General features: G+C 55.2%; 1 pseudogene; it reads right to left on the bottom strand.

Annotated features, from left to right (window-relative positions):
* Positions 1-6219: 6219 nt before the first annotated feature.
* LOC127489999 (glia maturation factor beta pseudogene) lies at positions 6220-32832 on the bottom strand (annotated as a pseudogene).
* Positions 32833-71732: the final 38900 nt, after the last annotated feature.

Below are 71732 nucleotides of genomic sequence, written 5' to 3' on the forward strand. Positions count from 1 at the left end.
AGGTCGCTCCCTAAATGACTGCAAAAGCCAGAGCTGAGCCAACATGAAGCCAGGATCCAGGAGCTGCTTCCAGATTTCCCTCATGGGTGCAGGGGCCCAACGACTTCTGCCATCCTCGGCTGCCTGTCACAGGCACATTAGCAGGGAGCTGGACTCGAAGTGCAGCACCCATATGGGATGCAGGCACTGCAGCCCAGGGATTTAACCCTTTGAGCCACAGTGCAGGCCCCATCTATGAGAATGTTAACCATATAAGTTGCAACATAGATTCTAAATATTAACTGCATACAAATACACAATGCTTAACTTGGGCACTTTCAAATCTATTTCTATAAAAATACATGCCCCCTTTATAAACAGGTTCCCCATTACAGAGATGAAAACTCACTTCATTTCTATATATGTAAGCAGTTTAAGAATACTGCTGAGGATCAGGTCATTTCTTTTCCCCAAAAATGTTCTAAAGATGTCCACAGGACAAAAGAGGATTCACTACATGCCTGCTGACTTAACCCTTGGTTCACTGCCCTCCTTCACAGGTATGAGATCACCCTGGATAATCTTCCCAGGGAATCAAAAATGCAATCTGTCCTCTCGTGCTATCAGAACAACCGTGGAAAGCACACTGGGGCACTCAACCAACACCAGTGCTCACGTGACTGAGGCAGTCGTCTTGGACAACAAAGAAAGACTTCCATCCAGGATCCAGTAAAAGCAGGAGGCGGGGAGATGAAGAAGTTCTGGAAACGGGGCCCATGTTGTGGTGCACTGGATAAAGCCACAGCCTGCAAACCCTCACATCCCATGTGGGCACCGGTTCCTGTCCTGGCTGCTCCAATTCCAATCCAGCTCCCTGCAAGTGGTCTGCAAAAAGCAGAGGAAGATGGCCCAAGTACCTGTGCCCCTGCAACACACACAGGGTACTGGGCAGAAGTATCTGGCTTCAGCTTGGACCAGGGAAGCCACTGCCACCATCTTGGGAGTGAACCAACAGATGGAAGATATTCTCTCTGTCTCTGTCTTTTCTGGAACTGCGACTTTCAAAATCATAAATAAATCTTGTTATTTTAAAGATTTAGAAATTCTAGAGAAGCAGATAAGCCTCAGATGGCAGATTTCCCATGCAGGGTTCTCAACACAACAAAAGCATATGGAAGAATCACAGAGCGCAAGGGCAGCGCAGCCATGTTCTTGTCAGCCCTTCAGGGAGAACCCTATGAGAGGAAGTCATGCATCGCCAACAGGATGCACACCCGGCACTCACCCCCTGTCCCTCCTACACACCCAGCCCTGCTCCTCAGCCAGCTCCCTCCATGGCCTAGCTCCTCCAAGTGTACCCTGTACTTTGGTTAATATCGACACTTGTCCTTCCCTAAGTAATACAGCAGGTGGACGAAGACCAAAAACTTGAGTCTGTTCCTCCCGTCATTCTCTCCACAAACTCTGCACATTCAGGTCATTCTCATGCCTCCATGTCCAGACTACAGATGCCAAATGGCCCACAGGACAACAGCAAGAGACTCAGGAGGCAGCAGCCCTGAGTGTCCACACATGAGACACAGCTCCTGATCCGCTGGGGGCTTGCTCTCTACAGGAACTGAGCCTGGTGGCCCAGGGCCCATAAGTTATTCGGTGGTGACCCCCAAATCTCCTGCTGTGGGCTGCAGACACACACCACAGTGGAGACTGGGGAGTGACTGTCCTGGTGAGACTGGAAAGAGTCTGAGGTCTGAAGGAGGAAGATTCTGAGCCAAGGCTCCCAAGTGAAGCCCTGCTCCCCACTCACACACACCTGACCAGCGTCCTAATGCACTCACGGCCAGCTGACCCCTGCTCAGACTCCCAGCATGCTGGGTGGACTCCCTTCAGCTCAGCTCCCAAGACCACCACTCTCTGGCCCAGTGTTCCTACCCAGCCTGACTGCTTCCCCCATGAGTGCTCCCACCCTTCAGCAGAGATCCCTCCTCTTCCTCTCCCCAACACCGGGCTTGCTGTCCCCAGAGGCCCTGCCACCTCCTCTGCCTCACTCGGGCAAAACACCCACAGCAAACACCAGCACAGCCCTTAGCATGGCCTGGCCCTGAGGCAAGTACTCACCCAGAAATGCAACAGACTCTAATGAAGTGCTATGGATACCACTGAGGAGAATCCCACAGGACTCCCAAAAATGAGTCACAGATCACTGCCCACCCAATGATTAAAAGGCTCTGGACTGTGGAGAAAGCCACTGGTAGCCCCAATAGAGAGTTATAGCTCACTGCTGCCCACAAACAAGCAAAAATAGGAAATAAAAATGGAGTCACTTATGCTAAGCCAGAAGCTGATGACATCACTTATGTCAAGCTCAGCGCTTGCCAGAAAGATGCTCCTCATCAGACTGAACAGACATCCCTGGGCAGTCTGATAACCTGTACGCAACAGACGACAACCTCAAGTTACCTTCCTACTCGCACAGGGATTGGCTGCACCCCAGGAATACTGCAGATACACCCTGTCCTAAACAACAGATTGGTGGCACCCCGGGAAACTCCCAGAGGGAGCACAACTGATTGGTGACACCCTACCGCTCCTGGAGACTCTCCCTTCAAAATGACAAGGATAAAAGGATCATGGTCCCGGTGTCTGTGAACCTCTGGATCTTCACACATTCAGAGCTGAAGAGGCAGCCCGTTACACATGGATCTGTAATGGCACAAGATGACAACCGATCAAGGGCCCAGTGCATGTGAACCTCTGGATCTCCTTACACATGGAGCTTAAGAGGCAGCTCACTAGCCCCCTTGCTAAGCAACACACGGAGACTACAGGACCAAACTCCAGTGGAGCCACTCCCTCACCTGGACCCCTTATCAGCCTGTTGCCTGGCCTGACCACACAGCTGGACCAGACCTCTCAGCAGGGGACCTCTCCAACTCCTTACCTTGTCATTCCCCTGGGAACTCCGGGCTTCTGCTCAGAGTGACAGCCATCCCACTACTGCATGCCTGTAAGTGACTGTTCTGAGATCCATCTCTCCGAGTGGTAATGAGACTCTGGACTCTGGACTTTGAACTTTCACTTCTTGGGAATGTGATAGGAACCTTAAGAACACAGCATTTATAATGATATTAGCCATATGTAATAGGAAGGAATGTGCCTCGACCCTATGATTAAGAATGTCTTCTGCTTCGCTGTACTTACATTATTACAGTTGGACTGCCTTTGAGATTGCTTTGATGCCAGGTGTGTGTTATGATGTGTGGAGTAATGAACATAACTACAGAGATTGGTTTGCAGTGGGAAAGCCCTAGTGTGAATTGGAGTGAGCAATAAAAAGCCTTTCATTGGGAAGACAGTGTCGTGTCCGTGTGTTCCTTCTTCCCTATGCTCCGACAATGCACCCTTGAGCCCTGTCGAAATGCGTGACAGCAAACACTCACAACGTACCACCACCACTGCTAAACTCGGGAGACACCCACACTGTACATTCACTCCATTACAATTAGTAACACCTCTACAGCACACCCTACCCCACAGGTCCCACAACTCTCAGGTGGACGCGGCTCCCCCACTACTGCAAAAACCATCTCCACAAGCCACTGCCACTTCTACAGATTCCTCCAAGTAACTCTAAAAGTAAGGCAGTGCTATCCAACTCTGCCAGACCACTCTTCCAACTCCTGGACCCTCAGCTCCAGGGCAATCTCTAGGAATTCACCCTACTCAGATACCCTTTTTTATCCTCTGTTCACATCTCTCACTTTAAAGCACTGTACCCCGTTGCTATCTTTTGTTGTGATATTAGCCCTAGACTTTGTCAGAAACCAGCCAAACCGAATGGACCCATAGCAGAAGACTTCTCTCGGCACTCTCTTATCTCTTCTGGGTTGCATGCTTTACTACGGTCTGCTGCTTCTAACCTGCTGCCCTTTTTGTGGTCCCCAATTCTATATATCTCTCACATCCTCCCAAAGCCTCTACACAGCTCTCATCAATGCTTCCTCTCATCTCTTCTCTGAACATAACCCCACTATCGCTTCATGCGGGATCTGTACACACTCTTCCCACTTCCCAGCCAATCTGGACAAAGGCCACAGGACTGAAGGGATACCCTGTACTTTCCCCAAAACAGGAAGAATTCAACCAACCTTATTTACCTATCAAAGGCATGTTCTGTGCTTTGCTGACAGGTCAAGCCCTTAAATGCATCCTACGTGCTCCCTTCCCTTTTTCCATGAAGTAGGATCACTGTCCCACAAACTCTTTAATTGGACGATTACTCTCCCAGCCTTCCCTGTTTCCTCCATTTCCTTCCCCTACTCCCACAGGTTAGAAAAATTAGCCACAAAGGCAAATACTCCCACTCTACCTGAACCATCACTGTCAGGACCCAGCCCAAGGATGCATTGGTGAGCATGCGGGGGACCATAAATAGAAGCATTCTTGCTCTGTGGCATCCAGGTGTACAACTGTCTTCCCATGAACTGGAGAGGCACGTGTCCTCTTAGGTTCCTATTTCACCCTTTCTCCTATACTCTCAACCAGACTTGATGTCCCATACCTCGAACACCCTGTGTCAAGAGTGACTTGGACTTAGCAACCCTTCTTTCTCGTTGGGTGTTTGTTGCCAGGGATTGGGCCAGGAGCAGCCAGACTGGCAATTTCAGGAGACAAGACAAAGAAATACAAAGAATTATGTCTCACTCTCAAAGAAAACATAAATGACCCAGCACCACACCTGTCTCACTTCCAAGAACAGGTAGATTCCTGTCAGCAGTGGTCCTGCAAAATCACTGAGGATTTAGACGTCCTCAGCTCCATAAAAGGAGGACTTTGCCTCTGGGTAAAGAGTGTGGCTTGTGGTCAGTGCCACCATAGCTCAATAGGATAATCCTCCACCTGCTCGCCGGCACACCAGGTTCTGGTCCCGGTTGGGGCGCCGGATTCTGTCCCAGTTGCTCCCCTTCATTCCAGCTCTCTGCTGTGGCCCAGAAGTGCAGTGGAGGATGGCTCTAGTGCTTTGGCCCTGCACCCACATGGGAGACCAGGAGGAACCACCTGGCTCCGGGTTTCAGATCAGCGTGGTGTGCCAGCCACAGCGGCCATTGGGGAGTGAACCAACAGAAAACGAAGACCTTTCTCTCTTTCTCTCTCTGTCCACTCTGCCTGTCAAAAAAAAAAAAAAAAAAAAAAAAAAAGAGTGTGGCTTGTACACCAGTCAGTCAGGTGCTGTGAGAGATGCTATTGAGCACATTGAAAAGCATGCTAATAAAATGTAAGAATGCATTACAATACCCTTGCCACATTTTAGCCATCTTTGCCACTCTGGGTAACTTTTCTACTGCTTTCTTTTTCCCTCATAATCACAGTGCTTTATTCTTATGATATAAAATTACACATTTCAAAAGTGCTCACAGGAACCAGTGATTGCTAAATACCAAGACATCCCGCAGGAACATCACAAGACTGCTCTTCTTCTCCAGTCACTCTGGACTACAGCCCTGCATCAGCAGGAAGTGGCCAATAGGACACCAGCACCCATCTCTCTCTGTCCTGGGAGTAGGAATACAGGACCTTGAGCAACATCATGGGCAGAAGAGATGTCGTGTTACAGCCACATCACTGCCTCCAGAGTTCAACCATTAGCCCCAGCCCTCTGGAAGGTTGAAAAAGCCAAGGCAAAACAGCTCAGCTCTGTCTAATCCCTGCCCAGCCTGAACCAAAAGTACCCAGGCTAGATAAGCCCCAGTCTCTACCAGAACGTGTCCCAACCCTCGCTAGTAGTGGGCCCTCAGGTCTGTCTCTGAATAAACAGGCTCTAGCTACTGAGTTCGTAGTTTGTAGTCTGTCTTCCCTGTGTCTTGTGCATATTGTCTAAAACACACCATCAGGGAAATGAGCAAACCAGACAACACCAGCATTCAGTCCTCGGTCAGTGGAAACCATTAGATGGATTCCCAGTAAAGGAACATTCCGTGTGTTTGAGTTCAGTTGCTTATTCATCCACTGATCCACTCCCCACACACATGCAATGGCACCAGGGGCTAGCTAAGACCAGGAAGTCACCCCAGATCTCCCTGACAGGTGGCAGTAACCCAAGCATTTGAGCCTTAACCCCCCAGGATCTCTTTAGCAGGAAGGTGATGCACATGAAACCCAGGCACTCTGATACTCTGATGTCCCAACCACAAAACACAATGCTCACACCCCACTTTTATTCCCAAATAAAACACCACTCACCTGGACGGATACTAAAATGTCCTGCCAACAACACCTCAGCCAGCACACGTCTGGGCCAAGACTTCAACTCAGATGAGACTGAAACCGCAAGTTGTAACTGGGAACCTATAGGAGGAAAACACCCTCGTGTTTGAACAGGCCTTGGAGAACCTAAGAACCAATTCACACCTACCAGATGACAAAGAGAAAGATGTCTGCTGCTAGCAACACAAACTTTGGGATTCTCTACTGAGTCCACCGTGACCTCAGCCATAAGACCAAAAGGGCCTCACTTAGAAATGAAAGCTTGTAAGGGCTGGGCCCTGTTGGCAACCAGTCCTCTGCCTGTCACAAGCTGTTCAACCACAGCCCTGACACAGACAATAAAGATGCTTCCTGCTCCCCCTCTTCCATGGCTTATAAAGGAAAGGGGACCCCTAAAGTGAAAGTAGGGCAATGCCAGGGCTGAGAAATGATCAGCAAGGGGGCTCCAAAATCAAGTCCACTTGCTGTGCTGTGGCACACTGTCCCCTAAACTGCTCCAGGCTACTTGGAAAAAAAAAAAAAAGAGGGTTCCTTTTTGTATGTAGGATCCAAACTGAGGAGGCCCTCCCTTAGTACCATAATGGGGAGGTGGAGGGCTCAATCTAAGGCGCTGTGGAAGAGGTAGCTGTGATCCAGACACGCACCCTTGAGGGGCAGCCAGGGCCTCCACCAAGCCCACCATCAACACCATGACCTCCCCTGGGAGTCAGGAGCCACCAAGAAATGAAATTGCCTGACCGCAGATCAGGGCGGTCAGCTCAACCTGTTAGTGCTCATCACCAATTTCATAGTGTCCCATGTCTACAGGGAAATACACTTCATTGTGTCTCTTCATTCAAAATAGGCCCAGCACTCAATGTCCAGTCTACCATTGCTTTAAGAAAAACAAAGAGCCAACTGCAGTCCCCTCCCCTCGTCCCCACCCTCCCAGGGAGCAGCCCCAGAGCACGTGGGCCTCAGAGGCTCTAATTCAGCCCCTTCCCAAGAAGAGCTCACTGCCCAGAGAGGAGGGGAGTGAGGCCTTCCAACCAGGCTCTGCTGGGGGGGGGGTGTTTATCCAGATGCCCACCAGGTGCAGGCCTCTTTCTGCTCTCACCCAGACAGAGCACCTCCATCCCACAGCCTTGCTTTACCCTCTGTAATATTAAGGTCTGATGGAGACTACGCATTGGCCTCCTTGCCACTCTAAATGTCTGTGGCCATTTTGCTTGCATGTCCCCACATCTCTGGGAAGAGCAGATCCTCCCTTAAAGTAGACAACGCCCACCCAATCCCACTTACTGCTGAGAGGCACCAGAGCTTTTCTGGAATCCAGGCTGAGCCCTTGCCCCACCCTCTCCCAGGGCCTCATTCTAGACCCAGCCCCCTCCTCAGACAGCCAGCCTGGCATTTAATCCTCCCTGCACACCTGGCCACGGAGAGACAGGCCTCCAGTCAGCACCTGAAAACCCCACCTCTCTCCCATGAGCAGAGGTCTACACCTGCCTGCAGAGAGGAAGGTCCTGCAATCCCTGAAGGGAAGTGGCTGCCTGCTCTGCCCCACCGCAACTGTGCAGGAAGAGCCCAGCAGGTCGGCCAGCACTTACCGGTGGTCCGGGGGCGGCACAGGCCGGGGACAGGTGCCAGGCGTGGGCACTGCAGACACAAAGGCGCTATGGCAGTTTCGGCGTCTGGGATGCCAAAAGAGGCTTCCAGCGCCCAGGAGCACAGGAGAGAGCAACTCCATGCTCCCTGGGCACACAACATAAAGGTCCTGAGCCCAGAGTCCGCCACCAGCTTTCGACCGCCAGGGGGCGTCTGCTTCAGCATCAGTGCAGGCCACTGGCAACTGACATTTACAGGGACCCCGCAAGGCAGCAGAGGTTTCAGGAATCCAGAACCCTGACCTCAGTCCCCAAAGCCGGGTTGGGGTGTAAAGTCCCCCATCGACCGCGGTGCTGAGGGTAAAGCAATGCAAGCAGCAGCCGCGGGACTCGGCCCAGGAAGCCACCTGGAGCTGGCATCCCAGCCCCTCATCTGCGAGCGCCATTCGGGGAGGGGTGCGGGGAGTGCCCCAGCTTGGGGGCCTGCGTGTGGGCTGTAAATGCCGACTACTCTGTTAGAAACTTCTAATAAAGTATTTAGGGGGAAAGCTTCGGATACCTCCAAGGACGTCTGATGAAGAAAATGTTTCCAAAATGGCGTCCTGGAGGGAGGAAAGGACGCCATCGTCATGGCGGCCTCCTCTTTCCGTTACCCGCTGCTGTGGCCCATTCGGGACTCGCCAGGGACGCTGGGAGGCCGCACATCCGGGTGTCCACAGTCAGGGTCCACTGGCTTCAGGCGTCCCCACATAACCTAGTGAAAAGTAGGCCATGGGAAGAAGGGTTCCCCCAAAGAAACTACCCCCATCATCTGCCTGGGCTTCTGCAGCAGGGGGAAGGGCATGGCCAAGGCCAGCCACAGACCAGAGGGCCCCTCCTGCTTCCGCCCGGCCAATCTTCATACTTCCTCAGTTCAGCAAATGGCGGCCGTCTACTCCCCTGGCGGAGAACTGCACCGCGCTGTGAGGAAAGCCTAGCTCAGGTCTGCATGATCTGACTCAAACTGGCTTCTTGCTGCTTCGGTGGTGGTTTGTGGCAGTCCAGCCACTCTGAGTTCAGTGTAAAAAATTCTGCTCCCCGGGCACATCAGGAAAACAAGCTCTAGGCAGTTTACAATCCCTGCCCCTGTTCCACATCTCCCCTCCCCACTTCGCCCAAATCCTACACATTAGGCTACAAGGTGCCCCCTGAGACATTTCACTCCCACTCTGGGGGGTAAAGCACGAAGTCATGCTTTTGTAACTACTTCTTGTTGATCCTGGACATGGCCCAGGCTGGTGGAGAGACACTCTCCTACTCAACATCAACAAAGGACTTCAGACACTGGTTGTAGCCCCTACAGGCTGTGGGCAACAGGGCAGGCATCTAGAGGCATCCTCACCTGACATTCAATGTGTCGCCCTGTAGAGCAGCAGTCTGAGGTCTGACAGGGGCTCTCCAAGGAGCCATCCGGGGTTCAGGAGAGACAAGGAACTTCCCTGCTCTCAGCTGTGGTGACTGCAAGGAGTCCCATGGAGAAGTTTAGGAGAACAATCAGTGGTAAACAGCGCCAAGTGTGGTCCTGCCCAGAAGGGTTTAAACTGCTCCTGAAGAGAGCTCAGTTTACAATCAAGGGGGTGGGCTGCCTACCTGTGTAGGTGAGACTAGGTCTGAGGTGCACATCAGATGAGAGCAGCCACTACCTGCCCTCATTGTATTGTCTTGTTCTCATTTCCAACCTTTGGCAGGTCAAGGGGCCAGCCCAATTGGGAAAGAGCCTTCCATAGATAATTCAAAGGGGCTGAATCCTAATTCCTTTTTGTGGCTGCTCTAACACAGGCTAAGGCACTTGGAACAGACCTTTAAGCACTTCTCATGAATTTCTTGGCAAAGGCTAACTGATTCATATGTAGGGTCTCACTGGATGGTTTCCAGACAATTGGGGTCTCCAGGCACCAAGTCATTTGTATCTTATGCCTACAACCTAGGGACTCCAGCCATCTTGGAAACCAAAACCTATCCATTACCACTTTGTCAATGATTAGCAGCCCACATCTCCAATTTCCCTCTACAGACTTTTATACAATATTATTTCTGGGAAATAGACACAGATATCACACATGTGCTGATTCACCCCTGAAATGCCACTACTGGGGCTGGGCACTCAACTGAGGTCTGACACATGGGTGGCAGGGACCCAACCAGTTGAGACAGCATGTGCTGCCTCCCCAGGACTACATACACAAGAAGCTAGACTCAGAGTGGAGGTAGGCCTGGAACCTTAGCATCACCATGTGGGATGTGTGTAACCCCACAGTGTCCAACCTCCTGCTTCAAATCCCACCCTGAGAAGCTTTCAATGCCTTAGACATGCACTGCTGCTCCATCCTGACTTAGACACAGAAACGTCTGATTTCATAGCCAGTCTCTTCCCAGGTGGGATGCAGAGCTCAGGAAATGTGGGAGTCAGAACTTTTAAACCAGGCCACAGGGCAGAGGTTCCACTCCTCTCTCTGTCTGCTCTCACGGAAACTCCTTTAACAGCTCATTTTGTGACTCCAGTGTCCATCCTCTATCTCTCCAGCTTCTCCTATCTCTAGGGTAACCAAGGGCTTCACATGGGATTTGGATTTTATCCAGAGGCCATCTGCAGAGCCAGTAACCCATTGGACTTCTTCTGTTGAGGGGAGCTGAGCCCTTCCCATCTGGGGACACCTGGGCCACTCCTCACCAGTGTCCTTCCTGCTTGCTGTAGGCACATGGGCGAGGCTCTAACTTAACCACTGACATGGATGGGCGCTTTGTGGTTTCAGGCTCACCCCCATGTCAGTGTCCCTCATCCTATTGGGGTCCCTGGAATAGACAGGAGATCCGGCAGCAAGCCAGCAGCCTGCCTCCACATCTTTCAGTTCCCATGCTGATGTTCTCCATATTATGGCTCAAGAAACACAGTAGCCAGTGTCCACCAATAAAGAGGAATAGCCTTAGCACTGATGGTGTTTAGGTTTTCTGGACACTCTGAGATAGGCAGCACCTGTTAGACCCACCCGACTTCTCTGGGCATTAGGGTCCCAGGAAGCCTGCTTTCTATCCTATCCTCTTTGGGAATGTCGAGTTACAAGAGTCAGTTGGGGGATGGTTTAAGTCCAGATTCCAGCTTGGAAAAGAGTCTGCCACCCCCTCCCCCTATGGACAGGTGCACAAAATTGGTGAAACATGAAAGTCACTAGGGATGGGGGAGCAAAAAGAATAAAATCCCAGATGTACCTCAAGTGCTGGGAAGGCAAAGCCAACATCACAGTCATCCATTGAGAAGCATGAAATTCCCTCTCCATTTCTACCTATAGAAGGCAGAGGTCTCTAACCCTGAATAAAGTGGCCCCATGCTGTGAAGCAGGGAAGGTCAGACCCAGCAACCCAGAGACCAGGCTCGGGGTTTCTCAGACCTCTCCCTTTGCACTCCTCTGTCTCCCAGGGGAGAGCCTCACCCCAGCATTCTGGCGTCCTGGTAAAGGCTGTGCCTTTCTCCTCCACAATTCTGAACTGATGCTGAACTTCAGGTCCTGGCAATCCTGTCTACGTTAATTAAGACACTTATCAAACTGCCTAAATGACTCAGCCCTGAATCCTGTGAGATGCTGGACAAACAGGAGTGCAGGTGACCGTGTACCTCTCAGCTCTCTGCATCAGCAGCTCAGCATGGCCAGGTCCCAAGCCACACCTGAGTGCCATAAGGTGGAGTAAGTGTCCCCAAGACTAAGTGCTCCTAGATGTGCTGCTGCCACCATTGCTCAGATCTTGGTGATGGACAACTTGACCCAGGATGCAGCAAGTGGTACCCACAAGCTGCCTGGCACTCTTCAATCTGATACTGCCAACTGCTTAACTCCCAGTTCCCAGAAACCCCTACCCCAGGTTAGGAACCATCTCACATCTAGAGTGTTTGTGCATCAGTACAGGTGATGCCAGGCCTAGGGGTTCCTTGGCACTACACAACTGATGGCATCCCTTGCAAGCACATGCTAGAATGATCCCCAGAAACCACAAGAGAGACTGAGAATGTCCAGAGAGGGACGATGAACTGTGCAGGCTCACACTTGTACAAGGATGTGAGAGCAGGTCCGAGCCCAGCTGTGGCACTGTCTGGGCCCAAGCCAGCCCTGTGGCAGGTGCTGCCTGGGTTGTTGCAACTGTGGACAGCGGGCACATGGCATAGGGGTAGAAGTAGAATAGGAAGAGTCCAAGTAGAATCTGAGGATATCTTGTGTGAGGAGGGGGCTCAGCTTAGGAGCCACAGGAAGTGACCTCACTACGTTGGTGATGACCTAGAGAACTGGGTGCCCCAGCAACCACCCCAACATTCCAGAGTTGAGTCTAAGCCAGCTCACCTGGATAGAGTCTCGCAGGAAGATGTTCCTGAGTTGTATCCCGCGATGCCCAAGCCCAGGCCCCAAGAAACCCTGCTGTGGGCGCCTCGCCCAGTGGTGGGGACGCTGGGCCAGCCCTCACCCCCGATGCTCCTGGAGCTTCAAGCAGAAAAAGGCCAAGGTGAGTCTGGCAGCCAGGGCAGCTCTCTGCTGACCAGGACACCACTGAGACCCCATGGGAGCCCATAGGCCTCTGTGGGGGGGACATGGTCTACTTCACTCTTGGAGGAGGGAGGCTGGAGTTCAGAGGCAGGGCAGCCCAGAGCTGCTGGCTGCGGAGGGATCCAGGGACTGCCTCTTACCTGCCATTCTCTGCTCTTGTCTCCCAGGTCCAGGACAGGGCACCCTCGCGCCTGGCACAACACAGCGGGCTGGGGATCGCAAGCAGCCCAGACAACCGTAGGCCAACTAAAACTGATGAGCTGTGTGTAGTGGGGGAGTGGTCAAACTCACCCACAACTCCAACGCTCATGTATCGGGCGTTCCACCGGGCACACAAGCCACCTGAGGCCCCCCTCAGTCACTTAATCTTGGTAAAGGCCCAGATAGAGCCCAGGGGGTCCGCAAATGCCCATTTCACAGTGGAGGCACTGGGGCACGACGGCTTCACCAGTTCCAGATGGGAAGCAAGCTCAGGGCTGGGCTTGGAACCTGACCTGACAGCTGGGGCGAAGCAGAGCCATGACCTTCAAGCAACACCCCCACTGGAGCAGTCATGGCCCTCCAAAGATGAGTGGGGGACAGCTGTGTCCCCAGCTGCAGCCAAGAAAGCTGCAGGAGCACCAGAGACAGCACTGGCCCAGGCCTCAGCCCCAGCTCTGCAAGTCCCTTTTGCTTCAGCCCCAGTGCCACACCTGCCCTTCCCCACCCCGGTGTTCCTGTATTTCTCTTTAATCCTCCCCATTGTGTTCCTTGTCTCCACCTTATTGTTGCTTTACCAAAATAAAATTTAATTGATTACCCACTGCGAAGTGTGCAATTCACACCATGCAAACTCCCCATACTGTGCCCTCCCCACCCCACTCTCCCTGCACCATGGCCCCAATGCCAGGGACCTGGATCCCCTGCAGAGGACACTGGCACTTCCCCAGGGGCAGAGCCAGGGTTCCCCATTTGGACAAAGAGCACCAAGTGCTGGGACAGCCAAGGAAAGCAAAGAACAGGGAGATGCTTGCAGGGCTGTGGTGGCGCCTCCTCATGGTCAGGGACGCGGACTCTGAGGTCACAGATCTGACCTGCAGTGGGTGTTCTCCCTGCAGCCTCAGTGTCCTCATCTGTGAGATGGGAAGGCAGCCCTGCCCACAGCTATCACCGGCACAGGGAATGCGATGCTCTACACCTCCCTGCACACATTGGGCCCCCTGCTTCCAGTATGAGGAGTACACAAGAAAGGGAAAGGGTTCTTACACTGAAGGCACAGTTTGGGTCCTGGGGCCACACATACACACAGAAGCTGTCACAGTCTCTGTCCCTGCACTCAACAATGGGTCACTGGCAGAAGGATCCGAGCAGGGTTTTGCTCACTGCTCAGGAGACAGGGGGGCCTTGTCTGGGACCCCATGTGCCCCAGACTGCCTGGTGTGCAGGTGACATGGGTGGGTCTTGGCTGGGAACATGGAGACACAGAGGATATCCCCAAGCACAGTGACTGCTCTTTCCCCGAGCTCCTGGGATTTCCCAGCCCCTGGCCAGGCACACGGGTGACCATGTCTCAGCCATGGGGAGGCACTGCTATCACTCCCCATTTGCAGATGAGGAACCCCTTGGGGGGGCCCCACCCAGGTCACGGCTGTGCTGATCCCACATGAGGACTCCCCTCCCCACTGTAAGCCCAGACTGTCGGGGCCCGAGGACCCTGTGGGCAAACAAGAGGGCAGCACAGCAGGCCAGGAAGGAGTGGGAAGGGTAGGACTATCTCCAAGAGATCATAGTCACAGGGATTTACTTAACGGGTGTGGGGAGCAACTTGGACTAGAATAAGTTACTGGAATTAAGACGTATTCTATGCATCTGCTCTCCCACAATATTGCGCTGAGAAGGGAGAAACAGCTTCTACACAGCTGCCTCCAGTTCGACCAATAAACTGTAGGACCTACTCCTGATTGGAGGAGAGCAGCGTACTCGGCGTGTGGGTAGCAGAGTTGGGATTGGTGGAAGAGGACTATAAAGGAGGAGAGAGACAACATGCACCAGGAACATCTAAGGGGAACATCTATCTGAAGGAACACCTGTGCAGCCCCCGAGAGAGCTGGCCGGCGGTGTGCCACTCCCCCGCGTAAGTGGGAATGTGGCAGGGGGAACCGCCCTTCCACGGAGGTGGAAGGGTCGGTAGCCAACCCGGGAAGAACCAGCAGCAAACCCGGGGAGGGCCGAGCAGACGAAAGAACAGCGCAGGGTCCTGTGTCGTTCCTCCACAAAGACGGGGAGCGACAACGGGCTTCTCAGCTGATCCACTGGGGCTGAGGGATGCCTGTGGAGGAGGAAGCTGGGGCACTGGAATGCTGACCTGTGTGTGTTCCTGGGAATGGCCTGGATCACACCCACTGACAGCACTGGCCCCATGACTGTCCCTCTGGATATTGTCCCAGATCACCTGCTGCCTGTGCACCCTGCACACCTGCCAGCCTGGGGCCCAGGTCAGGCCAACTGGAGGGAATGGGTGGCACTGGGTGCACCTGTCCTGCAGAATGCCAGGCAGCTCAGTTTGGCTGCCTTGGCAGGGAGGGCCCCAGGGATTCTGTGCTCCCCAGCACTGGGAGGGCACAGAGTGGAGTGTCCACCACTCAGGACAGCCGATGTCCCCATCTCAAGGTCATGAGCTCATGGTCATGTCTAGTTCCAGGTCCTGGGATCTAATGGCTAGAGCCCACCCCCAGGAAGCTGAGCTGAGGGTATTCTCACCATGTCTAGTGGTGCAGCCTGATGCCCTGATGAACTGTAGGGTCCTAGAGAGGCAGGCTGCCCCAGCACAGGGGACAGAGAGGGCAGAAGAAAGAGATGCAAGCCCTGGGCTGTTGTGGGGAGAGGTGAGTATGAACAGCTGAGGGGTGAGCCCCTGCAGGCCTCTGTCTTTGCGTGGGTCTCTCACTGTGTCCTGACCACTCAGTGACATGGGAGTATGAGATCCCCACTGAGGCTAGAGGCCCTGCTCTCTGCAGTCTACTCAACAGCAGAGCCAGGTTTAACACAAGGAGAAGCCAGAAACCCTGGGACTCCCTTGAAAATGAGGCTGCACCCAGATGCCTCTGGGGACCAGCTGCCCTGCCTACAGGTAAACTTAAGTAGGCCCAACAGACATGTGTGCACCAGAAAGCGCTCTGCCACCCAGGATTGCGCCCTCCCCAGTGTGCTACCCTCAAGTTCACATAGCAGGACAGGCAGACAGACATCCGGACCTGGAAAGTCTTCTGTATTTCCCTGGTGGTGGGAACATCCTGGGCAGACGACAAACACAGCAAATGATGCTCTAAACATCCAATGGCCATGGCAGAAAATAAGCCTCCACGCCTCTCATTTAGTATTGCACCTCATGAATTCTAAACTGAAACCTAAAATAAAGCATCAAAAACATAAATGTTGAGTCAAAATATAAATCACGTGGAAGACAATTTACAAAATGTTTCTAACTTGGAGTGACTCGCAGATTATGAGTGCATCACAACTATGATAGATAATAAAAAGATATAAGGTAATTTCTCCAAATTTCAAACATTTGTGATTCAAAAAACACATTTTCTTTTTTTTTCTGACATGCAGACTGGACAGTGAGAGAGAGAGAGACAGAGAGAAAGGTCTTCCTTTACCATTTGTTCACTCTCCAATGGCCGCTGCTGCCAGCGCTGCAGCCGGCGTAACGTGCTGATCCAAAGCCAGGAGCCAGGTCCTTCTCCTGGTCTCCCATGGGGTGCAGGGCCCAAGCACTTTGGCCATCCTCCACTGCACTCCCGGGCCACAGCAGAGAACTGGACTGGAAGAGGGGCAACTGGGACAGAATCCGGCACCCCGACCTGGACTAGAACCCGGGGTGCCGACGCAGCAGATGGAGGATTAGCCTATTAAGCTGCAGCATTGGCCAAAACACATTTTCAATGTGAAAAAACATCACACAGATTCAGACAAAATATTTTAAAATCATGCATCTGTCCACAAAATATAAGGTACACTTACAACAGAATAATAGGAAAATGAACAACTCAACCAACCAGGAGTCAAATATTCAAATGTGCATCTCTTCTAAGATAAGCCCAGAAAAAGTTGCTCAACATCATCTGGACCCAGGGAAAAGCAAATGAAAGCCACAGTGTGAACCAACTCTCCCCTACTTGAGTGGTAGGAGTGTAAACAATGGGGAGGAACCAGAGTTATAAAGGATATGGACAAACAGACCTCACCCATTGATGGTGAGAGTGTGAAATGGTGCAGCCACTGTAGTGTTCAAGCAGTTGTCCAAATGGAGATATGAAGAGTTACTGTCGGACTCAGCTACTCCATTCCTAGCTCATACTCAAGATGACTGAAAATACTTGTACCTAGAAAAAAGTACCCAGGTAGACATAAGTTGGTATCTGTTAATAAGAACCTAGGATGTAAATGGGTTGAATTCTCCACTAAAGGATACCGATTGGCTGAGTGGATAAAGACCAACACTCAAGATACTGCCTGGAAGAAACCCATTTCAGACACACATTACATCATGATAAAAGAATCTGTCAGAAAGAGGATATAACAACTGTCAATACATACATGCACCTGAAAACGACACCACCTAAGCATGTAATGTAAACAATATTGGTTCTAAAGGGAGGTAGAGACCCCACAACAATAGGTGCTGGGGACTTCACCATCAGGTTATCTAGGCAGTCTAGAAGCACTAGACTTACGAAGTGCTACAAACCAAACGGACTCATCATTTGTGGAACGCTGCCTCTGGATCCTCAACTGCAAGACAGTGCTTAACCACAGAACCTAACTCTATCACTTTTGGGAAGAACAAATTGATTAAATGAAAAAACATGGAAGAAAACCTGGTCATAACGAGCACACAACATACTCATCAATGCTGTGGGTGATTCATATTGGTATTAAAAAAGAAATCAAAACAGAAGAAAGACTGAAATCTAAGACCTGAGCCTTTGAAACAATTAGAAGAAAACACAGGGGAACTGCTTCCGGACAGTGCTACGGGCAAGGATTTCTTAGATCAGATCCCAAGAGCACAGCATACCAAGCCAACTAGTGGACAAATGGGATTTCACCAAATTAGGTGAGCTTCTGCACACCAAAGGAAACAATATGTGCCAGCCAACATCTGACATAGCAGTTAGTAAAGTCAATATAAAACACAACTAACAGCAAAAGCAAAAAACCAACAATAAGTAAGTCAGATTAAAAATGGCCATAGATAGAAATAGACATTTGGTAAAGGAAGACATGTCAGTGGTTCTATTTCACAGCACAGGGAGGAACTACAGATACTGTGAAATACTGGACAAAAGTGCTGATCACTAAACTCAGAGAGATACAAAGCAAGACCACAATGGGATACCAAGAGATGAAAGATAACAAGTGAGGATGTCTGTGGAGGGGAGGGAACACTTGGCACTCTGTGGGTGGGAATGAAGATCTAGCAAAGCAGCAAGGAAGTTGCTCAATAAACAGAAACTACAGCCACCATCCAGTCCAGCAATCCCACTACCTGGTGTACATCGAAGGGAAAGGAAGTTAAGTCTGTGGAAGAAAGATCTGTGCCCCCAATTTTACTGCAATCCTGTTCCCAGTAGCTAAGGAATGCAAACAACCTACACATCCATCCACCATGGATGGAAAAAGAAAAAAAGGGGTACATGTACACATAGGAATACTACTCGGCTATAAAAAAGGTTGAAATCTTGTCATTTGTGGTACCATGGGAGGATCTGGAAATCACTGGGTTAAGTGAAATCAACCAAGCACAGAAAGACAAACACCACATGACCTCACTCACATGTGGAATCTGCAAAGTGGTGATATCCTGAGGGCTCAGGGCACAACGGCAGTTGTCAGAGGCCGGGAGGCAGGGACAAGGGCAGTGGGCAGGGACAGACTAGTGTGAGTCACAGCTGACGGAGCAGGAGTCTCGGTGCTTCTGCTGCACAGGATGGGACTGGGGAGGAGAGGACAAGGCTGATGCCCTGTGTATCTCCCTAGGAATGCAGATACAGCCCTGCAGTGTGGCGTTTGCTTCCCCACAGGAACAAGCCCAGTGAACTCGGGGGACAGAGGAGGAGGAGGTGGGGAGCAAGGGCTTTCCACCCTTCTGCTCACTTCCTGCAGGTCAACCTACGAAGGTGAAAGTCCATGGCGATCAAACCATGGACGCACGCAGTCCTGACCCTGTAATTCCCCACAAGCTCAGGTTACACTCAGGTCTGAACTCATGCAATCCTAAGCCCTACAAACCAAGAACCTGGGTAAGATGATCTGGGTGAAGTTCCAGGGATGCTGGGAAGGCAGATCCCGCCCCAGTACCCTCTCCTCACACAGTGACACACAGCAATGGCGGCCGCCGCAGCTGTAAGGGTGCAGGTGCAAAGGCTCGGGTTTCAGGGCTTGACAAGGAACGCCTTCTGCAATCCTGAAAACTCGAGGAGGGGACTACTATGCCCATTTTGTAGCAGGGAAATTGAGGCACGGGACAGGGAATCCACATAAAGCCACGTCACTTCTCACAGCAGAGTCCAGATCATGCCCTGTCTCTCCAGCTCCTCATCAATCTCCTGGTTCCACTCCTGTACCCCAGCCCCAGAAGCTCTCCTCTAGGCACCGTGGACACCGGATAGAGATCAGATCGATATTGGCCCGGGGCACCCTGGGCACTGTAGGGTGTGGGGCAGCATCTCTGGCAACCACCTGACCCAAGCCAGGAGCACCTCCCAGAAGTACCAACCACAGTGTCCCTTAAGGAGTCACAATCTCCACAGCTAGGAACCAGGACCCCATGGACAATCTTTACTCAGTGGACAAAGAAACTGTTTTTTAAATTTTTTCATCAATTTTCATTTGACTTGAAAAGCAGAAAGACAGGCGGAGCTCTCATTGGTGGCAGGGACCCAAGTGCTCGAGCCACTGCCTGTGCCCCCCCAGAGACACGTCAGTGGGAAGCTGGATTGGAAGCAGAATACTGGCAGCCAAACCCAGCACCCTCATGGGGGATACAGGCATCCAAGCTGGCAATTTGACCTCCTGGGCCACAAACCCCTCCTGCAACAAAGCTTTTAAAAACAAATCCAGCGGCTGGCACCATTACCTGCAGTGCCACCATCCCTTATGGGCACCGGTTGAAGTCCTGGCTGCTCCACTTCTGATCCAGCTCTCTGGGAAAGCAGAAGATGGCTCAAGTCTTTGTGCCCCTGCACCTGCATGGGAGACACAGAGGAAGCTCCTGGTTCCTGGCTTCAAAATGACCCAGCTCCAGCTCTTGGAGCTATCTGAGGACTGAACAAGAGGATGGAAGACCTCTCTGCCTCTGCCTCTCTGTAACTCTGCCTTTCAAATAAATAAATAAATCTTAAAAAAAACTTAAAAAAAACACCTAACACATTCACTTAAAAAAGAAAAATCAAGGAACCAATGTTGTGACATGGCTGGTCAAGCCACCACCTGCCAGGCAAGCATCCTAAATGTGCAAAAGTTCAGGTCCCTAATGCTCCATTTCTGAGCTGGCTCCTTGCATATGTGTCTGTAGGCAGCAGAAAATGGCCCAAGTACTTGGATGTCCCAGCTTCTCACTTCAGCCTAGCCCAGCCCCAGCCATTCATGCCATCTGGGCAGTGAACCATTAAATGGAAGATTTCCCTCTGTATCTCCTCTCCCTCTCTCCTGGGGAGAAAAAATGTTTGCAGAGACCCACACTAGCTCTCCCTGGCTCCAGGTTAAAACCCAGAACCACTCCCTCTGAATAAGGCCTGGAGCTCCAGGTTGCCCCAAAGCTGCCAGGCACCTGTTCCCCCTATGCCCGCAATGTTACTCCCAGAGAACTCCCAGAGGCACAAGCTCCCAAACCCCCCCCACATCAGCTCCAGTCCTCTATCATCAAGTCCCCTGGAGCTCCTGTCACAGTCTGCCATGTGCTTTTAAGGAGGGGTGGGAACGAGAGCTGCTGTGCCCATGTCTGCTGCTAAGAGCCTGGCTTCAGTTCTAACCATCTTGGGTTAGAGCCCTGGCCCTTCCACTCGTTGGGCAGGCACCGCGGAGCAAGCACACCCTGCCCCGCTCTGAGCCGCCATTTCCTCACTTATCAAATGGGCTCACTCCACATCATCACACAGAGAATGGAAGGGTTACACAGTACTTGATGCGGCTCCCCAGGAGTTCAGATACTCAGCAGCCTCTTTGATTGTTTGTTTTTCCAAAGATGGCCAAAAAAAAAAAAAAAAAAAAAAAAAAAAAAAAAAAAAAAAAAAAGTCCCAGTTGTGTGGACATCAGAATTGCCAAGAATAGAGAGCTGGGAAATCTGGGTGCCCGGCAGCGCGGGAAGAGGTGACGCTTGCTCGTCCCACTCCACGCTGCATGAGGCGCGACTCTCCATCCTGAAGGTGCCTGCCCTGCACAGCTGGTTCTATGACACAGATGTATCATCTCGCCACATCTGCAGGTCAGGAGCCCAGGAGCTGCAGGCTCAAGGTCTCTCCTGAGGTTACATGGGGCCATCTGGTACCCTGCCATCTCAGTTCCTTGTGGCTGTAGGGCTGCATCCCCATTTTCTGCCTGGCCTGGGTGGTTAGCTCGGATGCTCGTGTGGGCTGAGCTGATGTATGGTCAGGTTCTCGGTCAGGTCCAGGAGGACTCTCAGGTCCCCTCAGATATTGGCTGACTCACGCAGTGCCACCCACATCATCTCTCTTTACACTGATGCAGTGGCTGATTCAGGGCCCTCCACCACAGCTGCAGAGTCTGTCCCAAGATGGGGCACCACAGGAGAACAACAACGTGGGGTGAGACCCAGGAGCAGGTGGCACCTGTGGGGCATGGGCAGACATCCTGGGGTTGGAAGATAGGCAGTGAGAGCCAAACAAAGGGCAGAGCAGGCTGTCCAGGGAGCAGCAGCAGTGAGCACCCAGGCAGGCAGATAGTGCAGCCAGGGAGCAGGGAGCCTGGACGGAGACGTCTCCCAGGATGCAAGACAGCTCAGCCCCTCGCAGGCTGTCACCAGGAAGATTCAAAGCTGTGCCCTCTGGTCAGGGAACCACAACGTGAGACAGCAAGGCTTCGGGGGCAGAGAAACAAGGCTGGAGCAGAAGTGACAGTGGCAAAGGATCCGCAAGGCCCAGGACCTGGCCAGGAGTCTCCCTGATGCTTGCCAGGCTTATGGCAGGTGCTGAGACAGCCCCAAATGTCACTATCCTAGCACCTGTGGGCCAGGCCTGGTACAGCACCTGCTGGCTTCCTTTAAGTGAGCAAAGTCCACAAAACATGGAAATTTGGAGCACACACCTCAGCTACATTTAGAACATTCCCATGGCTGGACAACCCTCTTCATCCTGTCTCAAGTCAGGGTCCCAGCCCGCCTTCCTTGGCCTGTGCACTACTCAGCCCGCTGTCTGCTCCCCCGATCCCAATGAGCCGTACAGCTGAGGGAGGAAACAGGCAGCTGGGCCTGGGCGTCAGGGTGCTCATCTGCCGGCAGGACAGCACGGAGCCCACTCGCAACCCTACATGCCATTTAGGACATCCAGTACACTCAGGCACCACTGGAATGGAGAAGCAGCCTTTCTGTTTAGCTTGCCTCCTTCTTTTTCTTAATAATACTGCAAACCTCCAAATAATAAGATAAAATACAGTCAAAGAAATGTCTACTTAATTTCACCTACTTGAAAGGTAGAGAGAGACACACACAGAGAGAAGTCTCCCATTAACTGGTGCACTTCCCAAATGCACACAACCACCAAGACAGGACCAGGTGAAGCCAGGAGCCAGAAACTCCATCTGCATCTCCCATGTGGGTATCAGAGGCCCAGGGACTCAGGTCACTGAATGCTTCCTCTCAGTGCATCCAAGGGGAGCTGGATCAGAAGCAGGGCAGCCAGGTCTTCACCTGGCACCCAGATAAGAAATGGGGTTGCCCCAAGGGGAGGCTTAACCCTCTGTACCTTGAGACTCTCCAATTTACTTTGTAGGCTGACCAAGAATGCAAAACTACTAGGGCACTGGTGAAATGAGCTTCCACTTTTCTTTTTTCCTATGGGTAATATTTTTTTAAAGATTTCTTTATTTGAAAGAGTTACAAAGAGAGGCAGAGGCCAAGATAGAGCGGTCTTCCCACTGGGTCACTCTGTAAATGCCTGCAACCGCCAGAGCTGAGCCAACATGAAGCCAGAAGCCAGGAGCTCCTTCCAGGTTTCCCACATGGGTGCAGGGGACCAAAGACTTCTGCCATCCTCTGCTGCCTGTCCCAGGCACGTTAGCAGGGAGCTGGACTCGAAGTGGAGCACTCATATGGGATGCAGGCGCTGCAGGCTGGGGATTTAACCCTCTGCACCATTGTGCTGGCCTCATCTATGGATAATCTTAACCACATAAGTTGCAACAGATATATTGTAAATATTAATTGCATACAAATACACAATGCTTAACTTGGGCACCTTCAAATCTATTGATATTATTTATATAAAAATACATGTCCCCTTTATAAACGGTTTTATGAACAGGTATGAGATCACCCTGGATAATCTTCCCAGTGAATCAAAAATGCAATCCGTCCTCTCGTGCTGTCAGAACAACCACGGAAAGCACACTGGGGACACTCAACCAACACCAGTGCTCAGGTGACTGATGCAGTTGTCTTGCATAACAAAGACTTCCTTCCAGGATCCAGTAAAAGCAGGAGGCTGGGAGATGAAGAAGTTCTAGAGAATAAAGCCACAGCCTGCAAACCCTCACATCCCATGTGGGCACTGGTTCCTGTCCTGGCTACTCCAATTCCAGTCCAGCTACTTGCAAATGATCTGAAAAAAAAGTAGAGAAAGAGTGCCCAAGTCCCTTGGGCTGCTGCAACCCACAAGTTACTGGGTAGAAGCTGCTGGCGTAGGTCTGGCCCAGGGAGGCCACTGCCACCATCTGGGGAGTGAACCAATAGATGGAAGATATCTCTGTTTCTCTCCCTCTTTTTGTAACTGTGACTTTCAAAAAGAATAAATAAATCTTTTTTTAAAGAATTAGAAATTCTAGAGACACAGAGAAGCCTGAGAGCAGATCTCCCATGCGGGGTTCTCAGCACAACAAAAGGATATGGAAGAATCACAGAGCGCAGGGGCAGCGCAGCCATGTTCTTGTCCCATTCAGGGAGACCCTACAGGAGGAAGTCATGCATCGCCAACAGGATACACACCGGGCACTCACCCCTGCCCCTCCTACATGCCCAGCCCTGCCTCCTCAGCCAGCTGCCTCCGTGGCCTAGCTCCTCCAAGTGCACCCTGTCCTTTGGTTAACATCAACACCTGTCCTTCCCTGAATAACGCAGCAGGTGGACAAAGAGCAAAAACTGGAGTCTGTTCCTCCAATCAACTCTCCACAAACCCTGCACATTCAGGTCATTCTTGTGTCTCCACGCCCAGGCTACAGATGCCAAATGGCCCACAGGACAATTGTGCACTTGAGACGCAGCTCCTGATCTGCTGGGGGCTTGCTCTCTACAGGAACTGAGCCTGGTGACCCAGGGCCCACAAGTTATTCGGTGGTGACCCCCAAATCTCCTGCTGTGGGCTGCAGACACACACCACAGTGGAGACTGGGGAGTGACTGTCCTGGTGAGACTGGAAAGAGTCTGAGTTCTGAAGGAGGAAGATTCTGAGCCAAAGATCCCAAGTGAAGCCCTGCTCCCCACTCACACACACCTGACCAGTGTCCTACTGGTCTCACTGCCAGCTGACCCCTGCTCAGACTCCCAGCATGCTGGGTGGACCCTCAGCCAGCTCCCAAGACCACCACTCTCCAGCCCAGTATTCCTACCCAGCCTGACTGCTTCCCCCATGAGTGCTCCCACCTTCAATAGAGACCCCTCCTCTTCCTCTCCCCAACACCAGGCTTGCTGTCTCACTTAGCCAAACCATCCACAGCAAACCCCAGCACAGCCCTTAGCACGGCCTGGACATGGCCAAGCACTGCACACGGGAACTCCTGAACTGCCCACAGCAGCCCTTTGGGGGCCCCTTGTGAGACTCCTCACTGCAGCATGTAGTCAACTGATGCAGAGAGATGAAGGGGCTTCCTCGTGCCCTGCACCCAGAAGTGAGAGAACAGACATTCAAACCCTACAAAGAAGCACTTTTGTCTGCAAGTTTGGTCTCAATATGAATCAGTCAACCACAACCACTGGCCAGAATTTGGCACCTTTGATCAGAACGTCCTTGTGGACCTATACAACTTCCTCAAATGAAATGGCAAGTGGTCTGAAGTACCTACTTGCAAGAACTCTTCACAACCAACAGTCTGTGTGTAAGGACTGTTCCTCCTATGACGTCCTTCTCTCTTCCCCTCTTTCCCTCCCAAGCCCACCACCGAATCTGCAGCTGAGGCCTCACCCTTCGATCCACCTATTTTCAATCCAGCTAATGAGCCCCTCCTTACTGACCCCTACCCTCTGCTCTGCCCAAACCACTCAACTCCCCCCATAACAACCCAGCCCCAGCCTTGACCTCCCAGCCCCTCTTGGAAACTCCCTCAAAAACACTAACACTTCCACAATCATAGAGATCCCACAGGATCCCCGCAGCAACCCCTCAGGTCAGGCAGACTCATCCATCTCCTCCCTTTCTTCTCATGCCTCCCCATACCAACCACATTGATTGGCTCCTTCCCCCACGCAGCTGCATCACTAGAACCCATCCCCCAACTCAATCTCAGAGCACAGAGAAACATGTTGCCCACAATGGAGGTGGCAAGCCCAGAGTGTCCCACTGTGTTCATGTTCCCTTCTCTCTCTTTTTTTCCCCCACAAATTACCTTTTATTTAACGAGTACAAATTTCATAAGTACAACTTTAGGAATATAGTGATTCTGCCCACCATACCTGCCTTCCCACCCACCTCCTCCTCCATCTCCATTCTCAGTCACATTCTCCATTAAGGGGAAAAAAAAAAAAAAAAACTGCTCCTCAACAGTCTAGACAAGCACTTTCCATTGCTTCTCAATTTCACCTCTACAGATTTCCTTTTAGGTGCTCTATTAGTTATCACAGATAGAGAGAACATATGGTATTTGTCCCTTTGGGTCATGTCCCCTTCTCATTGTCTGATATGAGACAGCCTGAGGAAAAATTAGGCTCCCTTTCAGAAAGCCCATCTAAATACAAAACGGAGTTCCTCTGCCTCACTTTTACCCTGGTGAGATGTCTAAAATACCTAACCTCCAGGCTCCCTGCTGATGAAAATGAGCGCATCTGGCACTCAGCCTGGACTCATACAGACTACCTGCATCAACAAGACCCCTCACACTATCAGGTGGCGTACACACTCTCCCGGGCACACAGCCAAACTGGACGTATCAGCCTGGAGATTTGGGTGCTCAGAGACTTCATCATATGTTCATCTGTCTCCTGGAAGGTGCGCACAACAATGCTCATACCTGTGTCAACCATGACAACAAAATTACTCACGGCCCTGATGATGTGAGTACCCTGGCTGGGACTCTGTATCTTCAAGTCCAGTTCATTAGCCAATGACATTGATACCAGACTCATTTCTGACAGTTTCAGGTAAGGGACAAATATGGTATAATCCTAGAGGTCTACAACATCACAAAACCAGGTCCCTCCCCAGCTATTATTCGGTTCAATATTTGTGAGGATGCAAACAAAGGACAAATACAATGCAGGGGAATAGGCTGGGAATGGTCTTATACCCAGGAATACAAACACATGTGTTTCCAAGAAGGCAATCTAGCCAAGGATAGACAGAAATGGGGCTGCCCAACCCCAGACTCTCCCCCTCCTCCCCAGTACTATTGCCCTTCATGGATATGCATGGATGACCCTTACCCCCTAATGTTCCCCTAAAAGCTGAGGTCAGGATTTAAAACTTAAAAGTGGTCCCTGCTTCACCTCCCTGCAGTCCTGGGGAACCCAACTCAGTAATATACACCATTACCAGTCCCAAAGATCCTAAGTGGGTTCGAGGACAGAGGGCCAGTATTCATATCGATGCCAAAGGATCCTGGGGGCATAATTCACATAATACAAATCCTTGTAGAAAACCACAACCCCTGCAGGCAAGTCAGGACTCTGCCCCAATTCAATCCCTGGCCAAACAGGATTAGCCCAAGCAAACTCCATCATTCTTTTACCCCGACTCCATGCTCTACAACTAGCAAGTCTTACCCAGGCCTTCCTCCAATCCTTGGGATCATCCTTGGGCCAGGACTGCCCGCTCTGCCTGCCAATGAGAGAATGGGAATTTTCTGCACTGGGCCACATTGCCACACCACACAGCACAGACACCAGTTCTGTACCCTATGACTACACTGCATCCCATGTTATAGGGCCCACCACCTGTATAACCTTCAACACTGCCTAAGCAGCCTTACCCTAGGACTGTAATAACACCATCACTATCAACCGAACCACAAAAGCCATAAGAGCTCCCCACAGCACCCATTTTTTTTTCTTTTATGTTAACACTTTATTTAAACCAGTACAGGCACCATGCTTAACAAAAGACTGTCCAAAATAAACATGCAATATGAACTAGCAGAGACTGGAGCCACAGCTTAACAAGTTGTGCCAGTTGTTGGTTTTCTTAAACAATGACAGAGAACTGTTAAAATCCATAAGACTAAACCATTCTAGTTTCAAGCCTCCTGGATGAGATGATATTGGACCATATATATCGAGAGGAACTGGCCTGCCATGTCAGTGACCTTAAACAATACTCAAGTAAGTGTATGTGTATGAATCTTATTCCAAAGAGTGGGAAAACACAGTTTATATCACAACCTTAATGGAGTTGTTTGAAACATGGCAGGAACACGATCACTGATTTGAAATGTCAAATGGTGTAAGAGGAAAACAAATTTCTCACCAATTTCCAACTTGGAACCATTGGTTTTAAAGTGGCTTAGAAGATTATTTACATATTTCCACAAATACAAAATAATATTTGACCTGAAGTGTTTGAAACACTTTTTCACATAAACTGTAAAGGCTCAAACTCTGTAGATTCCAGCATTATCAGTCTATTGAACAAACAGGGAAAGCAACCACTCTAAGAATGCTTCACTTGGTAGAATACAAGTTACCCTCTACTCCCAAATATCAGCATTTAAATGCTGATGAAAATATTATTCATCACTAGTCCACATACGGATTAATGACATTACTTGGAGTTTAAAAGCAGTCCAACCATTTTTAAAGTACACCTTCCTTAATATCTATAATGGGTGGGGGGAAAACAGCCAAATTTAATTTGGCAATAAACTCCTCTAACCGTGAACTTTTCAAAGTGTCAGACCATGGTACAGTTTATGGCTACAACTGACTCCTAAAAATAGGAGCTAAAGCGAGGTGAAAGTGCTGATGTTTTTGCCACACAGATTATTTGATGATGGCAATACAAATTTTAGGAACACCCTCCTATTGGATGATGACCATACAAATTTTAGGAACACCTAGTGCAGTATGTATAACTGCACTAGGCATCTAGCCATCTTTTCAGAAAGAGAATTCAAACCTTTACTTTAGAAGATAAGCAATCAAAAGTCAGTCAACCAACTTTTTTCCTAACATAATTGCTTCAGTACCAGAGCAAAGTGATTACTATTCAAAACTCAGACATTTTGGGATTTCAGCATAGTGACCTGAGAACAGTTTTCTTCATATGTCATTTATGTTGCCACAAAAACCACACTAAATGCATACTGGGATTACTGATTGGCTCTATTTTGACATTAGATGCTACACAGAACTTCAAGACCAACAATCTCAATACTAACACTGACTTCAAAGACCATGAAGGAGGTGCCCAGGGAAAAAGCTGCTGCGCAAAAGGAACGATTAGGATTTAGGGCTGAATGGCAATGGTTGTGCCAGAAAATATGGAATGTAAAAACTGGAATTATGAAATCTGAAGTTCCTCTCTGTCCTTAATGTGTTGTCCAATGTGGAAGGAATTTTACACTTTATGTTCTGTGTGGGTACAAACTGATGAAATCTTTACTTAATATATACTAAATCGATCTTCTGTATATAAAGATAATTGAAAATGAATCTTGATGTGAATGGAATGGGAGAGGGAGCGGGAGATGGGAGGGGTGTGGATGGGAGGGAAGTTATGGGGGGGGCATTGTAATCCATAAACTGTACTTTGGAAAATTATATTTACTAAATTAAAGTTAAAAAAAATTCCTTCCAGAAAAAAACAAAAAGCAATACGAAGTTACTCCTGATTCAAGGGAAAAAATACTAAATAGCAAATTAACTTGAAAAGGATAATGTAAAATATACTTAGATAGAAGAAAGTTTCCATAGATGAGGATATTTTAGAGCACAGGATTTATAAACTCTTGCCATAGGACAGATGGAATAAAAAGCTATACCGATCCCCTAACCTCAATGTGACGTGTTGCAGAATACATGTCATTGATGAGAAGTCAAACAAGGCAAAAAAAAGGGGGGGCGGATTTCACACAGCTCTCTGCTCCTGTTGGACAACAGAAACCAAGAGTTGTGTGTGTGGCGGTCAGTGTCATCTGACATCAAGGAGGGCTTCCAAATTGGAAAAACCAAATTAAAAACCTTAACACAAGACCAATGAAGGAACCTCATTTTAAAAATATATTCTTGCAGCATTAGTTTGTCTTATTGATGTGAACCAAATGAAACAAAGTCTCATTTCCTTCCTTCAAAAACAAATACTCTCAGCTCAATTGGTTACATTTGCATTTCTGCAGAATGATAAACAAGTTATTCTCCAACATCAAAATACCTCTTTCAAGAATTCCTCAACTTCCTGGGTGAAGATTTTTCTCTCTCAAAATTGGAATGAAGAATCCTTTCCATTCATTAACCAAATACCTACTCTAGCACTTCCTCATCTCCAACTGACCTGGATTGCTTCCTGAATCCCAGATTAGGGAAGCCAGCCTGTCTGGAAGAGAAGATGTTCTATTCAGTATCGGCAAATTCTCTACTATCGTTACCATTTTATTAAAGTTTGTGCAGAAACCTCAAAAATGAAATGCAAAGAATATGTAAGTGGGAAATATGACAACATAAGAATGCCTTGGCTAGTTCTGAAATGACTAAGATAGTCTTAATATAAGAATTCACTCACCAAATATGGTTGGTCTCTAGCTCTCCAGATCTTGTATTAAGTTAGCATTAAACAATTACTTATAGGTTTGTTTTTAAAGTGTGCTATACAGGCTACACCGGCACCCCGGGTTCTAGTCCCGGTCAGGGTGCCAGATTCTGTCCCGGTTGCTCCTCTTCCAGTCCAGCTCTCTGCTATGGCCCAGGAGTGCAGTGGAGGATGGCCCAAGTCCTTGGGCCCTGCACCCACATGGGAGACCAGGAGGAAGCACCTGGCTCCTGGTTTCGGATCAGCGCGGTGCACCGGCCACAGCAGCCAGTGGGGGGTGAACCAATGGAAAAGGAAGACATTTCCCTCTGTCTCTCTCTCTTACTGTCCACTCTACCTGTCAAAAATAAAAATAAAAATAAAAAATAAAGTGTGCTATACATTAGCATCCTTGATTTATGCCAAGGATACCATCATCTAACAAGACTGGTTAGTTAACTACTCATGCATCCAGTTTAGATTATCTTCTGACATTCAGGATATAAGATGTGTTTTCTACTGATACGTTAATAACTTTACTCACTACAGCCAAAATTTTATAAGTATTCTTTTCTTATGGCACAAAACTATTCACAAATATACCCCAAATCGTAACTCTCAACAACTATATACTCACTAATGCAAGCAGATAGTTGGAATTTTAAAAATATGAAGTTGATGTTACTACAAATTTTAGATACACATATTAGAACATTGTTTTACTTGGACCCTTTAAAAACGTATTAATTTCAGCAAATTTGGAATAATGGCAGTGTAGAAGTCTTAAACTAACTTCAAAGCTAACAAATCAAAGGCACAGTATTAACACACTTAAAATCACTGGTGTTCACAGGACATTAGGAGACGCTTATAAATAAAGTGCTACGAACCTAGGTTTGAAACTCTCTAGAAGTAACATAGTCAGGAATGGAGCCCTTGATTAGTACAACCCACCAGTTGCTAAAACTAAGATCTATTTTATACAAGAAAACCCAATACTCATGTAATTCTATCATAAAATCTAACTTCCAAACCTTAAGAATGACTGATGAGGGGCTGCCACTGTGGTGCAGCAGGTTGACGTCCTCGCCTAAAGCATCGGCATCCCATATGGGCACCGGTTCGAGCCCCAGCTGCTCCTCTTCCCATCCAGCTCTCTGCTAGGGCCTGGGAAAGCAGTAGAAGATGGCCCAAGTCCTTGGGCCCCTGCATTCATGTGGGAGACCTGGAAGAAGCTCCTGGCTCATATATATCTGCCTCTTCTCTCTCTCTGTAACTCTGACTTTCAAATAAATAAATAAATCTAAAACAACAAAGGAATGACTGATGAACAGAGTTTCCAGAGCTGAGTGAAAACAAGCAGGAAACCAAAGGAGGTATGGAATTGAGAAAAAAGTGTCCTTGTAACACAGATTATGCTACAGGAAATTATTATTCATGGCTCAAAATTTGGGTCTCTCAAAGCTTTCACTCCAAATTCACGGAAATGATTTAACAAGTGATAATATGCTATTTTCACTTATAAACTGCTCATTTCCAGGATTTGTCAAAAGGAGGCAACTGTTGTCTATCACAGTCCAAGAACCTACTTTCCAATGCTCTCTGTAAATAGTAACAAATCCTAAACCATAAGTTATAGAAATTAATCACAAGAGTGTAAAAAGCCCCTGGAGGAAAGTAGTCCACCTAACAATTACAAATTGTTAAGGAACCGCTTTAGGAAGTTTCATTACGATGAAGATGATTTCCTCTTTGTTGTTCAAACTTCGCACACATGAAGACGTTTTCTTTACTGCAGGAAACATACTGTAAGTAACAATGCATTTTTAGGCATAAATAAGTATTTATGTCTGGTTCCAGTATGGTCAGGTTAATATATAAATACTTTGGAAACACAGAAGTTCACATTAGCGGAAAAATTCCACGTAACCACTCTTCAGGTAGGTCTTCAGTATTTCTTATTTCAAATACCTTGGGCAGCTCAGCTGTCTGCACTAGCTTATTCCTACTTCCAGCATACATCACCTGCTGCTCAGGCTTACATCCAACAAGACCGGAGAAAATAAAGCACGGAGGATGCGACACTCTTCATCATCATGTTGATATTTGGAACTATACACAATGAAGCGAGGCTGTCGCTCAGGTAGCTCATCCTTAAGTTCATCCGGAGAAATGCCCTCAAGTTCCTCATCCAGTACCACCAAGTGTTTATCTTTCTCAATCTTCATTATAATGGCAGCATCAATTGTTTCTTTGTGAAAATGAAACTTCCTCAGCTTTTCCAGTAAATCTTCAGCCACATCACAAACCACCAAAGACTCACTCACTTTCCTTCCAGCCATCAGCAGCCCATAGCCTTCTCTAGGTCCCTTTAAGAATGGCACGGCGGCCGCCTCCCTTCCTGCCCCAGCACCAGACATTCCAATAGCACCCATTTCGTGTGCCACAACAGTCTTCTAAAAACCATCACCCCTGCCCATCCTCCCTGTGCCCAGTAATACTCATTCCTATTTTTATCTACACCCAGGAAACAGCACTTAGATCCCAAATAAACTCAACTCCAGTTTCAGCTTCAGGAAGGCCCCTGCTGTTGTCCTCACTCTCCTAGCCCTGTTGGGGGTGGGAAGTGCAGCCCTAGGCTCCATCTCCACACTCCCTAAACCAACTGGCCTAACAGACACTGACTTGGAAGCCTCCACCAGGCTGCATCCACCTTACAAGAACAAACTCCCTGGCATCCTGCAAAACACCAAAGCACTAGATCTCCTGACAGCACAATAGGTCAGAACCTGTCTTTTCCTGGGAGAAGAGCGCGGTTATTACGCTAATCAATCCAAAGTGGTAACCAACTCCCTAGATAAAATCAACAACAGGCTACTGCCTCCAGCAGAGGGCTGAAACCAATGAAACAAGGGCTGGACTGCACTGAGACAGGGTCATGGTTAGCTCCTTTTCTCTGGCCAGTCACAGTCATTCTTATGGCCCTGCTATTGAGACCCATCCCTATTTCATTGGTTCCAAATTTTTTTACAGAATCACATCAAAGCCATCACTCAAGACCATTTTAAGAACATGATGCTACTCTACCACTTCAACCAAGGATACCAACCCCTTCGCCCGAAATTCAAAGCTGACCCCAAACTCTGACTATGGAACCTGACATCACGGCTGGGGCGGCACAGAGCCCTGATCTCCCAACAACACCCCCGCTGGAGCAGTGCTGGTCCTCCATCGATCAGCGCCACCACAAGGATGCGCGGGGGACAGCTGTGTCCCCGGGGGCCGAGCAGGGCTCAGGGGAGGCCCTGAGAGAAGAGGCTCTGGGGATGGAGGGTCTGGAGCCAGGACTGTACGCAGCAGCTGAAGCCGAGGACGCTGCAGGGGCACCAGACGCAGCACTGGCCCCGGCCTCAGCCCCAGCTCCGCAAGTCCCTTCTGCTGCAGCCCCAGTGCCACACCTGGCCTTCCCCGCCCCCGTCGTCCTGTATTTCTCTTTACTCCTCCCCACTCTCTTCCTTTTCTCCACCTTATTGTCCCTGAACCTCAATAAAATGTAAGTTGTTACCCACTGTGGAATGTACAATTTGCACCGTGCCAGCTCCCCAGGCCGTGCCCTCCCCACCCCACTCTCCCTGCACCATGGCTCCAATGCCCGGGACCTGCATCCTCTGCAGAGGACACGGGCACCTCCCCAGGGGCAGAGCCAACGTTCCCCGTTTGGACAAAGAGCACCACATGCTGGGAAGGCCAAGGGAAGCAAGGAACAGGGAGACGCTGGCATGGCTGGGGCAGCGCCTCCTCATGCTCAGGGACGCAGACTCTGAGGTCACAGAACGCACCTGCCGCGGGTGCTGTCCCCGCAGCCTCAGTGTCCTCATCTGTGCAATGGGAAGGCAGCCCTGCCACAGCCATCACCGCATCAGGGAATGCGATGCTCTGCACCTCCCTGCACACAATGGGAGACCCCAGCTTCCAGGATGAGGGGTGCACAGGGAGTGGGTTGGGGGCTTCCACGGAGGGAACACAATCCGTCCAGGGACACACACAAACAACACCTGTCACAGGCTCTAGCCCTGTGCTCAACAACGGGTCACTGACAGACGGATCACAGCAGGGATGTGCTCACTGCACAGGAGACAGGGGGCCTTGTCCAGGACCCCACGTGACCCAGACTGCCCGCTGTGCAGGCCACATGGGTGGGTCTCGGCTGGGAAGATGGAGACACAGAGGATGTCCCCAAGGACGGGGGCTGCTCCTTCCCCGAGCTCCTGGGATTTTCGGGTCCCTGGCCACGTCCACCAGGCACCTTGTCTCAGCCATGGGGTGACACTGGCTTCACTCCCATTGGCAGATGAGGAACCCCCTGAGAGGGAGGCCCCGCCCAGGTCAGGGCTGTGCCGATCCCAGAAGAGGACTCCCCTCCCCACGGGAGCCCGGACTCTGGGACCCTATGGGCCTGTGGGCCAGCAAGAGGGCAGCACAGCAGGGAGCACAGGGGTCAGGAACGCTATGACTTTCTCCAACAGATCACACCCTGAAGATTTTCTGATCGAATGCCTCAGATGTTCTACTAGGGCTGAGGGGTGCCTGTGGAGGAGGAAGCCGGGGCCCTGGGGGGCTGACCTGTGTGTGTTCCTGGGAATGGCCTGCATCACACCCAGTGACATCACTGTCCCCCCACAGTCCTTCTGCAACATGTCAAGGATCACCACCATGCTCCGCCCTGCACACCTGTCCAGTGGAACCCAGGCGCAGTCCACCTGCAGTTAGTGATGGTCTTAGGTGCACGTGACAGCAGCGTCCCTGGGCGTTCCATTGCACAGCTCTGGCATGGAGAAGACCAGAGATCTGTGCTCCCCACACTGGCCTGCCGCAGGGAGGGGGCCCATGGCAGGGTGCTGAGCTGAGACATCAACATTCAGAACCAAGGGAATGAGGTCAGGCTCCTTGCAGGCCCACAGCCCAAGGCCAGATCACGACCACCCTTGGGGCTTTCGGGAATGCAGGAGGCTCTTCCTGCCAACGACCTGCCACACAGGACGTGACAGCACACGGCTAGCTTCCCGTCCCACTCTGTACGTCCTGGGTGTGCTAAGCCTAGGTTGACAGCGTCGCTTTTCCCAGGTACATTCATGTGCTCCTGGGTCAGCATGCAAAAGTGCTTTCCGAAAGGTCAGAGTCATCTCTCATCCTGAGCATTCTTGCCCTGTGCCCAGCTACTGCCCCACATGCTGACTAGGAGACCCGCTCAGGCCCCTCCCCTCCGGGTCATCTGCACTCTCAGGCTTCATGTTCTGCTGTATTCACCCGCCCCGCACTTCTAAATGCCCGCAAGACCTTCCCAGTGTCACATGCCAACCATGGCACAGGACAGGCTTCTCCAGTACCAGCCTGGCTCGTTCCCATCATTCCTTGTTTCTGCCTGCTTTTCCCCATCGCCCGAGTCCTGCACATCCTCTCCTTCTGAGTGTCACCTCCCTACCTGCTCGTGCCCTCAGGACAGCTCAATTCCACCTACAGCATGAAAAAGCCACCTCCAACAGGGATCCTGAGCTCTGATGGAGGTCGGGAAGGTAGACTCGGGCACCTGTTACAACGTGGATTCCCCCTTCTCTGATTCAGGGGTCCTGAGAGGCAGAACATCCTTTCACAGGAACCCCTGGAAGGTTTTCCGCCACCTAGGCCCATGGGGCTGGCGCTGTGGCCCACAGGCTAAAGCCCCACCTGCAGGGCTGGCATCCCACATCAGAACCCCGGTTCTGCTCCTGGAGCCCTGCTTTCATTCCAGCTCCCTGCTCACACACCTGGCAGAGCAGCACAAGTTGACCCAAGTGCCCCCGGCCCTGCCACCTGTGTGCCAGGCCCAGAAGGTGTTCCAGGCTCCTGGCTTCAGCCTGACTCAGCCTCAGCCAGCATGGGCTTCTGGGAGATTAAATCAGCAATTCAGAGTCATCCTTCTGGATCTCTCTCCCTGTCCCTTCCTCCAACTCTGCCTTTCAAGTCAACAACTGAAAAGAAGAAGACAAAAGAAGAGAAGAGAAGAGAAGAGAAGAGAAGAGAAGAGAAGAGAAGAGAAGAGAAGAGAAGAGAAGAGAAGAGAAGAGAAGAGAAGAGAAGAGAAGAGAAGAGAAGAGAAGAGAAGAGAAGAGAAAAGAGAGGGGAGGGGAGGGGAGGGGAGGGGAGGGGAAGGGAAGGGAAGGGAAGGGAAGGGAAGGGAAGGGAAGGGAAGGGAAGGGAAGGGAAGGGAAGGGAAGGGAAGGGAAGGGAAGGGAAGGGACAAGACGACATCCTGGGGCGGCGCTGTGGCATAGTAGGTTGAACATCTGCCTATGACATCGAGATACCATATGGGCACCGGTTGGAGTCCCAGCTGCTCCACTTCCAATGCAGCTCTCTGCTAAGACACGAGAAGGCAGTGGAACATGGGCCATGGACTTGGCCCCCTTATCCACGTGGTAGACCCAGAAGAAGCTCCTGGCTCCTGGCTTTGGATCAGCTCAGCACCGGCTGTTGTGGCCCTTTGGGGAGTGACCCATTGGATCAAAGACCTCTCTGTCTCTCTTTCTCCCTCTCTCTCTCCCTCTCTCTCTCTGTCTCTCTTGCCTCTTTCTCTCCTGTCACTCTGCCAGTGAAGTAAATAAATCAATCTTAACAACAACAACAAAAAACCCTGAGCCCAAACTTAGATGAAAGTGGCTGCACTCCTGGGTCGGCAGTGTAGAGCAGTAGGTTAAGCCTCCACCTGCGGCGCCAGCATCCCATATGGGCACTGGCTTGTGTGCTGGCTGCTCCACTTCCACCCAGCTCCCTGGTGATGGCCTGCGAAAGCAATGAAGATGGCCCAAGTCCTTGGACCCCTGCACCCATGCCGCCGGAGACCTGTAGACGCTCTCAGCTCCTGGCCTCCGATTAGCCCATTTGAGGACACTGTGGCCAGTAGCGGATTGAACCAGCACATGGAAGACCTCTCTGTCTCTCCCTCTCTGTGTCTCACTCTACTTCTCAGAGAAAGAAGGAAAAGAGTATTCAAAGCACAGCAGCAGCTTAACTCCTCCCAGAAACTTTTCACAGGAGGTCTTTACTACCGAGAGTACACCCAAATAGCATCTGTTTAGGCTCTGGTTGGAGGACAGGAGAGCTCCCCACAGGGAAGGGCCACGGGCCACTGCCATCTAAACCACTCGACATCGCCAGTGCTGCCACCGTCAGCACCAACCCCGGCACATGAGCCTGTCCCTCATCTTTCAGGGAAGGACATTCCCACAACAGGGAACTAGCCATTAGCTAACAGGAAGGACACGCACACTATGTGTCCCCACCATGGCCATCTACTCTCCAGACATTCCTCACTGAACCACGCCCAACACCACTCCTGATCTCTCCCCACGCCCCTGTCCAAACCCAACACGGAACAGCCCCGGTGTCTAGGGTCTCCTCAGGACGCTGGATGGAAACACTCTCTCACACATGCCACCTATCCCGTCTGGCTCCTCACACTGACCTCCCTCAGGCTCATGGCAGGCCCAGACCCCAGAGATGCCTGGCATGATCCCTACCAGCCCTGGGGAACAATCAGCAAGTGCAGGGCCACGGTAGTCATCACCCTGGTCCTCAGAGAGCCGGCCCTGAGCCCAACCAACTCCCCTGGGAGTCTGAATGAGCTTCAAGAACCACTGTGCACTGCTAAAGCCCCAGATCCTGCAGGACCCAAAGGACCACCCCACGACTCCTCCGGGGTGCAGGCCAGAGCTAGGAGCACTCAGTTCTCCACTGACCATCAGCTCCCTAGAGCAGACAGCCCCAGGTGCACACGGGGCAACTGAGTCTGGGTGGTCGCAGCCTCGTTTTGGGCTTTGAGAGAGAAGAACCACCCTCCAGGTGCCTGTGGCTGGGAGGAGCCACACTTCAGGGGCTGGGACAGGGCTCCCAATGCACAGGGAGTGGCTCCCGGTCGGTCTCAGGGTGTGATGGGAGCTCTTGCTCCTCAGGGTCCACAGCTGGGCAGCTGAGGGCGCCAGCTTCACTGGGACACGATCCCCAGGGACCACACGGGAGGCTGGGGCGTCTTGACAGGGACAATGACCATGCAGGGTGAGAAGCCCTCAAGCAGGGGGGAACAGGTCTAGCCCAGCTGTGACAAAGGCTGGACCCACACCTGCTGTGGCAGGCGGAGGCTTCCCCCTGTTGGTGCGACGGGGGACAGTGTGCACAGGGCATGGCTTAGAAGTGCAGCAGGCAGCGCCCGCTGGGACTCGGCAGCCATCTTGTGTGAGAGGAGGGGGCTCAGTTGAGGAGCCACAGGAAGTGACCTCACCTGGAGACCTGGGGGGCCCGGCAACAACCCCAACATTCCAGAGTTGAGTCTGAACCAGCTCACCTGGATAGAGTCTCGCAGGAAGATGTTCCTGAGTTGTATCCCGCGATGCCCAAGCCCAGCCCCCAAGAAACCCTGCGGTGGGTGCCTCGCCCAGTGGTGGGGACGCTGGGCCAGCCCTCACCCCCGACGCTCCTGGTGCTTCCAACAGAAAACGGCCATGGTGAGTCTGGAAGCAGGACAGGTCTCTGCGGGCCAGGACACCACTGGGAACCCACCCGAAGCCCATAGGCCCCTGGGGGTGGGTGTGGGTGTGGGTGTGGGGGGCAAGGGGCCACTTCCCTCTCAGAGGAGGGAGGCTGGAAGTCCTAGGTGGAGGCAGCCTGAGGCCCAGAGCTCCTGGCTGCGGAGGGATCCAGGGACTGCCTCTTACCTGCCATTCTCTGCTCTTGTCTCCCAGGGCCAGGACAGGTCAGCCTCGCGCCTGGCAATGCACAGAAGGCTGCGGATCGCCAGCAGGCAGGACGTGTGTCAGGCCCCTTTCACTGATGACCTGTGTGTGGTGGGGGAGTGGTCAAACGAGCCCACAGCTCCGAAGCCCCCGTACCGGGCGTTCCCCGGCACACAGAAACCACTGGACGTCCCCCTCAGTCACACACTGTTGGTCAGAGCCCAGATAGAGCCCAGGGGCTCCGCAAATGCCCATCTCACAGCGGAGGAAGTAGGGCCCGTTGACTTCGCCTGTGTCAGTCGTGACCCAGGGTCAGGGCCGGGCCTGGCACCTGACCTCACGGCTGGGGCGGCACAGAGCCCTGATCTCCCAACAACACCCCCGCTGGAGCAGTGCTGGTCCTCCATCGATCAGCGCCACCACAAGGATGCGCGGGGGACAGCTGTGTCCCCGGGGGCCGAGCAGGGCTCAGGGGAGGCCCTGAGAGAAGAGGCTCTGGGGATGGAGGGTCTGGAGCCAGGACTGTACGCAGCAGCTGAAGCCGAGGACGCTGCAGGGGCACCAGACGCAGCACTGGCCCCGGCCTCAGCCCCAGCTCCGCAAGTCCCTTCTGCTGCAGCCCCAGTGCCACACCTGGCCTTCCCCGCCCCCGTCGTCCTGTATTTCTCTTTACTCCTCCCCACTCTCTTCCTTTTCTCCACCTTATTGTCCCTGAACCTCAATAAAATGTAAGTTGTTACCCACTGTGGAATGTACAATTTGCACCGTGCCAGCTCCCCAGGCCGTGCCCTCCCCACCCCACTCTCCCTGCACCATGGCTCCAATGCCCGGGACCTGCATCCTCTGCAGAGGACACGGGCACCTCCCCAGGGGCAGAGCCAACGTTCCCCGTTTGGACAAAGAGCACCACATGCTGGGAAGGCCAAGGGAAGCAAGGAACAGGGAGACGCTGGCATGGCTGGGGCAGCGCCTCCTCATGCTCAGGGACGCAGACTCTGAGGTCACAGAACGGACCTGCCGGGGGTGCTGTCCCCGCAGCCTCAGTGTCCTCATCTGTGCAATGGGAAGGCAGCCCTGCCACAGCCATCACCGCATCAGGGAATGCGATGCTCTGCACCTCCCTGCACACAATGGGAGACCCCAGCTTCCAGGATGAGGGGTGCACAGGGAGTGGGTTGGGGGCTTCCACGGAGGGAACACAATCCGTCCAGGGACACACACAAACAACACCTGTCACAGGCTCTAGCCCTGTGCTCAACAACGGGTCACTGACAGACGGATCACAGCAGGGATGTGCTCACTGCACAGGAGACAGGGGGCCTTGTCCAGGACCCCACGTGACCCAGACTGCCCGCTGTGCAGGCCACATGGGTGGGTCTCGGCTGGGAAGATGGAGACACAGAGGATGTCCCCAAGGACGGGGGCTGCTCCTTCCCCGAGCTCCTGGGATTTCCGGGTCCCTGGCCACATCCACCAGGCACCTTGTCTCAGCCATGGGGTGACACTGGCTTCACTCCCATTGGCAGATGAGGAACCCCCTGAGAGGGAGGCCCCGCCCAGGTCAGGGCTGTGCCGATCCCAGAAGAGGACTCCCCTCCCCACGTGAGCCCGGACTCTGGGACCCTATGGGCCTATGGGCCAGCAAGAGGGCAGCACAGCAGGGAGCACAGGGGTCAGGAACGCTATGACTTTCTCCAACAGATCACACCCTGAAGATTTTCTGATCGAATGCCTCAGATGTTCTACTAGGGCTGAGGGGTGCCTGTGGAGGAGGAAGCCGGGGCCCTGGGGGGCTGACCTGTGTGTGTTCCTGGGAATGGCCTGCATCACACCCAGTGACATCACTGTCCCCCCACAGTCCTTCTGCAACATGTCAAGGATCACCACCATGCTCCGCCCTGCACACCTGTCCAGTGGAACCCAGGCGCAGTCCACCTGCAGTTAGTGATGGTCTTAGGTGCACGTGACAGCAGCGTCCCTGGGCGTTCCATTGCACAGCTCTGGCATGGAGAAGACCAGAGATCTGTGCTCCCCACACTGGCCTGCCGCAGGGAGGGGGCCCATGGCAGGGCGCTGAGCTGAGACATCAACATTCAGAACCAGCAGAGGACATGAGGTCAGGCTCCTTGCAGGCCCACAGCCCAAGGCCAGATCACGACCACCCTTGGGGCTTTCGGGAATGCAGGAGGCTCTTCCTGCCAACGACCTGCCACACAGGACGTGACAGCACACGGCTAGCTTCCCGTCCCACTCTGTACGTCCTGGGTGTGCTAAGCCTAGGTTGACAGCCTCGCTTTTCCCAGGTACATTCATGTGCTCCTGGGTCAGCATGCAAAAGTGCTTTCCGAAAGGTCAGAGTCATCTCTCATCCTGAGCATTCTTGCCCTGTGCCCAGCTACTGCCCCACATGCTGACTAGGAGACCCGCTCAGGCCCCTCCCCTCCGGGTCATCTGCACTCTCAGGCTTCATGTTCTGCTGTATTCACCCGCCCCGCACTTCTAAATGCCCGCAAGACCTTCCCAGTGTCACATGCCAACCATGGCACAGGACAGGCTTCTCCAGTACCAGCCTGGCTCATTCCCATCATTCCTTGTTTCTGCCTGCTTTTCCCCATCGCCCGAGTCCTGCACATCCTCTCCTTCTGAGTGTCACCTCCCTACCTGCACGTGCCCTCAGGACAGCTCAATTCCACCTACAGCATGAAAAAGCCACCTCCAACAGGGATCCTGAGCTCTGATGGAGGTCGGGAAGGTAGACTCGGGCACCTGTTACAACGTGGATTCCCCCTTCTCTGATTCAGGGGTCCTGAGAGGCAGAACATCCTTTCACAGGAACCCCTGGAAGGTTTTCCGCCACCTAGGCCCATGGGGCTGGCGCTGTGGCCCACAGGCTAAAGCCCCACCTGCAGGGCTGGCATCCCACATCAGAACCCCGGTTCTGCTCCTGGAGCCCTGCTTTCATTCCAGCTCCCTGCTCACACACCTGGCAGAGCAGCACAAGTTGACCCAAGTGCCCCCAGCCCTGCCACCTGTGTGCCATTCCCAGAAGGTGTTCCAGGCTCCTGGCTTCAGCCTGACTCAGCCTCAGCCAGCATGGGCTTCTGGGAGATTAAATCAGCAATTCAGAGTCATCCTTCTGGATCTCTCTCCCTGTCCCTTCCTCCAACTCTGCCTTTCAAGTCAACAACTGAAAAGAAGAAGAGAAAAGAAGAGAAGAGAAGAGAAGAGAAGAGAAGAGAAGAGAAGAGAAGAGAAGAGAAGAGAAGAGAAGAGAAGAGAAGAGAAGAGAAGAGAAGAGAAGAGAGAGGGGAGGGGAGGGGAGGGGAAGGGAAGGGAAGGGAAGGGAAGGGAAGGGAAGGGAAGGGAAGGGAAGGGAAGGGAAGGGAAGGGAAGGGGAGGGGAGGGGAGGGGAGGGGAGGGGAGGGGAGGGGAGGGAAGGGAAGGGGAGGGAAGGGAAGGGGAGGGAAGGGAAGGGAAGGGACAAGACGCCGCTGTGGCATAGTAGGTTGAACATCTGCCTATGACATCGAGATACCATATGGGCACTGGTTGGAGTCCCAGCTGCTCCACTTCCAATGCAGCTCTCTGCTAAGACACGAGAAGGCAGTGGAACATGGGCCATGGACTTGGCCCCCTTATCCACGTGGTAGACCCAGAAGAAGCTCCTGGCTCCTGGCTTTGGATCAGCTCAGCACCGGCTGTTGTGGCCCTTTGGGGAGTGACCCATTGGATCAAAGACCTCTCTGTCTCTCTTTCTCCCTCTCTCTCTCCCTCTCTCTCTCTGTCTCTCTTGCCTCTTTCTCTCCTGTCACTCTGCCAGTGAAGTAAATAAATCAATCTTAACAACAACAACAAAAAACCCTGAGCCCAAACTTAGATGAAAGTGGCTGCACTCCTGGGTCGGCAGTGTAGAGCAGTAGGTTAAGCCTCCACCTGCGGTGCCAGCATCCCATATGGGCACTGGCTTGTGTGCTGGCTGCTCCACTTCCACCCAGCTCCCTGGTGATGGCCTGCGAAAGCAATGAAGATGGCCCAAGTCCTTGGACCCCTGCACCCATGCCGCCGGAGACCTGTAGACGCTCTCAGCTCCTGGCCTCCGATTAGCCCATTTGAGGACACTGTGGCCAGTAGCGGATTGAACCAGCACATGGAAGACCTCTCTGTCTCTCCCTCTCTGTGTCTCACTCTACTTCTCAGAGAAAGAAGGAAAAGAGTATTCAAAGCACAGCAGCAGCTTAACTCCTCCCAGAAACTTTTCACAGGAGGTCTTTACTATCGAGAGTACACCCAAATAGCATCTTTTCAGGCTCTGGTTGGGGGACAGGAGAGCTCCCCACAGGGAAGGGCCACGGGCCACTGCCATCTAAACCACTCGACATCGCCAGTGCTGCCACCGTCAGCACCAACCCCGGCACATGAGCCTGTCCCTCATCTTTCAGGGAAGGACATTCCCACAACAGGGAACTAGCCATTAGCTAACAGGAAGGACACGCACACTATGTGTCCCCACCACGGCCATCTACTCCCCAGACATTCCTCACTGAACCACGCCCAACACCACTCCTGATCTCTCCCCACGCCCCTGTCCAAACCCAACACGGAACAGCCCCGGTGTCTAGGGTCTCCTCAGGATGCTGGATGGAAACACTCTCTCACACATGCCACCTATCCCGTCTGGCTCCTCACACTGACCTCCCTCAGGCTCATGGCAGGCCCAGACCCCAGAGATGCCTGGCACGATCCCTACCAGCCCTGGGGAACAATCAGCAAGTGCAGGGCCACGGTAGTCATCACCCTGGTCCTCAGAGAGCCGGCCCTGAGCCCAACCAACTCCCCTGGGAGTCTGAATGAGCTTCAAGAACCACTGTGCACTGCTAAAGCCCCAGATCCTGCAGGACCCAAAGGACCACCCCACGACTCCTCCGGGGTGCAGGCCAGAGCTAGGAGCACTCAGTTCTCCACTGACCATCAGCTCCCTAGAGCAGACAGCCCCAGGTGCACACGGGGCAACTGAGTCTGGGTGGTCGCAGCCTCGTTTTGGGCTTTGAGAGAGAAGAACCACCCTCCAGGTGCCTGTGGCTGGGAGGAGCCACACTTCAGGGGCTGGGACAGGGCTCCCAATGCACAGGGAGCGGTCTCAGGGTGTGATGGGAGCTCTTGCTCCTCAGGGTCCACAGCTGGGCAGCTGAGGGCGCCAGCTTCACTGGGACACGATCCCCAGGGACCACACGGGAGGCTGGGGCGTCTTGACAGGGACAATGACCATGCAGGGTGAGAAGCCCTCAAGCAGGGGGGAACAGGTCTAGCCCAGCTGTGACAAAGGCTGGACCCACACCTGCTGTGGCAGGCGGAGGCTTCCCCCTGTTGGTGCGACGGGGGGCAGTGTGCACAGGGCATGGCTTAGAAGTGCAGCAGGCAGCGCCCGCTGGGACTCAGCAGCCATCTTGTGTGAGAGGAGGGGGCTCAGTTGAGGAGCCACAGGAAGTGACCTCACCTGGAGACCTGGGGGGCCCGGCAACAACCCCAACATTCCAGAGTTGAGTCTGAACCAGCTCACCTGGATAGAGTCTCGCAGGAAGATGTTCCTGAGTTGTATCCCGCGATGCCCAAGCCCAGCCCCCAAGAAACCCTGCGGTGGGTGCCTCGCCCAGTGGTGGGGATGCTGGGCCAGCCCTCACCCCCGACGCTCCTGGTGCTTCCAACAGAAAACGGCCATGGTGAGTCTGGAAGCAGGACAGGTCTCTGTGGGCCAGGACACCACTGGGAACCCACCCGAAGCCCATAGGCCCCTGGGGGTGGGTGTGGGTGTGGGTGTGGGGGGCAAGGGGCCACTTCCCTCTCAGAGGAGGGAGGCTGGAAGTCCTAGGTGGAGGCAGCCTGAGGCCCAGAGCTCCTGGCTGCGGAGGGATCCAGGGACTGCCTCTTACCTGCCATTCTCTGCTCTTGTCTCCCAGGGCCAGGACAGGTCAGCCTCGCGCCTGGCAATGCACAGAAGGCTGCGGATCGCCAGCAGGCAGGACGTGTGTCAGGCCCCTTTCACTGATGACCTGTGTGTGGTGGGGGAGTGGTCAAACGAGCCCACAGCTCCGAAGCCCCCGTACCGGGCGTTCCCCGGCACACAGAAACCACTGGACGTCCCCCTCAGTCACACACTGTTGGTCAGAGCCCAGATAGAGCCCAGGGGCTCCGCAAATGCCCATCTCACAGCGGAGGAAGTAGGGCCCGTTGACTTCGCCTGTGTCAGTCGTGACCCAGGGTCAGGGCCGGGCCTGGCACCTGACCTCACGGCTGGGGCGGCACAGAGCCCTGATCTCCCAACAACACCCCCGCTGGAGCAGTGCTGGTCCTCCATCGATCAGCGCCACCACAAGGATGCGCGGGGGACAGCTGTGTCCCCGGGGGCCGAGCAGGGCTCAGGGGAGGCCCTGAGAGAAGAGGCTCTGGGGATGGAGGGTCTGGAGCCAGGACCGTACGCAGCAGCTGAAGCCGAGGACGCTGCAGGGGCACCAGACGCAGCACTGGCCCCGGCCTCAGCCCCAGCTCCGCAAGTCCCTTCTGCTGCAGCCCCAGTGCCACACCTGGCCTTCCCCGCCCCCGTCGTCCTGTATTTCTCTTTACTCCTCCCCACTCTCTTCCTTTTCTCCACCTTATTGTCCCTGAACCTCAATAAAATGTAAGTTGTTACCCACTGTGGAATGTACAATTTGCACCGTGCCAGCTCCCCAGGCCGTGCCCTCCCCACCCCACTCTCCCTGCACCATGGCTCCAATGCCCGGGACCTGCATCCTCTGCAGAGGACACGGGCACCTCCCCAGGGGCAGAGCCAACGTTCCCCGTTTGGACAAAGAGCACCACATGCTGGGAAGGCCAAGGGAAGCAAGGAACAGGGAGACGCTGGCATGGCTGGGGCAGCGCCTCCTCATGCTCAGGGACGCAGACTCTGAGGTCACAGAACGCACCTGCCGGGGGTGCTGTCCCCGCAGCCTCAGTGTCCTCATCTGTGCAATGGGAAGACAGCCCTGCCACAGCCATCACCGCATCAGGGAATGCGATGCTCTGCACCTCCCTGCACACAATGGGAGCCCCCAGCTTCCAGGATGAGGGGTGCACAGGGAGTGGGTGGGGGCTTCCACGGAGGGAACACAATCCGTCCAGGGACACACACAAACAACACCTGTCACAGGCTCTGGCCCTGTGCTCAACAACGGGTCACTGACAGACGGATCACAGCAGGGATGTGCTCACTGCACAGGAGACAGGGGGGCCTTGTCCAGGACCCCACGTGACCCAGACTGCCCGCTGTGCAGGCCACATGGGTGGGTCTCGGCTGGGAAGATGGAGACACAGAGCATGTCCCCAAGGACGGGGGCTGCTCCTTCCCCGAGCTCCTGGGATTTCCGGGTCCCTGGCCACGTCCACCAGGCACCTTGTCTCAGCCATGGGGTGACACTGGCTTCACTCCCATTGGCAGATGAGGAACCCCCTGAGAGGGAGGCCCCGCCCAGGTCAGGGCTGTGCCGATCCCAGAAGAGGACTCCCCTCCCCACGGGAGCCCGGACTCTGGGACCCTATGGGCCTGTGGGCCAGCAAGAGGGCAGCACAGCAGGGAGCACAGGGGTCAGGAACGCTATGACTTTCTCCAACAGATCACACCCTGAAGATTTTCTGATCGAATGCCTCAGATGTTCTACTAGGGCTGAGGGGTGCCTGTGGAGGAGGAAGCCGGGGCCCTGGGGGGCTGACCTGTGTGTGTTCCTGGGAATGGCCTGCATCACACCCAGTGACATCACTGTCCCCCCACAGTCCTTCTGCAACATGTCAAGGATCACCACCATGCTCCACCCTGCACACCTGTCCAGTGGAACCCAGGCGCAGTCCACCTGCAGTTAGTGATGGTCTTAGGTGCACGTGACAGCAGCGTCCCTGGGCGTTCCATTGCACAGCTCTGGCATGGAGAAGACCAGAGATCTGTGCTCCCCACACTGGCCTGCCGCAGGGAGGGGGCCCATGGCAGGGCGCTGAGCTGAGACATCAACATTCAGAACCAGCAGAGGACATGAGGTCAGGCTCCTTGCAGGCCCACAGCCCAAGGCCAGATCACGACCACCCTTGGGGCTTTCGGGAATGCAGGAGGCTCTTCCTGCCAACGACCTGCCACACAGGACGTGACAGCACACGGCTAGCTTCCCGTCCCACTCTGTACGTCCTGGGTGTGCTAAGCCTAGGTTGACAGCGTCGCTTTTCCCAGGTACATTCATGTGCTCCTGGGTCAGCATGCAAAAGTGCTTTCCGAAAGGTCAGAGTCATCTCTCATCCTGAGCATTCTTGCCCTGTGCCCAGCTACTGCCCCACATGCTGACTAGGAGACCCGCTCAGGCCCCTCCCCTCCGGGTCATCTGCACTCTCAGGCTTCATGTTCTGCTGTATTCACCCGCCCCGCACTTCTAAATGCCCGCAAGACCTTCCCAGTGTCACATGCCAACCATGGCACAGGACAGGCTTCTCCAGTACCAGCCTGGCTCGTTCCCATCATTCCTTGTTTCTGCCTGCTTTTCCCCATCGCCCGAGTCCTGCACATCCTCTCCTTCTGAGTGTCACCTCCCTACCTGCTCGTGCCCTCAGGACAGCTCAATTCCACCTACAGCATGAAAAAGCCACCTCCAACAGGGATCCTGAGCTCTGATGGAGGTCGGGAAGGTAGACTCGGGCACCTGTTACAACGTGGATTCCCCCTTCTCTGATTCAGGGGTCCTGAGAGGCAGAACATCCTTTCACAGGAACCCCTGGAAGGTTTTCCGCCACCTAGGCCCATGGGGCTGGCGCTGTGGCCCACAGGCTAAAGCCCCACCTGCAGGGCTGGCATCCCACATCAGAACCCCGGTTCTGCTCCTGGAGCCCTGCTTTCATTCCAGCTCCCTGCTCACACACCTGGCAGAGCAGCACAAGTTGACCCAAGTGCCCCGGCCCTGCCACCTGTGTGCCAGGCCCAGAAGGTGTTCCAGGCTCCTGGCTTCAGCCTGACTCAGCCTCAGCCAGCATGGGCTTCTGGGAGATTAAATCAGCAATTCAGAGTCATCCTTCTGGATCTCTCTCCCTGTCCCTTCCTCCAACTCTGCCTTTCAAGTCAACAACTGAAAAGAAGAAGACAAAAAGAAGAGAAGAGAAGAGAAGAGAAGAGAAGAGAAGAGAAGAGAAGAGAAGAGAAGAGAAGAGAAGAGAAGAGAAGAGAAGAGAAGAGAAGAGAAGAGAAGAGAAGAGAAGAGAAGAGAAGAGAAGAGAAGAGAAGAGAAGAGAAGAGAAGAGAAGAGAAGAGAAGAGAAGAGAAGAGAAGAGAAGAGAAGAGAAGAGAAAAGAGAGGGGAGGGGAGGGGAAGGGAAGGGAAGGGAAGGGAAGGGAAGGGAAGGGAAGGGAAGGGAAGGGAAGGGAAGGGAAGGGAAGGGAAGGGAAGGGAAGGGAAGGGAAGGGACAAGATGACATCCTGGGGCAGCGCTGTGGCATCGTAGGTTGAACATCTGCCTATGACATCGAGATACCATATGGGCACCGGTTGGAGTCCCAGCTGCTCCACTTCCAATGCAGCTCTCTGCTAAGACACGAGAAGGCAGTGGAACATGGGCCATGGACTTGGCCCCCTTATCCACGTGGTAGACCCAGAAGAAGCTCCTGGCTCCTGGCTTTGGATCAGCTCAGCACCGGCTGTTGTGGCCCTTTGGGGAGTGACCCATTGGATCAAAGACCTCTCTGTCTCTCTTTCTCCCTCTCTCTCTCCCTCTCTCTCTCTGTCTCTCTTGCCTCTTTCTCTCCTGTCACTCTGCCAGTGAAGTAAATAAATCAATCTTAACAACAACAACAAAAAACCCTGAGCCCAAACTTAGATGAAAGTGGCTGCACTCCTGGGTCGGCAGTGTAGAGCAGTAGGTTAAGCCTCCACCTGCGGCGCCAGCATCCCATATGGGCACTGGCTTGTGTGCTGGCTGCTCCACTTCCATCCAGCTCCCTGGTGATGGCCTGCGAAAGCAATGAAGATGGCCCAAGTCCTTGGACCCCTGCACCCATGCCGCCGGAGACCTGTAGACGCTCTCAGCTCCTGGCCTCCGATTAGCCCATTTGAGGACACTGTGGCCAGTAGCGGATTGAACCAGCACATGGAAGACCTCTCTGTCTCTCCCTCTCTGTGTCTCACTCTACTTCTCAGAGAAAGAAGGAAAAGAGTATTCAAAGCACAGCAGCAGCTTAACTCCTCCCAGAAACTTTTCACAGGAGGTCTTTACTATCGAGAGTACACCCAAATAGCATCTTTTCAGGCTCTGGTTGGGGGACAGGAGAGCTCCCCACAGGGAAGGGCCACGGGCCACTGCCATCTAAACCACTCGACATCGCCAGTGCTGCCACCGTCAGCACCAACCCCGGCACATGAGCCTGTCCCTCATCTTTCAGGGAAGGACATTCCCACAACAGGGAACTAGCCATTAGCTAACAGGAAGGACACGCACACTATGTGTCCCCACCACGGCCAACCACTCCCCAGACATTCCTCACTGAACCACGCCCAACACCACTCCTGATCTCTCCCCACGCCCCTGTCCAAACCCAACACGGAACAGCCCCGGTGTCTAGGGTCTCCTCAGGACGCTGGATGGAAACACTCTCTCACACATGCCACCTATCCCGTCTGGCTCCTCACACTGACCTCCCTCAGGCTCATGGCAGGCCCAGACCCCAGAGATGCCTGGCACGATCCCTACCAGCCCTGGGGAACAATCAGCAAGTGCAGGGCCACGGTAGTCATCACCCTGGTCCTCAGAGAGCCGGCCCTGAGCCCAACCAACGCCCCTGGAAGTCTGAATGAGCTTCAAGAACCACTGTGCACTGCTAAAGCCCCAGATCCTGCAGGACCCAAAGGACCACCCCACGACTCCTCCGGGGTGCAGGCCAGAGCTAGGAGCACTCAGTTCTCCACTGACCATCAGCTCCCTAGAGCAGACAGCCCCAGGTGCACACGGGGCAACTGAGTCTGGGTGGTCGCAGCCTCGTTTTGGGCTTTGAGAGAGAAGAACCACCCTCCAGGTGCCTGTGGCTGGGAGGAGCCACACTTCAGGGGCTGGGACAGGGCTCCCAATGCACAGGGAGCGGCTCCCGGTCGGTCTCAGGGTGTGATGGGAGCTCTTGCTCCTCAGGGTCCACAGCTGGGCAGCTGAGGGCGCCAGCTTCACTGGGACACGATCCCCAGGGACCACACGGGAGGCTGGGGCGTCTTGACAGGGACAATGACCATGCAGGGTGAGAAGCCCTCAAGCAGGGGGGAACAGGTCTAGCCCAGCTGTGACAAAGGCTGGACCCACACCTGCTGTGGCAGGCGGAGGCTTCCCCCTGTTGGTGCGACTGGGGACAGTGTGCACAGGGCATGGCTTAGAAGTGCAGCAGGCAGCACCCGCTGGGACTCGGCAGCCATCTTGTGTGAGAGGAGGGGGCTCAGTTGAGGAGCCACAGGAAGTGACCTCACCTGGAGACCAGGGGGGCCCGGCAACAACCCCAACATTCCAGAGTTGAGTCTGAACCAGCTCACCTGGATAGAGTCTCGCAGGAAGATGTTCCTGAGTTGTATCCCGCGATGCCCAAGCCCAGCCCCCAAGAAACCCTGCGGTGGGTGCCTCGCCCAGTGGTGGGGACGCTGGGCCAGCCCTCACCCCCGACGCTCCTGGTGCTTCCAACAGAAAACGGCCATGGTGAGTCTGGAAGCAGGACAGGTCTCTGCGGGCCAGGACACCACTGGGAACCCACCCGAAGCCCATAGGCCCCTGGGGGTGGGTGTGGGTGTGGGTGTGGGGGGCAAGGGGCCACTTCCCTCTCAGAGGAGGGAGGCTGGAAGTCCTAGGTGGAGGCAGCCTGAGGCCCTGAGCTCCTGGCCGCGGAGGGATCCAGGGACTGCCTCTTACCTGCCATTCTCTGCTCTTGTCTCCCAGGGCCAGGACAGGTCAGCCTCGCGCCTGGCAATGCACAGAAGGCTGCGGATCGCCAGCAGGCAGGACGTGTGTCAGGCCCCTTTCACTGATGACCTGTGTGTGGTGGGGGAGTGGTCAAACGAGCCCACAGCTCCGAAGCCCCCGTACCGGGCGTTCCCCGGCACACAGAAACCACTGGACGTCCCCCTCAGTCACACACTGTTGGTCAGAGCCCAGATAGAGCCCAGGGGCTCCGCAAATGCCCATCTCACAGCGGAGGAAGTAGGGCCCGTTGACTTCGCCTGTGTCAGTCGTGACCCAGGGTCAGGGCCGGGCCTGGCACCTGACCTCACGGCTGGGGCGGCACAGAGCCCTGATCTCCCAACAACACCCCCGCTGGAGCAGTGCTGGTCCTCCATCGATCAGCGCCACCACAAGGATGCGCGGGGGACAGCTGTGTCCCCGGGGGCCGAGCAGGGCTCAGGGGAGGCCCTGAGAGAAGAGGCTCTGGGGATGGAGGGCCTGGAGCCAGGACTGTACGCAGCAGCTGAAGCCGAGGACGCTGCAGGGGCACCAGACGCAGCACTGGCCCCGGCCTCAGCCCCAGCTCCGCAAGTCCCTTCTGCTGCAGCCCCAGTGCCACACCTGGCCTTCCCCGCCCCCGTCGTCCTGTATTTCTCTTTACTCCTCCCCACTCTCTTCCTTTTCTCCACCTTATTGTCCCTGAACCTCAATAAAATGTAAGTTGTTACCCACTGTGGAATGTACAATTTGCACCGTGCCAGCTCCCCAGGCCGTGCCCTCCCCACCCCACTCTCCCTGCACCATGGCTCCAATGCCCGGGACCTGCATCCTCTGCAGAGGACACGGGCACCTCCCCAGGGGCAGAGCCAACGTTCCCCGTTTGGACAAAGAGCACCACATGCTGGGAAGGCCAAGGGAAGCAAGGAACAGGGAGACGCTGGCATGGCTGGGGCAGCGCCTCCTCATGCTCAGGGACGCAGACTCTGAGGTCACAGAACGCACCTGCCGGGGGTGCTGTCCCCGCAGCCTCAGTGTCCTCATCTGTGCAATGGGAAGGCAGCCCTGCCACAGCCATCACCGCATCAGGGAATGCGATGCTCTGCACCTCCCTGCACACAATGGGAGCCCCCAGCTTCCAGGATGAGGGGTGCACAGGGAGTGGGTTGGGGGCTTCCACGGAGGGAACACAATCCGTCCAGGGACACACACAAACAACACCTGTCACAGGCTCTGGCCCTGTGCTCAACAACGGGTCACTGACAGACGGATCACAGCAGGGATGTGCTCACTGCACAGGAGACAGGGGGGCCTTGTCCAGGACCCCACGTGACCCAGACTGCCCGCTGTGCAGGCCACATGGGTGGGTCTCGGCTGGGAAGATGGAGACACAGAGCATGTCCCCAAGGACGGGGGCTGCTCCTTCCCCGAGCTCCTGGGATTTCCGGGTCCCTGGCCACGTCCACCAGGCACCTTGTCTCAGCCATGGGGTGACACTGGCTTCACTCCCATTGGCAGATGAGGAACCCCCTGAGAGGGAGGCCCCGCCCAGGTCAGGGCTGTGCCGATCCCAGAAGAGGACTCCCCTCCCCACGGGAGCCCGGACTCTGGGACCCTATGGGCCTGTGGGCCAGCAAGAGGGCAGCACAGCAGGGAGCACAGGGGTCAGGAACGCTATGACTTTCTCCAACAGATCACACCCTGAAGATTTTCTGATCGAATGCCTCAGATGTTCTACTAGGGCTGAGGGGTGCCTGTGGAGGAGGAAGCCGGGGCCCTGGGGGGCTGACCTGTGTGTGTTCCTGGGAATGGCCTGCATCACACCCAGTGACATCACTGTCCCCCCACAGTCCTTCTGCAACATGTCAAGGATCACCACCATGCTCCGCCCTGCACACCTGTCCAGTGGAACCCAGGCGCAGTCCACCTGCAGTTAGTGATGGTCTTAGGTGCACGTGACAGCATCGTCCCTGGGCGTTCCATTGCACAGCTCTGGCATGGAGAAGACCAGAGATCTGTGCTCCCCACACTGGCCTGCCGCAGGGAGGGGGCCCATGGCAGGGCGCTGAGCTGAGACATCAACATTCAGAACCAGCAGAGGACATGAGGTCAGGCTCCTTGCAGGCCCACAGCCCAAGGCCAGATCACGACCACCCTTGGGGCTTTCGGGAATGCAGGAGGCTCTTCCTGCCAACGACCTGCCACACAGGACGTGACAGCACACGGCTAGCTTCCCGTCCCACTCTGTACGTCCTGGGTGTGCTAAGCCTAGGTTGACAGCGTCGCTTTTCCCAGGTACATTCATGTGCTCCTGGGTCAGCATGCAAAAGTGCTTTCCGAAAGTTCAGAGTCATCTCTCATCCTGAGCATTCTTGCCCTGTGCCCAGCTACTGCCCCACATGCTGACTAGGAGACCCGCTCAGGCCCCTCCCCTCCGGGTCATCTGCACTCTCAGGCTTCATGTTCTGCTGTATTCACCCGCCCCGCACTTCTAAATGCCCGCAAGACCTTCCCAGTGTCACATGCCAACCATGACACAGGACAGGCTTCTCCAGTACCAGCCTGGCTCGTTCCCATCATTCCTTGTTTCTGCCTGCTTTTCCCCATCGCCCGAGTCCTGCACATCCTCTCCTTCTGAGTGTCACCTCCCTACCTGCTCGTGCCCTCAGGACAGCTCAATTCCACCTACAGCATGAAAAAGCCACCTCCAACAGGGATCCTGAGCTCTGATGGAGGTCGGGAAGGTAGACTCGGGCACCTGTTACAACGTGGATTCCCCCTTCTCTGATTCAGGGGTCCTGAGAGGCAGAACATCCTTTCACAGGAACCCCTGGAAGGTTTTCCGCCACCTAGGCCCATGGGGCTGGCGCTGTGGCCCACAGGCTAAAGCCCCACCTGCAGGGCTGGCATCCCACATCAGAACCCCGGTTCTGCTCCTGGAGCCCTGCTTTCATTCCAGCTCCCTGCTCACACACCTGGCAGACCACCACAAGTTGACCCAAGTGCCCCCGGCCCTGCCACCTGTGTGCCAGGCCCAGAAGGTGTTCCAGGCTCCTGGCTTCAGCCTGACTCAGCCTCAGCCAGCATGGGCTTCTGGGAGATTAAATCAGCAATTCAGAGTCATCCTTCTGGATCTCTCTCCCTGTCCCTTCCTCCAACTCTGCCTTTCAAGTCAACAACTGAAAAGAAGAAGACAAAAGAAGAGAAGAGAAGAGAAGAGAAGAGAAGAGAAGAGAAGAGAAGAGAAGAGAAGAGAAGAGAAGAGAAGAGAAGAGAAGAGAAGAGAAGAGAAAAGAGAGGGGAGGGGAGGGGAGGGGAGGGGAGGGGAGGGGAAGGGAAGGGAAGGGAAGGGAAGGGAAGGGAAGGGAAGGGAAGGGAAGGGAAGGGAAGGGAAGGGAAGGGACAAGACGACATCCTGGGGCGGCGCTGTGGCATAGTAGGTTGAACATCTGCCTATGACATCGAGATACCATATGGGCACCGGTTGGAGTCCCAGCTGCTCCACTTCCAATGCAGCTCTCTGCTAAGACACGAGAAGGCAGTGGAACATGGGCCATGGACTTGGCCCCCTTATCCACGTGGTAGACCCAGAAGAAGCTCCTGGCTCCTGGCTTTGGATCAGCTCAGCACCGGCTGTTGTGGCCCTTTGGGGAGTGACCCATTGGATCAAAGACCTCTCTGTCTCTCTTTCTCCCTCTCTCTCTCCCTCTCTCTCTCTGTCTCTCTTGCCTCTTTCTCTCCTGTCACTCTGCCAGTGAAGTAAATAAATCAATCTTAACAACAACAACAAAAAACCCTGAGCCCAAACTTAGATGAAAGTGGCTGCACTCCTGGGTCGGCAGTGTAGAGCAGTAGGTTAAGCCTCCACCTGCGGCGCCAGCATCCCATATGGGCACTGGCTTGTGTGCTGGCTGCTCCACTTCCACCCAGCTCCCTGGTGATGGCCTGCGAAAGCAATGAAGATGGCCCAAGTCCTTGGACCCCTGCACCCATGCCGCCGGAGACCTGTAGACGCTCTCAGCTCCTGGCCTCCAATTAGCCCATTTGAGGACACTGTGGCCAGTAGCGGATTGAACCAGCACATGGAAGACCTCTCTGTCTCTCCCTCTCTGTGTCTCACTCTACTTCTCAGAGAAAGAAGGAAAAGAGTATTCAAAGCACAGCAGCAGCTTAACTCCTCCCAGAAACTTTTCACAGGAGGTCTTTACTATCGAGAGTACACCCAAATAGCATCTTTTCAGGCTCTGGTTGGGGGACAGGAGAGCTCCCCACAGGGAAGGGCCACGGGCCACTGCCATCTAAACCACTCGACATCGCCAGTGCTGCCACCGTCAGCACCAACCCCGGCACATGAGCCTGTCCCTCATCTTTCAGGGAAGGACATTCCCACAACAGGGAACTAGCCATTAGCTAACAGGAAGGACACGCACACTGTGTGTCCCCACCACGGCCATCTACTCCCCAGACATTCCTCACTGAACCACGCCCAACACCACTCCTGATCTCTCCCCATGCCCCTGTCCAAACCCAACACGGAACAGCCCCGGTGTCTAGGGTCTCCTCAGGACGCTGGATGGAAACACTCTCTCACACATGCCACCTATCCCGTCTGGCTCCTCACACTGACCTCCCTCAGGCTCATGGCAGGCCCAGACCCCAGAGATGCCTGGCACGATCCCTACCAGCCCTGGGGAACAATCAGCAAGTGCAGGGCCACGGTAGTCATCACCCTGGTCCTCAGAGAGCCGGCCCTGAGCCCAACCAACGCCCCTGGGAGTCTGAATGAGCTTCAAGAACCACTGTGCACTGCTAAAGCCCCAGATCCTGCAGGACCCAAAGGACCACCCCACGACTCCTCCGGGGTGCAGGCCAGAGCTAGGAGCACTCAGTTCTCCACTGACCATCAGCTCCCTAGAGCAGACAGCCCCAGGTGCACACGGGGCAACTGAGTCTGGGTGGTCACAGCCTCGTTTTGGGCTTTGAGAGAGAAGAACCACCCTCCAGGTGCCTGTGGCTGGGAGGAGCCACACTTCAGGGGCTGGGACAGGGCTCCCAATGCACAGGGAGCGGCTCCCGGTCGGTCTCAGGGTGTGATGGGAGCTCTTGCTCCTCAGGGTCCACAGCTGGGCAGCTGAGGGCGCCAGCTTCACTGGCACACGATCCCCAGGGACCACACGGGAGGCTGGGGCGTCTTGACAGGGACAATGACCATGCAGGGTGAGAAGCCCTCAAGCAGGGGGGAACAGGTCTAGCCCAGCTGTGACAAAGGCTGGACCCACACCTGCTGTGGCAGGCGGAGGCTTCCCCCTGTTGGTGCGACGGGGGGCAGTGTGCACAGGGCATGGCTTAGAAGTGCAGCAGGCAGCGCCCGCTGGGACTCGGCAGCCATCTTGTGTGAGAGGAGGGGGCTCAGTTGAGGAGCCACAGGAAGTGACCTCACCTGGAGACCTGGGGGGCCCGGCAACAACCCCAACATTCCAGAGTTGAGTCTGAACCAGCTCACCTGGATAGAGTCTCGCAGGAAGATGTTCCTGAGTTGTATCCCGCGATGCCCAAGCCCAGACCCCAAGAAACCCTGCGGTGGGTGCCTCGCCCAGTGGTGGGGACGCTGGGCCAGCCCTCACCCCCGACGCTCCTGGTGCTTCCAACAGAAAACGGCCATGGTGAGTCTGGAAGCAGGACAGGTCTCTGCGGGCCAGGACACCACTGGGAACCCACCCGAAGCCCATAGGCCCCTGGGGGTGGGTGTGGGTGTGGGTGTGGGGGGCAAGGGGCCACTTCCCTCTCAGAGGAGGGAGGCTGGAAGTCCTAGGTGGAGGCAGCCTGAGGCCCAGAGCTCTTGGCCGCGGAGGGATCCAGGGACTGCCTCTTACCTGCCATTCTCTGCTCTTGTCTCCCAGGGCCAGGACAGGTCAGCCTCGCGCCTGGCAATGCACAGAAGGCTGCGGATCGCCAGCAGGCAGGACGTGTGTCAGGCCCCTTTCACTGATGACCTGTGTGTGGTGGGGGAGTGGTCAAACGAGCCCACAGCTCCGAAGCCCCCGTACCGGGCGTTCCCCGGCACACAGAAACCACTGGACGTCCCCCTCAGTCACACACTGTTGGTCAGAGCCCAGATAGAGCCCAGGGGCTCCGCAAATGCCCATCTCACAGCGGAGGAAGTAGGGCCCGTTGACTTCGCCTGTGTCAGTCGTGACCCAGGGTCAGGGCCGGGCCTGGCACCTGACCTCACGGCTGGGGCGGCACAGAGCCCTGATCTCCCAACAACACCCCCGCTGGAGCAGTGCTGGTCCTCCATCGATCAGCGCCACCACAAGGATGCGCGGGGGACAGCTGTGTCCCCGGGGGCCGAGCAGGGCTCAGGGGAGGCCCTGAGAGAAGAGGCTCTGGGGATGGAGGGCCTGGAGCCAGGACTGTACGCAGCAGCTGAAGCCGAGGACGCTGCAGGGGCACCAGACGCAGCACTGGCCCCGGCCTCAGCCCCAGCTCCGCAAGTCCCTTCTGCTGCAGCCCCAGTGCCACACCTGGCCTTCCCCGCCCCCGTCGTCCTGTATTTCTCTTTACTCCTCCCCACTCTCTTCCTTTTCTCCACCTTATTGTCCCTGAACCTCAATAAAATGTAAGTTGTTACCCACTGTGGAATGTACAATTTGCACCGTGCCAGCTCCCCAGGCCGTGCCCTCCCCACCCCACTCTCCCTGCACCATGGCTCCAATGCCCGGGACCTGCATCCTCTGCAGAGGACACGGGCACCTCCCCAGGGGCAGAGCCAACGTTCCCCGTTTGGACAAAGAGCACCACACGCTGGGAAGGCCAAGGGAAGCAAGGAACAGGGAGACGCTGGCATGGCTGGGGCAGCGCCTCCTCATGCTCAGGGACGCAGACTCTGAGGTCACAGAACGCACCTGCCGGGGGTGCTGTCCCCGCAGCCTCAGTGTCCTCATCTGTGCAATGGGAAGGCAGCCCTGCCACAGCCATCACCGCATCAGGGAATGCGATGCTCTGCACCTCCCTGCACACAATGGGAGACCCCAGCTTCCAGGATGAGGGGTGCACAGGGAGTGGGTTGGGGGCTTCCACGGAGGGAACACAATCCGTCCAGGGACACACACAAACAACACCTGTCACAGGCTCTGGCCCTGTGCTCAACAACGGGTCACTGACAGACGGATCACAGCAGGGATGTGCTCACTGCACAGGAGACAGGGGGGCCTTGTCCAGGACCCCACGTGACCCAGACTGCCCGCTGTGCAGGCCACATGGGTGGGTCTCGGCTGGGAAGATGGAGACACAGAGCATGTCCCCAAGGACGGGGGCTGCTCCTTCCCCGAGCTCCTGGGATTTCCGGGTCCCTGGCCACGTCCACCAGGCACCTTGTCTCAGCCATGGGGTGACACTGGCTTCACTCCCATTGGCAGATGAGGAACCCCCTGAGAGGGAGGCCCCGCCCAGGTCAGGGCTGTGCCGATCCCAGAAGAGGACTCCCCTCCCCACGGGAGCCCGGACTCTGGGACCCTATGGGCCTGTGGGCCAGCAAGAGGGCAGCACAGCAGGGAGCACAGGGGTCAGGAACGCTATGACTTTCTCCAACAGATCACACCCTGAAGATTTTCTGATCGAATGCCTCAGATGTTCTACTAGGGCTGAGGGGTGCCTGTGGAGGAGGAAGCCGGGGCCCTGGGGGGCTGACCTGTGTGTGTTCCTGGGAATGGCCTGCATCACACCCAGTGACATCACTGTCCCCCCACAGTCCTTCTGCAACATGTCAAGGATCACCACCATGCTCCGCCCTGCACACCTGTCCAGTGGAACCCAGGCGCAGTCCACCTGCAGTTAGTGATGGTCTTAGGTGCACGTGACAGCAGCGTCCCTGGGCGTTCCATTGCACAGCTCTGGCATGGAGAAGACCAGAGATCTGTGCTCCCCACACTGGCCTGCCGCAGGGAGGGGGCCCATGGCAGGGCGCTGAGCTGAGACATCAACATTCAGAACCAGCAGAGGACATGAGGTCAGGCTCCTTGCAGGCCCACAGCCCAAGGCCAGATCACGACCACCCTTGGGGCTTTCGGGAATGCAGGAGGCTCTTCCTGCCAACGACCTGCCACACAGGATGTGACAGCACACGGCTAGCTTCCCGTCCCACTCTGTACGTCCTGGGTGTGCTAAGCCTAGGTTGACAGCGTCGCTTTTCCCAGGTACATTCATGTGCTCCTGGGTCAGCATGCAAAAGTGCTTTCCGAAAGGTCAGAGTCATCTCTCATCCTGAGCATTCTTGCCCTGTGCCCAGCTACTGCCCCACATGCTGACTAGGAGACCCGCTCAGGCCCCTCCCCTCCGGGTCATCTGCACTCTCAGGCTTCATGTTCTGCTGTATTCACCCGCCCCGCACTTCTAAATGCCCGCAAGACCTTCCCAGTGTCACATGCCAACCATGGCACAGGACAGGCTTCTCCAGTACCAGCCTGGCTCGTTCCCATCATTCCTTGTTTCTGCCTGCTTTTCCCCATCGCCCGAGTCCTGCACATCCTCTCCTTCTGAGTGTCACCTCCCTACCTGCTCGTGCCCTCAGGACAGCTCAATTCCACCTACAGCATGAAAAAGCCACCTCCAACAGGGATCCTGAGCTCTGATGGAGGTCGGGAAGGTAGACTCGGGCACCTGTTACAACGTGGATTCCCCCTTCTCTGATTCAGGGGTCCTGAGAGGCAGAACATCCTTTCACAGGAACCCCTGGAAGGTTTTCCGCCACCTAGGCCCATGGGGCTGGCGCTGTGGCCCACAGGCTAAAGCCCCACCTGCAGGGCTGGCATCCCACATCAGAACCCCGGTTCTGCTCCTGGAGCCCTGCTTTCATTCCAGCTCCCTGCTCACACACCTGGCAGACCACCACAAGTTGACCCAAGTGCCCCCGGCCCTGCCACCTGTGTGCCAGGCCCAGAAGGTGTTCCAGGCTCCTGGCTTCAGCCTGACTCAGCCTCAGCCAGCATGGGCTTCTGGGAGATTAAATCAGCAATTCAGAGTCATCCTTCTGGATCTCTCTCCCTGTCCCTTCCTCCAACTCTGCCTTTCAAGTCAACAACTGAAAAGAAGAAGAGAAGAGAAGAGAAGAGAAGAGAAGAGAAGAGAAGAGAAGAGAAGAGAAGAGAAGAGAAGAGAAGAGAAGAGAAGAGAAGAGAAGAGAAGAGAGAAGAGAAGAGAAGAGAAGAGAAGAGAGAGGGGAGGGGACGGGAGGGGAAGGGAAGGGAAGGGAAGGGAAGGGAAGGGAAGGGAAGGGAAGGGAAGGGAAGGGAAGGGAAGGGAAGGGAAGGGAAGGGAAGGGACAAGACGACATCCTGGGGTGGCGCTGTGGCATAGTAGGTTGAACATCTGCCTATGACATCGAGATACCATATGGGCACTGGTTGGAGTCCCAGCTGCTCCACTTCCAATGCAGCTCTCTGCTAAGACACGAGAAGGCAGTGGAACATGGGCCATGGACTTGGCCCCCTTATCCACGTGGTAGACCCAGAAGAAGCTCCTGGCTCCTGGCTTTGGATCAGCTCAGCACCGGCTGTTGTGGCCCTTTGGGGAGTGACCCATTGGATCAAAGACCTCTCTGTCTCTCTTTCTCCCTCTCTCTCTCCCTCTCTCTCTCTGTCTCTCTTGCCTCTTTCTCTCCTGTCACTCTGCCAGTGAAGTAAATAAATCAATCTTAACAACAACAACAAAAAACCCTGAGCCCAAACTTAGATGAAAGTGGCTGCACTCCTGGGTCGGCAGTGTAGAGCAGTAGGTTAAGCCTCCACCTGCGGCGCCAGCATCCCATATGGGCACTGGCTTGTGTGCTGGCTGCTCCACTTCCACCCAGCTCCCTGGTGATGGCCTGCGAAAGCAATGAAGATGGCCCAAGTCCTTGGACCCCTGCACCCATGCCGCCGGAGACCTGTAGACGCTCTCAGCTCCTGGCCTCCGATTAGCCCATTTGAGGACACTGTGGCCAGTAGCGGATTGAACCAGCACATGGAAGACCTCTCTGTCTCTCCCTCTCTGTGTCTCACTCTACTTCTCAGAGAAAGAAGGAAAAGAGTATTCAAAGCACAGCAGCAGCTTAACTCCTCCCAGAAACTTTTCACAGGAGGTCTTTACTATCGAGAGTACACCCAAATAGCATCTTTTCAGGCTCTGGTTGGGGGACAGGAGAGCTCCCCACAGGGAAGGGCCACGGGCCACTGCCATCTAAACCACTCGACATCGCCAGTGCTGCCACCGTCAGCACCAACCCCGGCACATGAGCCTGTCCCTCATCTTTCAGGGAAGGACATTCCCACAACAGGGAACTAGCCATTAGCTAACAGGAAGGACACGCACACTATGTGTCCCCACCACGGCCATCTACTCCCCAGACCTTCCTCACTGAACCACGCCCAACACCACTCCTGATCTCTCCCCACACCCCTGTCCAAACCCAACACGGAACAGCCCCGGTGTCTAGGGTCTCCTCAGGACGCTGGATGGAAACACTCTCTCACACATGCCACCTATCCCGCCTGGCTCCTCACACTGACCTCCTTCAGGCTCATGGCAGGCCCAGACCCCAGAGATGGCTGGCACGATCCCTACCAGCCCTGGGGAACAATCAGCAAGTGCAGGGCCACGGTAGTCATCACCCTGGTCCTCAGAGAGCCGGCCCTGAGCCCAACCAACGCCCCTGGGAGTCTGAATGAGCTTCAAGAACCACTGTGCACTGCTAAAGCCCCAGATCCTGCAGGACCCAAAGGACCACCCCACAACTCCTCCGGGGTGCAGGCCAGAGCTAGGAGCACTCAGTTCTCCACTGACCATCAGCTCCCTAGAGCAGACAGCCCCAGGTGCACACGGGGCAACTGAGTCTGGGTGGTCGCAGCCTCGTTTTGGGCTTTGAGAGAGAAGAACCACCCTCCAGGTGCCTGTGGCTGGGAGGAGCCACACTTCAGGGGCTGGGACAGGGCTCCCAATGCACAGGGAGCGGCTCCCGGTCGGTCTCAGGGTGTGATGGGAGCTCTTGCTCCTCAGGGTCCACAGCTGGGCAGCTGAGGGCGCCAGCTTCACTGGCACACGATCCCCAGGGACCACACGGGAGGCTGGGGCGTCTTGACAGGGACAATGACCATGCAGGGTGAGAAGCCCTCAAGCAGGGGGGAACAGGTCTAGCCCAGCTGTGACAAAGGCTGGACCCACACCTGCTGTGGCAGGCGGAGGCTTCCCCCTGTTGGTGCGACGGGGGACAGTGTGCACAGGGCATGGCTTAGAAGTGCAGCAGGCAGCGCCCGCTGGGACTCGGCAGCCATCTTGTGTGAGAGGAGGGGGCTCAGTTGAGGAGCCACAGGAAGTGACCTCACCTGGAGACCTGGGGGGCCCGGCAACAACCCCAACATTCCAGAGTTGAGTCTGAACCAGCTCACCTGGATAGAGTCTCGCAGGAAGATGTTCCTGAGTTGTATCCCGCGATGCCCAAGCCCAGCCCCCAAGAAACCCTGCAGAGGGTGCCTCGCCCAGTGGTGGGGACGCTGGGCCAGCCCTCACCCCCGACGCTCCTGGTGCTTCCAACAGAAAACGGCCATGGTGAGTCTGGAAGCAGGACAGGTCTCTGCGGGCCAGGACACCACTGGGAACCCACCCGAAGCCCATAGGCCCCTGGGGGTGGGTGTGGGTGTGGGTGTGGGGGGCAAGGGGCCACTTCCCTCTCAGAGGAGGGAGGCTGGAAGTCCTAGGTGGAGGCAGCCTGAGGCCCAGAGCTCTTGGCCGCGGAGGGATCCAGGGACTGCCTCTTACCTGCCATTCTCTGCTCTTGTCTCCCAGGGCCAGGACAGGTCAGCCTCGCGCCTGGCAATGCACAGAAGGCTGCGGATCGCCAGCAGGCAGGACGTGTGTCAGGCCCCTTTCACTGATGACCTGTGTGTGGTGGGGGAGTGGTCAAACGAGCCCACAGCTCCGAAGCCCCCGTACCGGGCGTTCCCCGGCACACAGAAACCACTGGACGTCCCCCTCAGTCACACACTGTTGGTCAGAGCCCAGATAGAGCCCAGGGGCTCCGCAAATGCCCATCTCACAGCGGAGGAAGTAGGGCCCGTTGACTTCGCCTGTGTCAGTCGTGACCCAGGGTCAGGGCCGGGCCTGGCACCTGACCTCACGGCTGGGGCGGCACAGAGCCCTGATCTCCCAACAACACCCCCGCTGGAGCAGTGCTGGTCCTCCATCGATCAGCGCCACCACAAGGATGCGCGGGGGACAGCTGTGTCCCCGGGGGCCGAGCAGGGCTCAGGGGAGGCCCTGAGAGAAGAGGCTCTGGGGATGGAGGGTCTGGAGCCAGGACCGTACGCAGCAGCTGAAGCCGAGGACGCTGCAGGGGCACCAGACGCAGCACTGGCCCCGGCCTCAGCCCCAGCTCCGCAAGTCCCTTCTGCTGCAGCCCCAGTGCCACACCTGGCCTTCCCCGCCCCCGTCGTCCTGTATTTCTCTTTACTCCTCCCCACTCTCTTCCTTTTCTCCACCTTATTGTCCCTGAACCTCAATAAAATGTAAGTTGTTACCCACTGTGGAATGTACAATTTGCACCGTGCCAGCTCCCCAGGCCGTGCCCTCCCCACCCCACTCTCCCTGCACCATGGCTCCAATGCCCGGGACCTGCATCCTCTGCAGAGGACACGGGCACCTCCCCAGGGGCAGAGCCAACGTTCCCCGTTTGGACAAAGAGCACCACATGCTGGGAAGGCCAAGGGAAGCAAGGAACAGGGAGACGCTGGCATGGCTGGGGCAGCGCCTCCTCATGCTCAGGGACGCAGACTCTGAGGTCACAGAACGCACCTGCCGGGGGTGCTGTCCCCGCAGCCTCAGTGTCCTCATCTGTGCAATGGGAAGGCAGCCCTGCCACTGCCATCACCGCATCAGGGAATGCGATGCTCTGCACCTCCCTGCACACAATGGGAGCCCCCAGCTTCCAGGATGAGGGGTGCACAGGGAGTGGGTTGGGGGCTTCCACGGAGGGAACACAATCCGTCCAGGGACACACACAAACAACACCTGTCACAGGCTCTGGCCCTGTGCTCAACAACGGGTCACTGACAGACGGATCACAGCAGGGATGTGCTCACTGCACAGGAGACAGGGGGGCCTTGTCCAGGACCCCACGTGACCCAGACTGCCCGCTGTGCAGGCCACATGGGTGGGTCTCGGCTGGGAAGATGGAGACACAGAGCATGTCCCCAAGGACGGGGGCTGCTCCTTCCCCGAGCTCCTGGGATTTCTGGGTCCCTGGCCACGTCCACCAGGCACCTTGTCTCAGCCATGGGGTGACACTGGCTTCACTCCCATTGGCAGATGAGGAACCCCCTGAGAGGGAGGCCCCGCCCAGGTCAGGGCTGTGCCGATCCCAGAAGAGGACTCCCCTCCCCACGGGAGCCCGGACTCTGGGACCCTATGGGCCTGTGGGCCAGCAAGAGGGCAGCACAGCAGGGAGCTCAGGGGTCAGGAACGCTATGACTTTCTCCAACAGATCACACCCTGAAGATTTTCTGATCGAATGCCTCAGATGTTCTACTAGGGCTGAGGGGTGCCTGTGGAGGAGGAAGCCGGGGCCCTGGGGGGCTGACCTGTGTGTGTTCCTGGGAATGGCCTGCATCACACCCAGTGACATCACTGTCCCCCCACAGTCCTTCTGCAACATGTCAAGGATCACCACCATGCTCCACCCTGCACACCTGTCCAGTGGAACCCAGGCGCAGTCCACCTGCAGTTAGTGATGGTCTTAGGTGCACGTGACAGCAGCGTCCCTGGGCGTTCCATTGCACAGCTCTGGCATGGAGAAGACCAGAGATCTGTGCTCCCCACACTGGCCTGCCGCAGGGAGGGGGCCCATGGCAGGGCGCTGAGCTGAGACATCAACATTCAGAACCAGCAGAGGACATGAGGTCAGGCTCCTTGCAGGCCCACAGCCCAAGGCCAGATCACGACCACCCTTGGGGCTTTCGGGAATGCAGGAGGCTCTTCCTGCCAACGACCTGCCACACAGGACGTGACAGCACACGGCTAGCTTCCCGTCCCACTCTGTACGTCCTGGGTGTGCTAAGCCTAGGTTGACAGCGTCGCTTTTCCCAGGTACATTCATGTGCTCCTGGGTCAGCATGCAAAAGTGCTTTCCGAAAGGTCAGAGTCATCTCTCATCCTGAGCATTCTTGCCCTGTGCCCACCTACTGCCCCACATGCTGACTAGGAGACCCGCTCAGGCCCCTCCCCTCCGGGTCATCTGCACTCTCAGGCTTCATGTTCTGCTGTATTCACCCGCCCCGCACTTCTAAATGCCCGCAAGACCTTCCCAGTGTCACATGCCAACCATGACACAGGACAGGCTTCTCCAGTACCAGCCTGGCTCGTTCCCATCATTCCTTGTTTCTGCCTGCTTTTCCCCATCGCCCGAGTCCTGCACATCCTCTCCTTCTGAGTGTCACCTCCCTACCTGCACGTGCCCTCAGGACAGCTCAATTCCACCTACAGCATGAAAAAGCCACCTCCAACAGGGATCCTGAGCTCTGATGGAGGTCGGGAAGGTAGACTCGGGCACCTGTTACAACGTGGATTCCCCCTTCTCTGATTCAGGGGTCCTGAGAGGCAGAACATCCTTTCACAGGAACCCCTGGAAGGTTTTCCGCCACCTAGGCCCATGGGGCTGGCGCTGTGGCCCACAGGCTAAAGCCCCACCTGCAGGGCTGGCATCCCACATCAGAACCCCGGTTCTGCTCCTGGAGCCCTGCTTTCATTCCAGCTCCCTGCTCACACACCTGGCAGACCACCACAAGTTGACCCAAGTGCCCCCGGCCCTGCCACCTGTGTGCCAGGCCCAGAAGGTGTTCCAGGCTCCTGGCTTCAGCCTGACTCAGCCTCAGCCAGCATGGGCTTCTGGGAGATTAAATCAGCAATTCAGAGTCATCCTTCTGGATCTCTCTCCCTGTCCCTTCCTCCAACTCTGCCTTTCAAGTCAACAACTGAAAAGAAGAAGAGAAGAGAAAAGAGAAGAGAAGAGAAGAGAAGAGAAGAGAAGAGAAGAGAAGAGAAGAGAAGAGAAGAGAAGAGAAGAGAAGAGAAGAGAAGAGAAGAGAAGAGAGAGGGGAGGGGAGGGGAGGGGAGGGGAAGGGGAGGGGAGGGGAGGGGAGGGGAAGGGAAGGGAAGGGAAGGGAAGGGAAGGGAAGGGAAGGGAAGGGAAGGGAAGGGAAGGGAAGGGAAGGGAAGGGAAGGGAAGGGACAAGACGACATCCTGGGGCGGCGCTGTGGCATAGTAGGTTGAACATCTTCCTATGACATCGAGATACCATATGGGCACCGGTTGGAGTCCCAGCTGCTCCACTTCCAATGCAGCTCTCTGCTAAGACACAAGAAGGCAGTGGAACATGGGCCATGGACTTGGCCCCCTTATCCACGTGGTAGACCCAGAAGAACCTCCTGGCTCCTGGCTTTGGATCAGCTCAGCACCGGCTGTTGTGGCCCTTTGGGGAGTGACCCATTGGATCAAAGACCTCTCTGTCTCTCTTTCTCCCTCTCTCTCTCCCTCTCTCTCTCTGTCTCTCTTGCCTCTTTCTCTCCTGTCACTCTGCCAGTGAAGTAAATAAATCAATCTTAACAACAACAACAAAAAACCCTGAGCCCAAACTTAGATGAAAGTGGCTGCACTCCTGGGTCGGCAGTGTAGAGCAGTAGGTTAAGCCTCCACCTGCGGCGCCAGCATCCCATATGGGCACTGGCTTGTGTGCTGGCTGCTCCACTTCCACCCAGCTCCCTGGTGATGGCCTGCGAAAGCAATGAAGATGGCCCAAGTCCTTGGACCCCTGCACCCATGCCGCCGGAGACCTGTAGACGCTCTCAGCTCCTGGCCTCCGATTAGCCCATTTGAGGACACTGTGGCCAGTAGCGGATTGAACCAGCACATGGAAGACCTCTCTGTCTCTCCCTCTCTGTGTCTCACTCTACTTCTCAGAGAAAGAAGGAAAAGAGTATTCAAAGCACAGCAGCAGCTTAACTCCTCCCAGAAACTTTTCACAGGAGGTCTTTACTATCGAGAGTACACCCAAATAGCATCTTTTCAGGCTCTGGTTGGGGGACAGGAGAGCTCCCCACAGGGAAGGGCCACGGGCCACTGCCATCTAAACCACTCGACATCGCCAGTGCTGCCACCGTCAGCACCAACCCCGGCACATGAGCCTGTCCCTCATCTTTCAGGGAAGGACATTCCCACAACAGGGAACTAGCCATTAGCTAACAGGAAGGACACGCACACTATGTGTCCCCACCACGGCCATCTACTCCCCAGACATTCCTCACTGAACCACGCCCAACACCACTCCTGATCTCTCCCCACGCCCCTGTCCAAACCCAACACGGAACAGCCCCGGTGTCTAGGGTCTCCTCAGGACGCTGGATGGAAACACTCTCTCACACATGCCACCTATCCCGTCTGGCTCCTCACACTGACCTCCCTCAGGCTCATGGCAGGCCCAGACCCCAGAGATGCCTGGCACGATCCCTACCAGCCCTGGGGAACAATCAGCAAGTGCAGGGCCACGGTAGTCATCACCCTGGTCCTCAGAGAGCCGGCCCTGAGCCCAACCAACTCCCCTGGGAGTCTGAATGAGCTTCAAGAACCACTGTGCACTGCTAAAGCCCCAGATCCTGCAGGACCCAAAGGACCACCCCACGACTCCTCCGGGGTGCAGGCCAGAGCTAGGAGCACTCAGTTCTCCACTGACCATCAGCTCCCTAGAGCAGACAGCCCCAGGTGCACACGGGGCAACTGAGTCTGGGTGGTCGCAGCCTCGTTTTGGGCTTTGAGAGAGAAGAACCACCCTCCAGGTGCCTGTGGCTGGGAGGAGCCACACTTCAGGGGCTGGGACAGGGCTCCCAATGCACAGGGAGCGGCTCCCGGTCGGTCTCAGGGTGTGATGGGAGCTCTTGCTCCTCAGGGTCCACAGCTGGGCAGCTGAGGGCGCCAGCTTCACTGGCACACGATCCCCAGGGACCACACGGGAGGCTGGGGCGTCTTGACAGGGACAATGACCATGCAGGGTGAGAAGCCCTCAAGCAGGGGGGAACAGGTCTAGCCCAGCTGTGACAAAGGCTGGACCCACACCTGCTGTGGCAGGCGGAGGCTTCCCCCTGTTGGTGCGACGGGGGACAGTGTGCACAGGGCATGGCTTAGAAGTGCAGCAGGCAGCGCCCGCTGGGACTCGGCAGCCATCTTGTGTGAGAGGAGGGGGCTCAGTTGAGGAGCCACAGGAAGTGACCTCACCTGGAGACCTGGGGGGCCCGGCAACAACCCCAACATTCCAGAGTTGAGTCTGAACCAGCTCACCTGGATAGAGTCTCGCAGGAAGATGTTCCTGAGTTGTATCCCGCGATGCCCAAGCCCAGCCCCCAAGAAACCCTGCGGTGGGTGCCTCGCCCAGTGGTGGGGACGCTGGGCCAGCCCTCACCCCCGACGCTCCTGGTGCTTCCAACAGAAAACGGCCATGGTGAGTCTGGAAGCAGGACAGGTCTCTGCGGGCCAGGACACCACTGGGAACCCACCCGAAGCCCATAGGCCCCTGGGGGTGGGTGTGGGTGTGGGTGTGGGGGGCAAGGGGCCACTTCCCTCTCAGAGGAGGGAGGCTGGAAGTCCTAGGTGGAGGCAGCCTGAGGCCCAGAGCTCCTGGCTGCGGAGGGATCCAGGGACTGCCTCTTACCTGCCATTCTCTGCTCTTGTCTCCCAGGGCCAGGACAGGTCAGCCTCGCGCCTGGCAATGCACAGAAGGCTGCGGATCGCCAGCAGGCAGGACGTGTGTCAGGCCCCTTTCACTGATGACCTGTGTGTGGTGGGGGAGTGGTCAAACGAGCCCACAGCTCCGAAGCCCCCGTACCGGGCGTTCCCCGGCACACAGAAACCACTGGACGTCCCCCTCAGTCACACACTGTTGGTCAGAGCCCAGATAGAGCCCAGGGGCTCCGCAAATGCCCATCTCACAGCGGAGGAAGTAGGGCCCGTTGACTTCGCCTGTGTCAGTCGTGACCCAGGGTCAGGGCCGGGCCTGGCACCTGACCTCACGGCTGGGGCGGCACAGAGCCCTGATCTCCCAACAACACCCCCGCTGGAGCAGTGCTGGTCCTCCATCGATCAGCGCCACCACAAGGATGCGCGGGGGACAGCTGTGTCCCCGGGGGCCGAGCAGGGCTCAGGGGAGGCCCTGAGAGAAGAGGCTCTGGGGATGGAGGGCCTGGAGCCAGGACTGTACGCAGCAGCTGAAGCCGAGGACGCTGCAGGGGCACCAGACGCAGCACTGGCCCCGGCCTCAGCCCCAGCTCCGCAAGTCCCTTCTGCTGCAGCCCCAGTGCCACACCTGGCCTTCCCCGCCCCCGTCGTCCTGTATTTCTCTTTACTCCTCCCCACTCTCTTCCTTTTCTCCACCTTATTGTCCCTGAACCTCAATAAAATGTAAGTTGTTACCCACTGTGGAATGTACAATTTGCACCGTGCCAGCTCCCCAGGCCGTGCCCTCCCCACCCCACTCTCCCTGCACCATGGCTCCAATGCCCGGGACCTGCATCCTCTGCAGAGGACACGGGCACCTCCCCAGGGGCAGAGCCAACGTTCCCCGTTTGGACAAAGAGCACCACATGCTGGGAAGGCCAAGGGAAACAAGGAACAGGGAGACGCTGGCATGGCTGGGGCAGCGCCTCCTCATGCTCAGGGACGCAGACTCTGAGGTCACAGAACGGACCTGCCGGGGGTGCTGTCCCCGCAGCCTCAGTGTCCTCATCTGTGCAATGGGAAGGCAGCCCTGCCACAGCCATCACCGCATCAGGGAATGCGATGCTCTGCACCTCCCTGCACACAATGGGAGCCCCCAGCTTCCAGGATGAGGGGTGCACAGGGAGTGGGTTGGGGGCTTCCACGGAGGGAACACAATCCGTCCAGGGACACACACAAACAACACCTGTCACAGGCTCTGGCCCTGTGCTCAACAACGGGTCACTGACAGACGGATCACAGCAGGGATGTGCTCACTGCACAGGAGACAGGGGGGCCTTGTCCAGGACCCCACGTGACCCAGACTGCCCGCTGTGCAGGCCACATGGGTGGGTCTCGGCTGGGAAGATGGAGACACAGAGCATGTCCCCAAGGACGGGGGCTGCTCCTTCCCCGAGCTCCTGGGATTTCCGGGTCCCTGGCCACGTCCACCAGGCACCTTGTCTCAGCCATGGGGTGACACTGGCTTCACTCCCATTGGCAGATGAGGAACCCCCTGAGAGGGAGGCCCCGCCCAGGTCAGGGCTGTGCCGATCCCAGAAGAGGACTCCCCTCCCCACGGGAGCCCGGACTCTGGGACCCTATGGGCCTGTGGGCCAGCAAGAGGGCAGCACAGCAGGGAGCACAGGGGTCAGGAACGCTATGACTTTCTCCAACAGATCACACCCTGAAGATTTTCTGATCGAATGCCTCAGATGTTCTACTAGGGCTGAGGGGTGCCTGTGGAGGAGGAAGCCGGGGCCCTGGGGGGCTGACCTGTGTGTGTTCCTGGGAATGGCCTGCATCACACCCAGTGACATCACTGTCCCCCCACAGTCCTTCTGCAACATGTCAAGGATCACCACCATGCTCCGCCCTGCACACCTGTCCAGTGGAACCCAGGCGCAGTCCACCTGCAGTTAGTGATGGTCTTAGGTGCACGTGACAGCAGCGTCCCTGGGCGTTCCATTGCACAGCTCTGGCATGGAGAAGACCAGAGATCTGTGCTCCCCACACTGGCCTGCCGCAGGGAGGGGGCCCATGGCAGGGCGCTGAGCTGAGACATCAACATTCAGAACCAGCAGAGGACATGAGGTCAGGCTCCTTGCAGGCCCACAGCCCAAGGCCAGATCACGACCACCCTTGGGGCTTTCGGGAATGCAGGAGGCTCTTCCTGCCAACGACCTGCCACACAGGACGTGACAGCACACGGCTAGCTTCCCGTCCCACTCTGTACGTCCTGGGTGTGCTAAGCCTAGGTTGACAGCGTCGCTTTTCCCAGGTACATTCATGTGCTCCTGGGTCAGCATGCAAAAGTGCTTTCCGAAAGGTCAGAGTCATCTCTCATCCTGAGCATTCTTGCCCTGTGCCCACCTACTGCCCCACATGCTGACTAGGAGACCCGCTCAGGCCCCTCCCCTCCGGGTCATCTGCACTCTCAGGCTTCATGTTCTGCTGTATTCACCCGCCCCGCACTTCTAAATGCCCGCAAGACCTTCCCAGTGTCACATGCCAACCATGACACAGGACAGGCTTCTCCAGTACCAGCCTGGCTCGTTCCCATCATTCCTTGTTTCTGCCTGCTTTTCCCCATCGCCCGAGTCCTGCACATCCTCTCCTTCTGAGTGTCACCTCCCTACCTGCTCGTGCCCTCAGGACAGCTCAATTCCACCTACAGCATGAAAAAGCCACCTCCAACAGGGATCCTGAGCTCTGATGGAGGTCGGGAAGGTAGACTCGGGCACCTGTTACAACGTGGATTCCCCCTTCTCTGATTCAGGGGTCCTGAGAGGCAGAACATCCTTTCACAGGAACCCCTGGAAGGTTTTCCGCCACCTAGGCCCATGGGGCTGGCGCTGTGGCCCACAGGCTAAAGCCCCACCTGCAGGGCTGGCATCCCACATCAGAACCCCGGTTCTGCTCCTGGAGCCCTGCTTTCATTCCAGCTCCCTGCTCACACACCTGGCAGAGCAGCACAAGTTGACCCAAGTGCCCCCGGCCCTGCCACCTGTGTGCCAGGCCCAGAAGGTGTTCCAGGCTCCTGGCTTCAGCCTGACTCAGCCTCAGCCAGCATGGGCTTCTGGGAGATTAAATCAGCAATTCAGAGTCATCCTTCTGGATCTCTCTCCCTGTCCCTTCCTCCAACTCTGCCTTTCAAGTCAACAACTGAAAAGAAGAAGAGAAGAGAAGAGAAGAGAAGAGAAGAGAAGAGAAGAGAAGAGAAGAGAAGAGAAGAGAAGAGAAGAGAGAGGGGAGGGGAGGGGAGGGGAGGGGAGGGGAGGGGAGGGGAAGGGAAGGGAAGGGAAGGGAAGGGAAGGGAAGGGAAGGGAAGGGAAGGGAAGGGAAGGGAAGGGACAAGACGACATCCTGGGGCGGCGCTGTGGCATAGTAGGTTGAACATCTGCCTATGACATCGAGATACCATATGGGCACCGGTTGGAGTCCCAGCTGCTCCACTTCCAATGCAGCTCTCTGCTAAGACACGAGAAGGCAGTGGAACATGGGCCATGTACTTGGCCCCCTTATCCACGTGGTAGACCCAGAAGAAGCTCCTGGCTCCTGGCTTTGGATCAGCTCAGCACCGGCTGTTGTGGCCCTTTGGGGAGTGACCCATTGGATCAAAGACCTCTCTGTCTCTCTTTCTCCCTCTCTCTCTCCCTCTCTCTCTCTGTCTCTCTTGCCTCTTTCTCTCCTGTCACTCT

The sequence above is a fragment of the Oryctolagus cuniculus genome, chromosome 16, assembly GCF_964237555.1.
Source record: "Oryctolagus cuniculus chromosome 16, mOryCun1.1, whole genome shotgun sequence".
Lineage (NCBI taxonomy): Eukaryota > Metazoa > Chordata > Mammalia > Lagomorpha > Leporidae > Oryctolagus > Oryctolagus cuniculus.